Source organism: Liolophura sinensis, chromosome 8, assembly GCF_032854445.1.
Source record: "Liolophura sinensis isolate JHLJ2023 chromosome 8, CUHK_Ljap_v2, whole genome shotgun sequence".
Classification (NCBI taxonomy): Eukaryota; Metazoa; Mollusca; class Polyplacophora; order Chitonida; family Chitonidae; genus Liolophura; species Liolophura sinensis.
In genome coordinates, this window is record NC_088302.1 from 2,762,246 (window position 1) to 2,824,930 (window position 62,685).

The following is a 62,685-nucleotide window of genomic DNA, read 5'->3' on the forward strand; positions in this document are numbered from 1 at the left end:
CAGGTCGTGTGCGTTGTGATACTGGATAAGTACATATAATACTGGTGTCAGGGAGTGCGCGTTGTGGTACTGGATAAGTACATATAATACTGGTGTCAGGGTGCACGCGTTGTGGTACTGGATAAGTATATATAATACTGGTGTCAGGGTGTGTGCGTTGTGGTACTGGATAAGTACATATAATACTGGTGTCAGGGAGTGCACGTTGTGGTACTGTATAAGTACATATAATACTGGTGTAAGGGTGTGCACATTGTGGTACTGGATAAGTACATATAATACTGGTGTCAGGGTGTGCACATTGTGGTACTGAATAAGTACATACAATACTGGTGTCAGGGCGTGTGCGTTGTGGTAATGGATAAGTGCATATAATACTGGTGTCAGGGTGTTAGCGTTTTAATACTGGATAAGTACATATAATATTGGTGTCAGGGAGTGCGCGTTGTGGTACTGGATAAGTACATATAATACTTGTGTCAGTGTGTGCGCGTTGTGGTACTGGATAAGTACATACAATACTGGTGTCAGGGCGTGTGCGTTGTGGTAATGGATAAGTGCATATAATACTGGTGTCAGGGTGTTAGCGTTTTGGTACTGGATAAGTAGATATAATATTGGTGTCAGGGTGTGCGCGTTGTGGTACTGGATAAGTACATGTAATAGTTGTGTTAGGGTGTGCGCGTTGTGGTACTGGATAAGTACATACAATACTGGTGTCAGGGCGTGTGCGTTGTGGTAATGGATAAGTGCATATAATACTGGTGTCAGGGTGTTAGCGTTTTGGTACTGGATAAGTAGATATAATATTGGTGTCAGGGTGTGCGCGTTGTGGTACTGGATAAGTACATATAATACTTGTGTCAGTGTGTGCGCGTTGTGGTATAGTTAATTCTTAGTCCTGAATCTGTGTTTACACGGCCATAAGGACTTCAATCAACTGGAAAAGTTACGTTACACCTTTCACAGGTCAAATATTCGATGCGATATTCTTGGATGAAACAGATCTCTACTTGAAGACAACCACGCTTCTATTAAAGATAAACTTTGATACACCGGTGACTCTACAATTTTGAGATAAATGAGACGTTGTATTTTAATGATGTCCGTTAACGTGTGAAGGCTGATAGGTTCAGTCAAAGTGGCCCAACGAACTTCTCTCAATTAAATTGACTGTATAATGGATGCTACGGTGCGTAGGCTTTATGTCATTAAAACCGTGCATTTTACTTTGGACTCCTTGAGTTGTGAAGATATGCGACCCTTGACACGTACCGCCCTAGGGTCTGTCCCTTATTACAGGTTGTGTAGCCGCTCCTAAGAGCAGGGTAATTAAGAGTCGGCTCTGTGGTAAAAGTCCGCTGATGACTGGGTAGTGTGACCATGGAACTAACCGTACTCGAGTGGTCAACAGTCCAGTCTATACCAGAAGTCATCATCAAGCGTGACCATAGAACAGTGGTCATTATCTTATCGTGTGGCATGTAACCCCACTCTGAGCTCTGACGAGTGAACCTGTTATTCAGAACTTAGTACTGGGAAGTTGTGTGCGGGGAAAAGGTTTACCTCTCCATCAGTCTCCCTAGTGACTGATCATAAATAACGGTTGTCCGATGCCGCCACAAGAGCTGCACTGAATGCAACAAACAGAAGCGACAGCGTATGCAGGAGCTCGCATGGAATACATATAAAAAAGCTGATACAACTGGATCAATTGTCGTTGGCTTACTTTACCGGTACCTATAAATATACGACTCACCTTGCTTAGAGACATCCCCCACAACGGTTCCTTCTGTCAAACAGAACACCACAAGGCACAGTGAACCAAACTCTAGCCAACCGCTGCCCATTGTAACGTAGGAAGCGATGAACGACGTCGGATCAGCACTACTATGTCAAGCGGTGGACTTAGGCCTACTTATAAGATGCTTTACCTTCCCCCAAAGGGGATCAAGAAATTTCTATTAAGGTGTTCCTAGGACGTGGCTTTAAAATGTGTTTCCATGGACTGGTCTCACATAAAACCGCTTGATGCACTTTAGATTGGTAGAGCCTGTGGCTCGGACTAGTATCCTCTTGTCGAAAGCATCACGATATTGTTCAACATGGAAATCGAGTAGGTGATAAAATGGGTATAAACGTCGCAAATCGTTGTTTTTACGACGTAGGCGGAAATGTAAACGGCCTACATGTATTTTTCCCTAACGGCTATAATATTATAGCTTCTATAACGCTTTCCACACATGTCCTTCGCGTTTCCAGCAAGTTTGGCGTAGAATGGTAACAAGGTCTGAAGTGTCTCTTATCTGGTAAGTGTATCCTATAAGGAACTGTGTGTTCTGGATTCCAAACACAGTGTGATTTTGGAATCACAAGATTAGAAATATGTATATACTCAGATAAGCCTCCATCCAGTGACCAAAGTTCGTGACCGAGTTTACCGGAACAGTTTACTGAGTTTGTGTACTAGGACTCCTCCACACATTTATTTAGTGCCGTATGTCGTTCAAGTCCACATTGATGGCAATAATGTGCCGATATAATTGTTATTGCTCAGGTGTTCAACCGTTGTCTACATATAGTGCTGCAGCCAGGCATTAGAGTTGTGCTTTACAGGTAGACCATCTAGTCACCATTGAAATAGCGCGTATCCAGTGTCAATAATTTGTTGTTTCTCTCCAGTAAATAAAGGGGCGTGCTCCCACGCAGTTCACTGTGCCGTTACAACTTTCAGCTCCGTTCTGTTGAAAGCCTCTCTCTGTACACGCCTTATAAAACTGCTCATGGCTGTCGTGTAGGGTGTCATCTGGTATCAGCAAAACAGATTCTATGACATTCCACAAGCCAAGATTCTAAGGCTTGACAATTGTTTTTAGATTGACATTGTGCATTGGCGGCTCTGATAGAGAACGTAATCCGTATGCGCTAAAAGTACATTTGTGCTGATGTTAATCTAATAGGGGTGTTGCCCAAGGTAGTTTAAGTCGTGTAGGCTCCTAATGTTAACTGATGGCAGCAGTTTTTAAGCAGCTTTTATCCATGAGCCAGACACTGTTGATGCTCAGTGTTTTGTCAAACACTGGAATCGCCTCAGAGGAACTCTCTGACAAGTTGTACGGGGCTTTGGCAGAGATGTTGTAAAGATTTGATGTCAGAAGTATGTCGTCAATGCCGACTGTCCACCAAACCACGTTGTCCCCGCAAGGTGCGAGCTACTGTCAATCGCGAATGCTTATTGTCCACCGAATCATCTCGTTCAGCCTGCAAGGTGTGACTTACTGTCTCCTTGACTGGTGAACCTGTACAGATCTCACGTCACCAGTAGTCACCTATCTAACATATTATGCTACACTGACGTACATGTAGGCCCGTTATGCCAGTTTCCTTAGGCCTGTGAGTTACCCGCTAACATATAATGCTGACATAACCCCTCTACTGGAACAGTCTGAGACACCCAAACGCCTCTCCCCGAAGTCACACGGGAAGCACTTGTCAGGTAATTGACATAAAAGTTTACAGCACTAATATGTCTTGGCCAGCCATGTATATTTGTCCCGGAAGACTGCAGCAGAACCGCGCAGCGCTTTCCCCCATTAAATCCTATTCGGTGAGCCGGCAAAAGCACGATAAAAACGACACGTGGGATTCGGCTTATCAGTCGTGTCCTTAATGCGGCAGATACGCAGAATTCAGTGTATATCATTCCTATGCACTGAAGCCCTCACTGTGGCCATTTTATCAACGCAGAACAATGCCTCGCTGACCACAGATGTCCACACACATCCATATCCCTACACTGTTCGTAACAATACGAAATGCCTGGATAGTATCATTTATGCGAGATACAAGACTTAAAGTACCCTCACAGAGAAGAAGCTAAACACATGATATATCGCTGCCGCTGACTGGCTCATTGTCGTACCTAAAATTCCGCTGATTTGTCTGAATGATCAAGACACGCCCACCTTCCCATATATTGACCAGAGCCGTAGCGGTCTTGAGGGAGTTATGGATTTATTACTTTTGTCATGCGGTGTTGATTGCATTTGGACGAAAGTGCCGGAAATTCAAGGGGATTTGAATGTTCACCAATAAAATACGCATTCTCATTTTACCAAGGTGTCGCGATAAGTTAATGTAGCCCTAGGATGAAACTTAAGGATGGGTTGTTCTGTGGACTTTCGTGACGAGCAATCCATGGTGGGTTTCCGTACCCATCAATGTAGTCGCCCATCTAAAAGCACAATAGTCGACAGAAAAAAGAGCAACAAACATCGAAATATTTGTCCGGCACATGCAAGAATATCCATATTTGAGAAATACAGACTGATTTTACAATGCAACAAAGTAGCAAAGCAAATATACTGTACATAAAGTGTCATATACTTGAAAAATGTGTTATTAAAAAAGAAATAAGAAACAATCATCGGGGGAGCCTCGTGAGAGAAACTTTATCGGCGAAACGATGATGGGCCATGTATCGCTTCGTTCATCGAATATTGTATACAGAGTAAATCAAAAAATGGGAATTTTGTCCACGCTACAATGGGATCGATGCTCTGTAGTTAATAAGCTGTGTTGTCCCTGTCCGCATCACCGTATAACCTATAACCCATCACCCGGAGATCATCCCGGCTATCATCACCTCAGAGGCTTTGTGCTCAGAGAGTATGGGAAACATATCACAGCTGATATTGAGCACAGCCAACGAGGAAACTATTAGTAACAAATAGACCTAGCTCCAAATATGACATTAGACGGTACAGGTCCATCTACCTTTATTTAATATAGTATGCGTTATCAATGTGCAACTGGGGATCAATACGGTTCATCGACAGCAGCTATACATTTATGGATTGTGACAAGTGACAATTGGTGTAGCCTTTGAAGAGTGTGGGCCCTAATTTGGCACAGAGGCTAGCGATCAACAAAACTCTAACGTAAACACTTATTTATTTAATTAGTTATTTTAAGCCGTTCTCGAAAAATGTTTCACTGGCGGCCAGCATTGTGGTGAGAGCAAACCGGTCAGACCCCGAGGGAAATCCACGACCGTCCGTAGGTTGTCGCCAGACCTTCCGACGTATGGCCGGAAAGGAAGCCAACATGAGTTGGACTTGAACTAACAGCGACCGCCTTGAGGCTCATTGGTCATTGCGACGTGCTAACTCCGTCGGCCATAGGGGCCCCGCAACGTTAGGCCTACACTATCAATGATGTAATGCGCTGTCACTGTTTGCGGACCTTAGTGACAATTAGTGTTCGGCGACACATGTGACCGTTTGTGTAATCGTTCGCTGAAGATCACTGCCTTCCACCAACGTAGTGTGCATATCTGGACCTCAACAGTCAAAAAGTTCGTCAGCGTATCGCCAAAGCTCAGTGGTTTAACCCGATGATTGTGGTCTCATCCACTCATAAAAGTGAACACTGAATAACCACAATAATGGGAAAACGGTTCCCCCTAGGTATGGACATTACATGTGACCAAAGTGCTTGATTTTATGTGATATCTGGTAGCCTTACCCGGTGTGCATTCCAACAGAGTATGAAAATATTATTTAACTGCCCTGTTTTCACCGAGACCTTCGCCGCTTCACAAATCCATTGCTTTCATCGTTCCACCTCTTCATCACGGCATATCTTAGAGAGAAAAAAACACCAGGCTAAATACATGCACCGATGATGTATCCCACATGAACTTTGAAAAGCATGATTTTTGGCCTTAGTGATTTTGCATAAATGAGATATCACGGTATGCAGTACTGTAGGCAAAATCGCACACAATCCAGCAGCTCAAGGCAGGCGGGGGCTGACATGGCCAAAAGGTGTCGCCTGTGTCTATAGCTTCGGGGAATCTCCGCTGTTGCCATGAGTCATTAAATCAAATAAAGGTTTATACCTTGTTAAATTGTAAGTAAATCTTTATTCTGCAAGGACTGCACTTCCTGATTACCCTAATCCGCCATCAGTTTTCTACAACAGCACCAGGAATAATAAATGAGCGTACGTTTCTCTTTCCTCGCGATCGTCATTTCAGTGAAACAACAACAACATCCAAAGCTCACAACATTGTAAGTATGGCACTCGTATGGCAGTAGCAGTTTAACGAAGTGTGTCATTCAGGGCGAGTTACTCGTGTATCTAATTGTCGCAACAAACGGAAATACGCGTTTATTTTCTTTCAATTTCGCCGAGCAGAATCCGAAATAATTATGCCTTCAACTTGTGGATACCATTAGAGAACTGTTAATATATTATGAAGTGAGTCAGATGGTGATGAGAATAATCAAGGAGATAATAACTACAGAAATTTCAAAACCACCAATTTAAAAATTTTCGAACATTTCTGAATTAATTAGATTTTAAAGAACGCAAACAGGATTAAATTTTCAGTCCTTACACCACAGAAGGTACTCACATAAGTTCTCTTCTCGTTGGATATATTTCTGATATGTTAATTTGCACCGTCTTGTGTACATTTGTTAAAATACAAAGTCCAGAAAAATTTAAGGTAGTGTTGGTTTCCATGGCAACCCCCGATGTGAACAATGCGTGTTGGTCAGGTTTATCTCATATCATTGCTACAAAGTTATTAGGCAAGTTTTATGCACATTAGAGACGGTTTTGTAAAATGGCCTAGTGGCCCGTCTTGAGCTGAGAAAATCGAAAGCGTCGCCCTGTTATCAGTTTGTATCTATCTCTGTAAGCTGGGTTATTCCGAGAAACTTGGTTTGCTATGTATCCTGGGGTAGGTGTGACGCGATATGTTGTTTCCGGTTGCTTTAACATGGTACATCCCATGGCCTAGTAAAAATTCCAGAAGAAAAATTGATTTATTGAGTAACAAAGTACATCAGAAAAATTATGTGATGGTTTAGGTCTGTTTCCAGACCTCTTCTTAAACAACTCTGGTTATATTATTTGTTGTGTTTTATGTTGCAAACCATTCACCGTCCCATCGCTCGAACCTCAACACCAACACGCCCTGGAACACGCCATTCACCGTCCCATCGCTCCAACATTCAACACCACCCGGCCATGACCCTGGATGACACTATTCACTGTTCCATTGCTCCAATATAACATTCAACACAACCTCGCCAGGACCCTGGATGACACCATTCACTGTTCCATTGCTCCAATATAACATTCAACACAACCTCGCCAGGACCCTGGATGACACTATTCACCGTCCCATCGCTCCAATATAACATTGAACACAACCACGCCAGGACCCTGGATGACACCATTCACCGTCCCATTGCTCCAATATAACATTCAACACAACCTCGCCAGGACCCTGGATTTCACTATTCACCGTCCCATCGCTCCAATATAACATTCAACACAACCTCGCCAGGACCCTGGATGACACCATTCACCGTCCCATTGCTCCAATATAACATTCAACACAACCTCGCCAGGACCCTGGATTTCACTATTCACCGTCCCATCGCTCCAATATAACATTCAACACAACCTCGCCAGGACCCTGAGTGACACCATTCACCGTCCCATTGCTCCAATATAACATTCAACACAACCTCGCCAGGACCCTGGATGACACCATTCACCGTCCCATCGCTCCAATATAACATTCAACACAACCTCGCCAGGACCCTGAGTGACACCATTCACCGTCCCATTGCTCCAATATAACATTCAACACAACCTCGCCAGGACCCTAGATAACACTATTCATCGCTCCATCTCTCCTATGCAAAACTCAGCACCACCTCACTAAGCCCTTTCATTGCATCTTTCATCGTCCTAACACTCCAATGCAAAACTCAACTTCACCTCGCCAGACCCAGTGGAATAGTGGATCACACTATTCATCGTCTCATCGCCCCAATGCAAAACTCAACATCATCTTGCCAGCCCCCTAGATCATCGTCCCATCGCCCCAATGCAAAACACAACCTCACCTCGCCAGGCCCCTGGATCACACCGTACATCGTCCCATCGCTTCCATGCAAAACTCAACACCAGACAGACTCCTGGATCACAATAAGCTATACACTTAGGTCAGAGATTGTCTAAATTTCAAAACGGTTAACTGCACTAAAATTGTGACTTACCTGAGGAAATTGTGGTTCAATATTGAAAATTAGTGTTTTTAAATCGAATTTTACGAGCTTAGACAAAGTCTGGATTAAGTGCAAGGTTTTTTGTCCCTGGGGACAGGTGCTTTGACAGCACCCACGTAAATTCGTAGTTGACAGGGAGCTGACTAGAATATTTGTTGTTTAATTTGCCACTTCTCCTGGATGACTCCTTTCCACAGATGTACAGTAAAAGCCGTTTTGTTGTTTGCTTGTGTAATAGAGAGGAGAAATTGTGTCGGCCAGTTGCCACGAGTGTTGCAGCACGAACAACCGACAGTGAGTAAAATAGCTGATTACGAGTTTGAACTGTCCTCAGAGGCGACAGTTAAACTAACCTTGATATCGCATGGAGTATTAAAACTGTCTGGCCGCGGTTCTTTATGGCCGATGGTTCAGTCCATAGACAGAAAAACAGTGGAGAGTAACTATTGACAGCTTCCCCATTGTGCATATTACCCGGTGATCTTGTTTCAAATATGTTATAAATAGCCACGCTACCAGCTATCAGGAAACCCTGGACTTCCGATTACACTATAATTATAAAATGTCTCCACGTGTGAAATTGTTAGACAGTGAAATGGGGCTTCGTAGGCTACGCTTAACTGTTTATACGGAAAATGGCCATTTTCCTTACATCACGATAGTCAAAACTACACTTTGTTTATTGCAGAATGCAACGTACCTGTGTATTTTACCAAGTGTCCAGTTCAAATCAATGGCACTTCATAGCTCCTGGGGATCATAATCTATACAAATGCGATCTGGAGCTAAAATTGACTGACGACGATATGGTATCACTGGCATCTCAGTGATTGTTTAAGAAGTAACTTATCTGCAGCTCACTGTTGAATTCAGATGCGTCATATTGGTAAGTAGAGAACACTTCACAGTTCGCCCGTTGAGTTCGCCTTTAGCTGACCGGTGACTATCACGTGGCATTCCCATGAGATCGTGGCACGTAAACCAATCACAACACCTCGAGGGAAATTTCGTTTGCAGTAACAGCCTATCTCGTAGTCCAAAACAGATTTCGTTCCCCAATTTGACCTGAGCAAGACAAGAGGCGTCTGCCAAGAATAAATATTTGACGTACAAATACATGCACCATGCGGTAGTCTTGTATCCATTCCGATGTTCTCTCCTAAAGGATAAATCAAAAATATGGGGAGAGTTTAACGTCACATCATCTGGCCTTCAGAGAATGAATTTCACACTCTATTCCCGATCTAAAGTCAATCAAAACCTATCTGTACCGATCGATACCAATATAAAGGAAATTTCGACATTAAGATTTCCCCATTGGTGAATACTGGGTATCATGCCTATATTCCTTCAAAAATAAAACGTCTGCTTTTGTGAATGATGGCTCAACCAGTCTGTTAGCTTTGTGCTGCTGTGCAGAGTGACACTATCTCTCCCACCTTGTCTGGTGAGAGTCCAGGCTGAAGTCTACCGTCTTGAATGGAAACCACTGAGGAAAAGAGACGGAATTAACATGTCCACAAAATGACAGAAATCGCGGTAACAACATGTCCTCTTGTGACAAGTAATAAACGTTCAGAATGTATCCAGAAGTCGCTAAGAAGAATCCATGCCAAGTCTCAAGTTAAACAAGGAGTTCTTCAAACAGTCTTCAAACTATGTACCTTTGTGCCAGTCTTCTCAAAATAAGTAGAATACCGGTACACAAAAATTTAAATTGGACCAAACATTTACATGATTTTAACCATTGCACTATAATCATTTGTCTCCATTTTTCACACATATTGATTAAGTAACAAAAGCAAAAACAGTTTAGTTGATAAGATATGGACAGTGCAATAAACAAAAAATGACACAGACATCATGATCTGGAAAATCAAGTGTTACCATTTGCACACGAAGAATGACTGCGAGGAGCGTGGGCGACTTTTATTTATTTATTTATTTGAATGGTGTTTTACGCCGTACTCAGGAATATTTCAATTATACGACGACATTACATGCACTCTCAAGGAATCCTTTGTCGTCATATGACTGAAAAATTGTTAAGTACCGTACGACTTTAAGCACGAAGCAATCACTCATTCTCACGTACGGCCGGAGAGGAAGCCAGCATGAGCTGGATTTGAACTCACAGCGATGGATGGACGACTTTGATATTACATGGAGAATAGCATATCTGCTAAATGGTTTTAGGTAAATAAACCCTTTCGTGTGATTATGTACTTAACATTTGTTTGTTCGGAGTTTACTGTACCTAAAACATTGATTTTGTTACTTCAGGATGTTTACTGGTAACACACCGACGGCATGAATGCCAACATATACGAAGTGTTACTTCACTTTGCGACGACACCAGGGATGCCTCACCGAGCCACAGTGTACTGTCTTTGGGTCCCCAGGACACAATCTGTTCCCATAGGGCTAAGTCCAGGAATCAAGCTTTCAAAAGGTTTGAAGGTTTTGGGTATAACGGACTCGGCGATAAATCTGGCCGAACCCTAGCTAACATTGTTTGTGATACATGTATTAATAAGACAGGAAAAACAAGTGGACATGAAGAAATAAGGAAAGAGGAGTACTCGAGGAAAAACCAGCGACCTTTGTTAAGTTACTGACGAATTTTCTCACATGTGACCTACAGATTTGCACACCATATTGGAGCAAGAGAAGTGGTAGTCAACGAACATGAGAGTGTGAGCATAGCCGACTAAGTCCCTGCCCAGGACTGGGTTTGAACCCACGCCCCATGTGCCGTGTCAAAGAACGTTGTTAAACCAGTGCATGATAATCAATGTATATGATTGTCACATTTACACCGTACAATGATATATTAACGGTAACCAAGGCAGGCCTACATATATACAAGCTGTGGGAGTGGGAAAAGGTAGGACTGATATATAGAAACAGCAGTTAGGCTTTAATAATATAGAGCACTGGTCCACGAGTGAAATCAGTCAAGTTAAGACTGAGGATAGACAAGCAGAAGTCATGGTTCATTGCTTTGGGGTTCTGTCTGCTTATTGAATTAGCTCCGTCGGATATTCACTGTCTGAAGTCTTTGCACTCTGACGCCTATGGAGTGTCTCCCGTTTTCACCACAGTTCCTGTATCACAGGAGAGGGGAGATAACACTTACCTGGAGCGCACCGAAGATAACACTTACCTGGATCGTTCCGCTACTCACGCAGTTAAAACGATGCTTATAAAACAGAGGAAATTCTTGTCGAGTAATTAGTGTGCTAGCGCAGCACAATGACTCAGGAGCCTCTCACCAATGTCATTGCTGTAAGTTCAAGTCTAGCTCTTCTTGGCTTCAGTAGGTGAGAGGACCTGTCATTAGGTTGCGGAGGTTTGTGGGTTTCCCCGGGGTTCTGACCGGTTTCCTCACATCATAATTCTGGCTGATATCGTATACATGAAATATCTTGAGTACGGCGTAAAACACCAATCAAAACAATCAATACTGGAAATCGTTTATTTCTACGAAGAAGGTATGAATATACAACTTGGTTAATTTAATGAAGTAGTACACACAAACTATGTATTAGCTTATCGTGTAGGGTACAGTCGTATTCAGTCACAAAGTTCTGTCACAAAATTCTGAACACTGTCGTTTCGCTCACAGTCTGTCAAATCTACAGGTAATGTGGAGGGTCACACCTTCTTCTGCACTCTGCAAAGAGAGACAAACAAAATGTTTGGATATCGTTTTAAAGCAAACATTGATGTAAGTTACGCCAATTTGTATCATCAGTGTAGATAAGCTTATGGCTTTTCTGAAATGTGACAAATGTTAACCTCTTCAAGATAAAAAAGGACAGACACTTATCAATTTTACGGTACTGCCTATGTATCAATGCTTCATTTGTTTTATTTTAAAACAGCAGAAAACCAGAAGTTATAAAATAACAGGTTTTGCATGTTATGTCGAGTGAAAAAATGTCCATATATACCGACTTATCTTAATGTACATGGATGTAGAACGCGGGTTACTTTGGGTCGGGATGGGCACCACACTGCGTGATGGAAACAATTCACCATTTGCTGTCTGACAATCTCAAATAAGCATTTTCACAGCATCAAAAAACGTTGAACTGTGGCGAGAATTTTGTAAAGGGTAGCTCCTTTCGCGTTTTCTTCATGATTAATAAGTTTTTTTTTTCTTAATAACATAGTGGACTTAATTATAGATATATAGTTGAGAACTCGGATAGGAAATGCTGAAGTCTATTACATTTGCCCCTAACGAATATTCTTTGTTGACCATTTTCATTCTATACACAGTTTAGATTTCTCGCTGTTTCTCTTTCTTCATATTGTTCTTACTCTATAGAAACGACTGTGTACAAATTTGCACGTCGACAATGATGTGAGCATCAGTGGTATATAATCTGTGTACTTTTAACATTAAAAATTACACAGTTTGTGTACTGTGAGTACACAAATTACTTGATGTGCATTTTTGCCACAACATTGTCTGCTACTCGTGCACTGTAGTTCTATAGAGAGTATGTTCTGAAATCTGCTTTCAGTAGCTCCTGGCTTTCCTCCTGCCTCTCTTTCTTTGACAGGTTTTAAACAAAATGTTTGGTAGAGTGTATGGGGCTGCATATCCATCGTGTTGAATTGGGGGCTGTGTATCCATCGTGTTGAATTGGGGCTGTTTGTCCATCGTGTTGAATTGGGGCTATATATCCATCGTGTTGAATTGGGGCTGTATATCCATCGTGTTGAATTGGGGGCTGTATGTCCATCGTGTTGAATATATAGATATATATAAACAGTTGCAATCAAAGCCCAGCTGAGATACATGTTTTACTATCGACACTTATATTCTAGCATGGTACACCATTTGAATACTGATTTCACTCACTCGTCTAGAACATACCTTGCTTTCCAACGTCATTGAAAACTGTTGACTGCTTCTCTTTGCATGATTCCGTGAATTTTCATACATTGTATACTTTCTTAGTTCTTGTGTTTGGAATTAGCCTTGCGATTATTGACCTGGATCCTCCTTGTTGGTTGACGACTGGTATACCACTGGTATATATTTCTTCTAAAATTTGAGACGCCTGGTCTGCTCATTTTACCCAATATATTTTCCCCAATGTATGGTTAAACCATCTAATGAACAACGCAACAAACTCATAGCTTTACTTTTCCAAAAGGCTGGTAAAGAAATATAATATTCTTCTTTCAACACTGCTAATATCTGTCCCAAATTTTGCCTCTATATTTTCCGTGACGTTAAGAAATAGGCGTCCTATCGTTTTCACGCTACGAAATTGAACGAAAAAGTGGGTTTTTCATCCTAAAAGATGGTATAAAATACATATACCCGTATATATACATATCTGTGAAGGAATTAAAATTGAGACAAAAGTTTCGTGGGATTCATAATGCTCGGCTGGCTTCCTCTTCGGCTGTATGTGGGAAGGTCCGACAGCAACCTGCGGGTGGTCGTGGGTTTCCCCCGGGCTGTGCCCGGTTTCCACCCACCATAATGCTGGCCGCCGTCGTATAAATGAAATATTCTTGAGTACGGCGTAAAACACCCAATCAAATAAATAAAATAAATAAATAATGCTCGGTACGTGTATATTTGGTAGACCTACACAAGCTGTTGTGAGGACTATAGGCTGTTGAACGTCGTAAAGTGACGTCATTTCATTGAAGAATGTCCTTTTTCACAATCAGCATCTGGAACTGGAATTGGAACCAACTTGTTTGCATCAACATTATCTCAACAACTTTAGATATATTTTAAGATACTCTTCAGATCGGCGTTGAGGGTCAGTCAACCTGCCATTACCAATGATCGTTCAGGTTCGCATTTTCGGGCACCGTCACACATGTATTTTGCGGTCATGAATTTCGATTTACCCGTCTGCGCTTGTCAATTTACGACAATCGTAAACGGACGCAAACAATTCATTTCGCGGAACAATGTCTTGAGATTGTGATTGCAGTTTTAGGTTTCACCAGCCGTGGTTTGTGCATTTAAGACCAACGAGATGGCAACAAGAGGGGTTAAATATCAGTTTTCAGTAGGAGAGCATGTCCTATGCTTTGAGCCAGATCCAACGAAAGCCAGAGTTCTTTATGAAGCGAAGGTACTGACAATACACAGCCGCATTCACTCGGAGTCCAGTTATCGTCACAGCTAAAGATTTCGGTTTGATGGTCTCATTTCAATGCCTTTGTATTAGCTGAGTGTGGGTAATTGGCAGATTACTCAAAGTTGTAGTTATCCTGCTGTCATCATAATTGGTGTCATATTACATTCCAGGATAAATCGTTAGTGAGTAGTCTGAATTTTCTGAATGGAACTTGCAGCAAATATTGTGATAAGTCTAACGGCATGCTACCTGCCATCGTATACACACAGACTCCGTACATCACACACATCTTACACACGGAAACTCTTAATCATTCTAACTGGAGCAACTTATGTCTAGAACTGCAGCACGCCATTAGCCTTACCACAATATTTGCTCTAAGTTCTAGTCAAAAAATTCAGACTAGTCATCAGCGGGCCATGATCTAGTGATTAAAAGGATTTATGATGCCATCTAGCCACTGGGACACACAAGGTGCATGTTCAAAACCAGTTTTGAACAAGGCATCTGTAGACTCCTCTGCTCTCATTGCTTGTCACTGTGGAGCCTTGGTGACAATGAGCGGTTGATAACTCCCGTGTGGCCATTAGAACAGGGAAGCATTTGTAGAAGGCCACTTGTTGTCCACCAGTAGGGCTTAAGTGTGTTCCTCAGTTGGTGCAATTAGTGGGCGCTCACATATGCACCAGAAATTGGGGGAATATCATAATGTGATATCATGATGCTATTTCATTGAAGAATCTGTATTTCACGTTTGAATATCTGAAGAAGTGAATCATCAAGAACAAAGGCAGCACTGTCTCTTATAGTGGTGGAGTATCTTCACATGTGGTGGAGTATCTTCAATTTTTTCTTTGTCGTTTTGTGAGAAATTGTCTGTCACAGTGATTGTCACATTTTAGTCTTGTTCTGTGAACTGATTGTCCACTAATGACTATTGCTCCAGTATAGTAATCACCCAGGAACCCCTCACCAATGCTGTCATTGTGAGTTCAACTCCAGCATATGTTGTCTTTCTGGCCATACATGGGAAGGCTGGGCAGCAACCTGCAGATGGCCTTGTGGGTTTCCCCCAGCTTCTGCCCAGGTTTATCCTGCCAGAATGCTGGGCCCCGTCATTTAAGTAAAATACTATAGCATAAGATACCAATAAAATAAATAAATAAATCTAGTATAGTAGACTTTGGGCAACCTTAATTTTATTCAACCTGGACGATTATATGACAGAGATGATCATATATTATTGGTCAAAGCTATGGACTGTTGTCAGTTGCTTTCAGTTTTTACGTCTTGCCTTTGTGTCAGTAAATCACTGCAGTTGATGCAAAGAATTTCAGTTTTTTAATTATACACCACAATGATGCTGAATTGTATGTTGGTATTGCTCACAGGTGTTAGATCTATGCCCTGGTAAAGACAGAGCTGGTAGAAGAAAAGCTGAGTATCATATCCATTTTCAAGGATGGAACAACAGGTGAGATTTCTTGTACATTTTGGGAGAGTTACAGTGTGAAACAGCCTAAAAAGAAGTGTGTCGGATTTACTGACCACTGACCACTGTTCACACATGCATAGCTTCCGTAGCATAAACATGTTCTTTGTTTGGCCTATCGAAAAATAATGTAGTCCATGGCAATAACAAAAAATGGCAAAAAGGGTCATTTTCAAGGTCCAGTCTACTGTGACCAGAATCTTGATCTGTCTGTCTGAGATATGTGATCTATGTCGCAGCTCAACACGTAATTCCAGAGGGATAATCCCATGGATGAGCGCAATTCCAGAGGGATAATCCCATGGATGAGCCATACATCTTCCTGTAGTTAGACTGAAAAAGGTCGACAATAATTTTCAAGTAGCATGACAGAGACGAACTCACCGACTGTATTTTTCATTGTTTACACAAGTCTAGTGACAGGGACTGTATTGGCTATGTGCGACTGTATTCTTCATTGTTTACACCAGTCTAGTGACAGACACAGTATTGGCTATATGAGACTGTATTCTTCATTGTTTACACCAGTCTAGTGACAGGGACTGTATTGGCTATGAGAGACTATATTTTTCATAGTTTACACAAGTCTAGTGACAGGGACTGTATTGGCTAGGTGCGACTGTATTCTTTATTGTTTACACAAGTCTAGTGACAGGGACTGTATTGGCTATGGGAGACTGTATTTTTCATTGTTTACACAAGTCTAGTGACAGGGACAGTATTGGCTATATGAGACTGTATTTTTCATAGTTTACACAAGTCTACTGACAGGGACAGTATTGGCTATGAGAGACTGTATTTTTCATTGTTTACACAAGTCAATGACAGATGCAGTATTGGCTATGTGAGACTGTAAATTTCATTTTTTACACAAGTCTAGTGACATGGACAGTATTGGCTATGTGAGACTGTATTTTTCATTGTTTACACAAATGACAGACAATATTGGCACTTGCAGTCTTCATGCCTCATTGTGTACATATGTAGCTGAGATACTAGTATTGCCAGCGTTAGTCTGTAAGTTCCATTGTTTGCTCATGTAGCTGGGACCGCATTGTTGGAGAAGACTTCATCCTGAAGAGTAGTGAAGAAAATAAAACACTCATGAGAAGACTGGCTGAAACTGCTCGAAAGTAGTAAGTGACTAAATTACCTTCTGTTATTTCCATGTATTTACCTACAAGCTACAAGAGGCACTTTGCTACGGAGTGCTTTCGCTGCAATTTCACAATACTATGCTAAATCCACCAGTGTTGTAACTTGTAAATCAGTTTTAGAAAAAGATTTCAAAGCTATATTTTAGATATGAGAATGTAATGATATGTGCCATTTCATAGAATTACAGATTTTACAAATTGATGCAATTTCAAGCTACACCTCTTCAAGGAGCACAGCATAGGACATATTTATAGCTAAACAGTCTTGTCTCAGTCCATTTATGTCTTCTTTCTTGGTCTTCTCTTTTTCTTTCTCGTGTTTATGGTATGAAAATATATGTGAGCACACTGGTGAGTATTTATGAGCACTGGGCACTTGTTTTTTTCCTTGATGTTGTGGGAATTGTTCTGGTATTGGTTTGAGTTAAGGTTATTACTTTACTTTGTGTTCCCAGTACCCACCTGCCATGAATCCTTTTTGCCTTTAACACCCTCTTTAAACCTCTCTCTTTTATGTGAGTTTAGTTTAGTGTATTTTTTTGGTTTAGACCTATAAACCTTACATGTAAACGGCAGCATGTGCAACTAGGCCTACTGATGGCCAAAGAAAAGATGTAAAAAATTTGATCAGAACCATTCTCAAATTTGGAAATTATCAATAAATTCATGTGAATATTTTGTTAAGGAATGAAACCAACAGTAGATTATTCATTTCAGTGGTTAATGGCCATTGTTCTCAAACACGTTGGAGACTTTGAAAAAACATGTTAGTGAATATATCCATTGCAATGGATATTTTGCTTGAACAGTTTGCACTAAAACATTGTGCCTGGTGCGCATGTCAAAACCTTACCTAGTGCTCACTGGAATACCATGCCTAGTGTTCACTGGAATACCATGCGTAGTGCTCATGGGAATACTGGGTCAGCTTTCCTGGTTATCACTGGAATACCATGGCTAGTGCACTATGCCTGGCTCTTAGTGGAACACCTTGCTCAACTTCACTGGAATACCATGCCTGATGCTCGCACTAATATCGTGCCAAGCACTTACTGGAACAGCATACCTGGTCCTTGCTGGAACACCATGCCTGGTGTTCACTAGAACATTTTGCCTGGTGTTCACTTGTACACTGTGCCTAGTGCTCACTGGAAAACCATGTCTGGTGCTCACTGGAGCACTTTACCTCATGGTGACTGGAACACCAAGCCTAGTGCTTACTGCAACACTGTGCCTAGTGCTCAATAGAATGTGATGCCTAGTGCTCACTGGAACACCATACCTGGTGCTCTCTGGAACACCCAGCCTAATGCTTGCAGGAACACTGTGCCTAGTGCTCACTAGAAAGTGATGCCTAGTGCACACTGCAACACCATGCCTGGTGCTCACTGGAACACCATGCCTCGTACTCTGTGGAACACTGTTAAGCATTCATTTGAAAGTTATATCGAACATTATTTGGTTGTTGCCTTATGTTGGACAGAGGGTGCACCTCCTGATTCTTGTTGTTATTGTTACTGTTGTTTGTCCCTCCCTGGGTTTTTGGTTCTATTTCTCACATATTGCCATGCATCCTCACATCTTTAGTGCCACAAATTACAGCCGCAAAAACAGGGTAAGGAAGCAAAAGATTAATGCGATTTTGAGACGAGCCTTTGTGAAGAAGCCAAAGTTTGACAGCGGCTCAGAGTCGTCATCATCTGGGTCAGAATCTGGGTCATCCTCAGGGGAGGAGTCAGAGGATGGGGAGGTAACCGAGGAAGAGGAATCAGAAAATGGACGGGACGAATATCTACACAATGGAGGGGATGAAGAGATGGTGAGGAGTATTCAATATTGTGGTTATTTGTATAAACTTTCATTGAAGTTTCGGGGCCTCCGTGGCTCAGTCGGTTAGCGCGCTAGCGCAGCGTAATGACCCAGAAGCCTCTCACCAATGCGGTCGCTGTGAGTTCAAGTCCAGCTCATGCTGGCTTCCTCTCCGGCCGTAAGTGGGAAGGTCTGCCAGCAACCTGCGGATGGTCGTGGGTTTCCCCCGGGCTCTGCCTGGTTTCCACCCACCATAATGCTGGCCGCCGTCGTATAAGTGAAATATTCTTGAGTACGGCGTAAAACACCAATCAAAAAAAAAAAAAAAAAAAAAATCATTGAAGTTTCCTCTATGCATGTGTGGTAAAGCTAATATTTCGTCCATTTAGCTTGTTCTCTTACACATTACCTGTACTTAGTAACTGTAAAATAAAATGTAAGCACTTGTACTTGCCGTCTTTACAATGCCATTGTTGATTTAATATGTAAGTGGATTGTTTTATATTTAATTCTGTGGATTTTCCTTCTTTACTCATAATTACTTCCGCGCCCTCCGTGGCTCAGTCGGTTAGCGCACTAGCGCAGCGTAATGACCCAGGAGCCTCTCACTAATGCGGTCGTTGTGAGTTCAAGTCCAGCTCATGCTGGCTTCCTCTCCGGCCGTAAGTGGGAAGGTCTGCCAGCAACCTGCGGATGGTCGTGGGTTTCCCCCGGGCTCTGCCTGGTTTCCACCCACCATAATGCTGACTGCCGTCGTATAAGTGAAATATTCTTGAGTACGGCGTAAAACACCAATCAAAAAAAAAAAATACTAATTACTTCCCTTATAAAACAGCCTATAATATATTGTTCTTCTAATGTGAAACCAGGCTTCCATAACATAGTGGGAAGTGTGCTAACCCAGTACAGTGACCAAGAAGTCTCTCAACAATGCAATAACTGTGAATTAAAGTCCAGCTCAAGCTGGCTTGTTCTCTGGTCGCATGTGGAAAGGTCTGCCAGCAACCTGCAGATGGTCAAGGGTTTCCGCCATAGTAAAGTGAAATGTTCTTGAGTATGCAGCGGAACTTCAACCAAGTGAATAAATACTTCGGTGGTAACAGTCCATAAAAACAGCTTTTGTCTCTTTAAGAATCTTGCGCATAGCAAAAAACTATTTCATTGACTGATTATCTGAGGGTGATAGAATGATTTTTGTTACTGATGCATAAGGAGAGATGCTATCCACATTTGTATTACCCTGGTATCCCCTATACATGTATTCCTATGTTTCAGAGTGGTGTGGACAGTGACAATGGAGACTGCTCTGATGATGGAGAGGTCTCTATAAAGGTCAGTCTAGGTATATTTTGGAGTTGGAGTAAAAGTTATGGAAAATTCTGTTATGGTCTATCAGGTGTATTTGTTACTTATATACTCCTAAATTCTGTTATGGTCTATTAGGTGTATTTGTTATTTATATATTCCTTCTAAATTCTGTTATGGTCTATCAGGTGTACTTGTTATTTATATATTCCTTCTAAATTCTGTTATGTTCTATCAGGTGTATTTGTTTTTTTATATATGCCTTCTAAATTCTGTTATGGTCTAACAGGTGTATTTGTTATTTATATATGCCTTCTAAATTCTGTTATGGTCTGTCAGGTGTATTTGTTATTTATATATTCCTTCTAAATTCTGTTATGGTCTATCAGGTGTATTTGTTATTTATATATTCCTTCTAAATTCTGTTATGGTGTATCAGGTGTACTTGTTATTTATATATTCCTTCTAAATTCTGTTATGGTGTATCAGGTGTACTTGTTATTTATATATTCCTGCTAAATTCTGTTATGGCCTATCAGGTGTACTTGTTATTTATATATCCCTGCTAAATTCTGTTATGGTCTATCAGGTGTATTTGTTATTTATATATTCCTTCGAAATTCTCTTATGGTCTATCAGGTGTATTTGTTATTTATATATTCCTTCTAAATTCTGTTATGGTCTATCAGGTGTATTTGTTATTTATATATTCCTTCTAAATTCTGTTATGGTCTATCAGGTGTACTTGTTTTTTATATATTCCTTCTAAATTCTGTTATGGTATATCAGGTGTATTTGTTATTTACATATTCCTGCTAAATCTGTGGAGAATTCTGTTGTCAGGTATGCAGTTCATTTGTGTGGGATTTTTAGATCTGTTTAGAAATTTGTTTTGACGGGTTAGTTGTGCTTGACAGTGTGTTATTGCACAATAGGTATCACAGCCAGTAGATTTTGGTGATGAAGTCATGCCATACTCGACAATAGTTCACTTATATCACTATGGTCAGGTTAAAAATGTGGAAGAAGCATGGCAGATCATAGAGAAAACCTCTACCTGTACTTCACCAAAACCATATTGAAGGTTATCCCAAAGCTTAAAGGTGACATTGTCACCGTACATAAAGAAATTTGATAAATGCAGCACAAAATGATGCTTTCTGAGAGCTTTTAAGATTATGAACGAAAGAAATTTGTATGAAAATTAAAGTTTTTATCGGTAGTCCATCATATTTATACCGCACTCAGCAAAGTTATACTGGAATCACCTTGTCTGTCTGTCATGGTGAGGGGGATACTGGAATCACCCTATCTGTCTATCATGGGGGGGATATACTGGAATCACCCTATCTGTTTGTCGTTGGGGAGGGGGATTATTGGAATCACCCTGTCTGTCTGTCATGTGGGGTGGAGGGAGGGGGCATAAACTGAAATCAGCCTATCTGTCTGTCACGGAGGGGATATATATACTGGAATCACCCTATCTGTCTGTCGTTGTGGGGGGGGGGGGGGGGGGAAATATACTGGAATCAGCCTATCTCTCTGTCATGGGGGTGGAGGGAGGGGGCATAAACTGGAATCAGCCTATCTGTCTGTCACGGTGGGGATATACTGGAATCAGCCTATCTGTCTGTCACGGAGGGGATATACTGGATTCAGCTTATCTGTCTGTCACTGAGGGGATATACTGGAATCGGCCTATCTGTCTGTCACGGAGGGGATATACTGGAATCAGCTTATCTGTCTGTCATGGAGGGGATGTACTGATATCACCCTATCTGTTTGTCGTTGGGGAGGGGGATTATTGGAATCACCCTGTCTGTCTGTCATGTGGGGTGGAGGGAGGGGGCATAAACTGAAATCAGCCTATCTATCTGTCACGGAGGGGATATATATACTGGAATCACCCTATCTGTCTGTCGTTGTGGAGGGGGGTGATATACTGGAATCAGCCTATCTCTCTGTCATGGGGGTGGAGGGAGGGGGCATAAACTGGAATCAGCCTATCTGTCTGTCACGGTGGGGATATACTGGAATCAGCCTATCTGTCTGTCACGGAGGGGGTATACTGGATTCAGCTTATCTGTCTGTCACTGAGGGGATATACTGGAATCAACCTATCTGTCTGTCACGGTGGGGATATACTGGAATCAGCCTATCTGTCTGTCACGGAGGGGATATACTGGAATCAGCTTATCCGTCTGTCATGGAGGGGATATACTGATATCACCCTATCTGTCTGCCGTGGGAGTGGGGGGGCATAAACTGGAATCAGCATATCTGTCTGTCAGTGAAGGGATATACTGGAATCAGCCTAGCTGTCTGTCACTGAGGGGATATACTGGAATCGGTCTATCTGCCTGTCATGGAGGGGATATACTGGAATCAGCCTGTCTGTCTTTCATGGAGGGGATATACTGGAATCAGCCTATCTGTCTTTCATGGAGGGGATGGTCTGTCTGTAGACACAATTTTGTCCTTCTCCTCCCAAAGTACAGCGCCAATTTCAGTAAACTTAGCATACATCTTGCATATTAACTTGCCCCTAACTTGAGCATGCCTAACTGCATTTGAACGCTGTGACCTCATGGGAAGAATGTTCATCAGCGGAGGCAAGCGCCAAGTGAGACAAAGAGGATATATACATTTAAGTGTAGAATATTTGTTCCATGTAGCCTGGTAAATGTGAAGTTCGGGCCTGAAAAAACCTTGGTAAAAGCCAGAAATTTAAAATACACTTTTTAAATTTGAAGTGTATGAACCCTGGTATTAGCCTTCATGTATGGCAACTTTCCATATTTAACATCCTATATATTTCGTTTTTATGTTCTGAAAAAAGAAAGTTCTGCATGAGTTCATTCTATATGATCCTGACATTCATTTTTGTCCATAGCAACTTCTATGTAAATTGACATGTACATGTAGCTGTTTTATGAATCTTGGACTTGATGCTATTCCATTTGTCATGTGTATTTATCTGACTGCTGCCACTATTTCTCTTTGTTTGTCAGGGAAAATACACTCATGTTGAAATACCTATACCAAAGATCCTGAAGGAGAAATTGGAAGAAGACTATTACAATATCAACAGAGCCGGAAAGGTATGTTATCATTCATCTACATTGACACCATGTGGAGGGCGTGCACACCAGATGACTGGAGAGCCACACTGACACCATGTGGAGGGTGTTCACACCCAATGACTGGAGACTCACATTGACACCATGTGGAGGGTGTGCACCCCCAATGACTGGAGACCCACATTGACACCATGTGGAGGGTGTGCGCACCCGATGACTGGAGACTCACATTGACACCATGTGGAGGGTGTTCACACCCGATGACTGGAGACTCACATTGACACCATGTGAAGGGTGTTCACACCCGATGACTGGAGACCCACACTGACACCATGTTGAGGGTGTGCTCACCCAATGACTGGAGACCCACACTGACACCATGTGGAGGGTGTTCACACCCAATGACTGGAGACCCACACTGACACCATGTGGAGGGCATGCACACCAGATGACTGGAGACCCACACTGACACCATGTGGAGGGTGTCCTCACCCAATGACTGGAGACCCACACTGACACCATGTGGAGGGTGTGCACCCCCAATGACTGGAGACCCACATTGACACCATGTGAAGGGTGTGCGCACCCGATGACTGGAGACCCACATTGACACCATGTGGAGGGTATGCACACCAGATGACTGGAGACCCACACTGACACCATGTGGAGGGTGTGCTCACCCAATGACTGGAGACTCACATTGACACCATGTGGAGGGCATGCACACCCGATGACTGGAGACCCACACTGACACCATGTGGAGGGTGTCCATAAGCAAACAGCGCCTGGAGGCCCCCTTTTGAAAATCTGACCCTTACACTATTTTTTGTCCTCTTTACTTACATTTAATTCTTCCTTTCTCAGATGCTGTGAATTTCACGGGTGTTGAAGCATGTACATGCACTATCAAAAACATGTAAAAAACCACAGTTAGGTTGCCACCAAGATAGTATAAGGTTAACAATACTTGTGTTGAGCACAGAAGCCAGGCGCATTTTCTCAAATGTTACAGAGCATGCACCAGGACAATATACACTCAATGAATTATCTCCCCTTGTCCTCAGTCTGCAGATGGCCTCGGACCCCCATTAATTTTCCATAAGCGACAATGTTAACGTCTAGCGCTGTAGCTCAGTCCCAAACATTCCGTGGCCAATAAGCTTTGTTGCATACCTGGCCCAGCCTGTGAGAAAGAAGCCATAAAAATCTTGACATAGGTTGACCGTCAAAATCTGGACCTTTCCATGCCGGCAGCTGGGAGGCATGCCTAGAACGCCAAGCCTCATCACTACCTCACACCTTGTGTCCTCTCACCCAGAATTTCAAACTTTCATCAATACAGCTCATACCTCCTCAAAGTTTAGACAGTTTCCAGCATTTTAATACCAAGCATGCACCTGTGCACCAAAAATGGATGCCTGGGAGCAAAAAAAGACTTTATACCCTAAGATTCACAGAACTACAATCGTCCCTACCGAAAAACGGAAGTTGTAATGGGGGTCTGTGTCCAGATGTGGGTAGAATAGGGGAATTTCAAGACTTTAACGGCAAAAGAGTTTGAACTCGAAACCCCTCTGTTGTCCTTGGTCTCTTTCTGCATTTCTCTATCCAATGACTGACCATTCAGATCTATACGAAAGACACCTGGCCTCTGCTACAGTAAAAAAGTGAGGCAATTAGTGTTAATCAGTGAATGTTCTATATGAGAAAAATACCTTGGACAAGACAAATTTTCATGGGTCAAAATGAAGGCGTGCCTTCATTACTATTCATCTGACTTGCTTTCAGATAGGGTGTTTGTTAGCAAGCCTCACATTTCCAGAAAAAAGGAGATGGTTGGCATCACTCATCACCTACAGGTGGACCATAAGTCTCCCGACATGTGATGAAAAATTGAACTCCATTAATATTGACTGTCCTATTTTATCAAAGCTGTTGTCATAGTAACTTTTACAACAACAACATGTTATGGCTTATGGCGGTATGGTAATTCCATTAATCATTCTGGATTCTGTTTTTCAGCCATCTGTATCAGATTTGTGTTCTCCTGTCTGTAGAGATAGGAGAAGGATGGCTAGGGACCTCTCCATGAGGAGAGTAAACCTACATGTAGTGATAGACATTGTATTCTTGGATCCTCAGGGTGCCCTAAGCCAAAAAATGAAAAGTTTCTCTTGTCACAGTCCAAAAGTCACTATCTAAAAAGCTGTCTTGGAAGAAGATTTGTCTGAATAATCGGAACCTAATGTTGACCGCTTTTCAGTTCATCTTCTAGTTGGATTATTTAATGGCACATTTTGAATGACTGTTCCTAGTTCTTCCCATTGACAGGAAAATAACTTGAAGGGACTTGTTATTTGTTATGTTTTAGGTTATCCAGTTGCCTGCAGAACCAAACATCATCACCCTACTGGAAGGCTATGTGAAGAATTTTGTCATGAACTTCCTGTTCAGCTCCACGGAGAAACTACGACCAGGATTGCGAGAGTTCACCAAGCCGGAGCCAGAGAAAAGGTTATTGTGATACTTTTTGTTGACTGATTGGTTAGATTTTATTTAGGCATGGATGTGCACACACATTTCTTCTGAACTTAAAAAACAAATGTCAGTAATTGGTTCAAATCCTTCCTGTTGAGGGAGGCATATATTCATTTTATAGTGCTGAATTTGCAGCATATAAAATTGTCAAAATCTTGAAATACATGATGTTATTTTCATTCCTGTTCATTTTTTCTATATATCATAATGATTTGACATGATACTCAAGAAGTTTCTACTTAAATTGTGACATTGAAGTTAAGGGTGGAGGAAAGTAGAGGGAGAGGCGGGTTTCAAGCGGCTTAAGCACTAAGGGACATCGACAATCTGTGTATTTTATTTATGAATAATTGGTCTGAATTTAGAATCTGAAATTGACTCTTTTTGTTTTTGTGCTTTAAGAATTTGTTTGTTGCTGCTTCAGTGTACCATTGTGTAAGGAAGTGATGCATGGCTTAAGGGTGTGTTTTGACTTCACGCTCCAGCTGTTACTTCTGTACAACGCCGAAAGAGATCAACATGACTCTGCTGTTACACATTTCAAACCACCCAGTCCTGTGAATGGGCCACCGCTTATCAAGAAGGAAGTTGAAAGGTTAGTGCAAAAAAGCATGGGCAGAAATTGAAAAAAATCGTAAAGATAACTGAAAAGAGTAAGAATAAGTTACATCTGAAAGTGCTACCCATTCGTTGACATTCATTATAAAAAATGCAGTCAATTTCTTGGATCATGTGTTTTGTTTGTCTGCTGTATTTTTGGTGTTCAGCTCAGGCACATCTGTCTTCAAACTTTGATATAATGGGTCATTGTGGTAAAATATATTGTTTGTTGACTTGTTTTAACCTGTTAACAAAACAGTTTTGAACACCTACCCAGTGGAATAGACCTTGATAATATTATTGTGTCTGCACTGTGTATGATCTGTTTTAGTCCCAGTCATGAAGCACCGCCCTCCCCAACAGTTACCTGCCCGTCTCGACGAAGAGCTTCAACCCGTCTTCACAGTTCATCAGGAGGCGAGCCATCACCCAAAATTCCCAAACTGTCCCCCAAAGTTCCCAAAGATGATGAGTCTGAAAGCGATGAGCCCCCTGCTCGCCGCCTTACACGTAGGTCCATGTCAGAGGTCAGCAAGAAAGGTTCGGAGGTCACATGTTCACAAAGGTCACGGTATGGCTCACAGACTACCAGGAGGCTGTCACGCTCCGACAGAGCGAGTGTGTGTTTGGAGCCGAAGGTGACAAGGTCATCACGCCGACATGGAAGCGTTACATCACCTGGACCCTCAGACAAACACCCAGACGCCCCTGACACTGCCCCAGAGTCCTGTAACAACAACACCGCCACAACCACTAATCACACCCACCAGGAGAGTGTCAGCCAGTCAGTGCTGTCAGGCCTTTCACAGCGCGTCACCCCTCCCCCACCCCTCCTTTTACCAAGTGCAATATCCAGCAAGGGTTCATCTCCGCACCTCACCCCGACCTCTCAGACTCAGCACAACTCACAGACGGCCTCTGACAAGGAGATGGCACTCAATGAAGTACTGGCCTGGAAGATGCTGACTCCAGAGCAGGAGAAGTCTCCCCTGCCCTGCCTCATCTACGGAGCACATCACCTGCTCAGACTCTTTGGTAAGGCCATCCTTAAAAAATTCATTGTTGCATGTGACACAACTCAATCAGAAGAAATAGAGTAGGAATTATTTTTTCTTTAATCTGGGTAAGCAAACAGATGTGATTTCATGGAAATTTTAAACATTGAGATCGAAATTATTAATGTTGACCTTTCAGTTTATAATCCAAATAAAAAGAGTAGCAGCGTCATTTTATGGGTTGGATCATCCCCAACAAGTACATGTTTGAAGGATGAGACATTTTATGGGTAGGATCATCCCTAACAAGTACATGTTTGAAGGATGAGACATTTGAAGGATGAGACATTTTATGGGTAGGATCATCCCTAACAAGTACATGTTTGACGGATGAGACATTTGAAGGATGAGACATTTTATGGGTAGGATCATTCCTAACAAGTACATGTTTGAAGGATGAGACATTTTATGGGTAGGATCATTCCTAACAAGTACGTGTTTGAAGAATGAGACATTTTATGGGTAGGATCATTTCTAACAAGCACATGTTTGAAGGATGAGACATTTTATGGGTAGGATCATTCCTAACAATTACGTGTTTTAAGGGTGAGACATTTTATGGGTAGGATCATCCCTTCTGTGAGCCTGACTTTAAAAAGCCCTACATGTACATTGTTCTGCAGTAAAAAAAGAAATCATTGTAAACTTCCTAAACCAAAACATTATAGCGGTAGCTTTGTTTGAGATTTTGATAAATGTGTGCCTGGGTGCCTAAGCTTGTTATACCTGTGCTATGCATCCTGTACTGCTAGGACACAGTCCATGTGATGTACACCCACATGATGGTGTGCTGTGTGTCCTGTACTGCTAGGACACAGTCTATGTGACGTACACCCACATGATGGTGTGCTGTGTGTCCTGTACTGCTAGGACACAGTCCATGTGATGTACACCCACATAATGGTGTGCTATGTGTCCTGCACTGCTAGGACACAGTCCATGTGATGTACACCCACATAATGGTGTGCTGTGTGTCCTGTACTGCTAGGACACAGTCCACGATGTACACCCACATAATGGTGTGCTGTGTGTCCAGTACTGCTAGGACACAGTCCATGTGATGTACACCCACATAATGGTGTGATATGCATCCTGTACTGCTAGGACACAGTCCATGTGATGTACACCCACATAATGGTTTGCTGTGCATCCTGTACTGCTAGGACACAGTCCATGATGTACACCCACATAATGGTGTGCTATGCATCCTGTACTGCTAGGACACAGTCCATGATGTACACCCACATAATGGTGTGCTGTGTGTCCTGTACTGCTAGGACACAGTCCATGTGATGTACACCCACATAATGGTGTGCTGTGTGTCCTGTACTGCTAGGACACAGTCCATGTGATGTACACCCACATAATGGTTTGCTGTGCATCCTGTACTGCTAGGACACAGTCCATGTGATGTACACCCACATAATGGTTTGCTGTGCATCCTGTACTGCTAGGACACAGTCCATGATGTACACCCACATAATGGTGTGCTGTGCATACTGTACTGCTAGGACACAGTCCATGTGATGTACACCCACATGATGGTGTGCTATGCACCCTGTACTGCTAGGACACAGTCCATGATGTACACCCACATAATGGTGTGCTGTGTGTCCTGTACTGCTAGGACACAGTCCATGATGTACACCCACATAATGGTGTGCTGTGTGTCCTGTACTGCTAGGACACAGTCTATGTGATGTACACCCACATAATGGTGTGATATGCATCCTGTACTGCTAGGACACAGTCCATGTGATGTACAACCACATAATGGTGTGATATGCATCCTGCACTGCTAGGACACAGTCTATGTGTGTCCTGTACTGCTAGGACACAGTCCATGTGATGTACACCCACATAACTGACATGCACTTTCCAGGTGTGGTTCCACATTTTTATTTGAACAGTGCTGTCTCACTGTGCCCTTCTTTCTTGTTTCAGTGAAGTTGCCAGAATTAGTGGGGAGGATGAAGCTTGGAGAACACAAGCAGAAAGCTCTTCTCAAGCACTTTGAGTTATTTCTCGAGTAAGTTCCATGAAATACATACTGTTTCTGTTACATTATGCTACAGTGTAGAGATCACAGACAGATGAGACTGCATGGCTTGTGGTATGTGGCAGATTCTTCATGTTGGGCTCTTAATGGCTAAAATTAAACCCCAGCTCTGCCTGGCAGGCCCTTGACCTGTGGGCCATGAGGTTAATCCACTTTGTACCTGACAAAGACCATTATTTCCCTCTATTAATTTACTTGACCCCTCTCATTTTGGTACACCAACCAAATAATGGTACAATTCAATTCAAATGCCTATAAAATAAAGAATTTGTACAAATTTGAAAATACTCACCCTTTAAACCAGCTTCTTCAGATGGAGTTTATACTGGAATAGTTATAAGGTTTGTAAACCTTCTAGGTACCTGGCGACTAGACACGAGGAGTTGTTACCAGAGACAGTCTATGTGAATGTTGGGGAGGAGAGGACTGGAGGCAGCTGATTACAGGTGTGCTCAGGTAGATACTCCGGTGTGTGGGACCAAAGATCGGCCAGGTGTGGCACCAGGACCAGAAACACAACATAGTGGGAGCTTCATGGCTGGGAAATCTATTGTTAAGATGTTCAAGTCAGTCTTGTTTTCACCTTGTCACCCCTACTGAATGGCCAGATAATTGGTGTGACCTGAATTCTGTTTGATGAAGCATGCAGTTGTGACATTATCAGATGTTCATCTGTTTTAACCAGATTCTAGAGCTAGTAAATGAGAGAAACAGGCAACAATAGGCAGCAGCTACGTGTTCTGATGCAGTGGAAAATGTCAGAGATGTCTGGCTACATGTGACCAAAATTTCGACGAATGCTGTAGTTCAGGGATCTGTTTGGTTTCTTTCCTGAATTGCTTGGAGGTAGAGAGAACTTATTGAGGATGTAAGTTTTTTATTATATTAATAATTTATTGCTAATATACTTTTGTATGTTGTAAGTTCTGAATAAGCGCCTTTGCAGCAAATCGTTACAGCTCACTTCTTCACAAGCCCTCCAGAATGACAAATCCGCACAAAGGTTGACAACTTTATTTTATGTACATGCCGATAGACGTGTCACTTAAAAGAAAGGACAACAGAAAATATAAATTATTTTAGCCGTGGGATCCATACAGACCGAAGCGAGCATAGGTATTTGTTTGATTACATGATTGGTAATTCTATAAACCACCTCCTCATCTGGAATTGTTATGAGGCCATGAGATATTTCATTTTGGAGAAACCAGAAACAAGGTGTAGCCTTATGTGTACCCTATGCTCTTAAGCACTAGAGACGAGACACTGCTTTATCATGCGAAGTACTGTCCCCTTAACTATTAGAAGCAAACGCCAATCGTTGTGGTCTCCTGGTTGAGACCCTGGGGAATAACCCCACACATATTCCACAACCACTTTGAAAATGGCTTTTAAGGTATATCAGAATTGTCTCGTAATCAGAAGGAAAACAGCTGATTTAACACAACTTCCACGTGTCAAAATCGTGAACAAGTCATGTTACAGTGAAACAGATGCCTTCTTAGGTGGTAAAAATATCTCACCCTTGATTGGTTTTAAATGAGAACATGGCCGCCCGTTTTTCCCTATGTGAGATCGTGATATTTCTGTTATCCTACATCACAACAATGAAAAGGAATGTTTTTTTTAACTTAAAATGTAACTCTTTATCAATACATATCTATACATTTGATTGTTTTAGTTATAAATGATAATGATATTTTTACAAACTGTAATTAGTTGTTTCAAATTTAGTTCAAGAAATTTTTTATATACCTATTGTAATCATTTAAAAGAAAAGGATATAAATCTGACATCAATCTGGAGAGGTTGCAGGACTGTTGTTCTACCCCAAAATTGTCTTCTCCATACTTAGCACGTCTTTGTGGTGTTCTCCTCATTCAGGCATGTGAAAATTTTCAGGCCAATACTATTGAAATTATATCAGGGTGTGCTTTGTATGAATCAGATAGAGGAGGGAGATGGTATCTAATATTTGCTGTATTCTCCTTAGCAAACATTGAAAATTAAGCAAATAAGAAACCAGTGTTTAGAAAATGATTCAAGCCCGTACTGCTTCAGGTGTTATAAGAGAGTGCAAGAATGCTGATGTCATAATTTACTGCTGCATAACTCAAGCATAACTCACATGAAGCGAGTTTCAACTAGTGAGTCAGAGCGAGTCTTTTGCAAACATATTGCGAGGTATATACTCGTGTGGTGCGAGAACTACACTTGCAGTTAGTCATAGTCAGTAGCAGACGGTGGTTTTCTTCAGTGGTCACAAGTGTTTTTGGTAGGGCCAAAAAATCTGTGATCTGTAAATGGCTTGTCGAAACTCGCTTCGTGCGAGACCCGCTTTAATCAAACTGTAAAATTTGTATAAGAAAATCACCACAAGATATCTTGAACAGTTCAAATCTGTCATACTTAATAGGCAGTTGATTAAGGTCAGTAATTATATGTAATCCAGTATCGTTGCTGTCAGCCATCTTGGATTTCCTAGCTATCACACATACTCCTTCCAGCATGCGTGTCCCTCTCAAGGCTCGCTTTACATCTCTTCCACCACAAGAAAAGTTTTACGTTTGAAGCCTGTGTGATGTCCTCACACAGATTTATTAAATCAGCATTTATCAATAAAGTTGTTACCGGTTTTTTGTGTATACTTTATGTGAAAAGAATGCAAGTGTTTTATGTAATAAACAATAGAACTAAGGCTTGAGAGACAGTTTTTGTGTTCTGACATCACTTCCTGCCTTATCACCATGACTTGGTGACCTCAGCATTTTTAAGATTTTTGTGAAAAATTTGCTAGTGGTGGCAGTAATGTAAAGCAAATGTTAGAGAGCGGCACATGCGCTGTGAGGAGTATGGCCATTATACCTGTCTCTTGGTTAGCATATACTGTACTAGTTGGCATGAGACCTATCAGCCCCTGGTCTCGCTCAGTTTACTTGTATTAAAATGTTTAAATCCACAGTTAATTGTGTTCAATGATAAATTGTTGCTGACATGTAAATCCATACAGGTACAACAATCATTTTAATTTATATGGCCAGTCATTTTCATATCTTGCTTTATTGAGATATGTGTAAATATTGTAAATAATTATTGCTGGTTAAAATATTATGTGAAGAAGAATGATCTGATCTCATAACACACGCGAAAGCTTTCTGTAATGTCCTTGGATAAATTGATTGTTAGCTGGTCATACCATCAAAATGGCGTCTTGTTTGATATATGGTAGATTTTGTAATAAAGCCATGCTCTGGCATTGATATTACTTTACAATTTACTGGTTTTATGTTTATTTGAATTCCAAGGTGAATGCTTGACCCAATGAGAATCCTTTCTCAAAAGTATTTTCATCAGCTAAATGTATATGTAACTGCTTGGCCCCAAAACTTGTAATCAATAATTATTAGGCCTTTAGAATTCAGTCTACTTTATTATGCATGTGCATCATTTGTGCCTGTCTAATCCCGATAACACACATGGCAATTAGAAGTTGGATATAAACTGACGGCCAAAAGAAACTTTACAAAGAGTTCAGATCAATTTATTTTGCCAAAGCAAAAAACAGGATGACTGCAGTTTAATATATTGAAAAGACCAATGGCTTTAGATATTGAAAGTCTTGAGTAAGAACGGACAAAGCAGCCCTCAAATTCTGTTACAAGTGAACAAACTGAGCAGGGGTAGAAAAATAGCCATTCCATCTTGGTTAACAATGGGCAGAGTATACAAAAAGTTGATTATTTTTAAAATGAGTCAATATCATAACCAATCAATATCGCGTGTAGCCCACCCTTGCTTTAATGTATGCAAAAACTCTCTGACGCATAGAAGAAGTCAGCCGTCTGATGAGATGATGTGGGATTCGTTGCCATTCATCTTGGAGAGCGAACGCCAGTTCTTGTCGGTTGGCTGCAAGGTGTGGCCAGCCGACGTGATGCCCCAAAGGTGTTCTGTGGGGGACATATCTGGGGAACGTGCCAGACAGGGAAAGACGTTGACGTGCAGGAAGTTCTGTACAACTCGAGCTGTAGGGGGTCTATCGTGGTCATGCTGGTACAGGACACCACGTGACTGCTGTTGACGGAATGGCAGGACAACACGACGCAGAATTTCATCCACGTTGCGTTGAGCTGTTAGGTTCCCGTAGATGATGACCAGTGGTATCCGTTTCTCTGCACAAATCCCACTCCACACCATCACACTGCCGCCACCAAACTGTACCACCTCCTGAACGCATGATGCAGCCGTTCGTTCGCCTGTTCGACGGTAAACTCGCTGTCTGCCATTGGCTCGGAACTGGCAGAACCGGCTTTCATCCGTGAAAACACGTTGCCAATCACGTCGATGCCAACGGCGTACAATTCGAGCCCATCACAACCTCTGCCCTCTGAAGTGTCGATAGGCCCTAATTCCGTGAGCCATGAGTCTCCTGGACACGGTCTGCCGACTGACCAGGTGGCATTAATTGACGGAGACGTCACTATCAGGCAGCGGTTCCTCCTTTTGTAAGGTGCACAGGTACCCGTCTTCTCTGGGCGTAGTTACTAGTTATTTGGCTGTCCGATGTCTGCCCGTAACGTTGCATCAAGTTTGACACAGTGACACGAGAGCGGCCGAAGGTCCTTGCAATGTGGGCATGGGTGGCTCCCATGGATACCATACCCAGAGCCCTCTCGTGTTGTTGTCGCACAAAAATTTCGTATTAATTTGCTGAAAAGGCTGGTTAACTTTAACCCACGGAGTCGTAAAGTTTCTTTTGGCCGTCAGTTTAGGTTGACTGCACTCTAATGGTAAAGTACGTTTTTGTGTTTTTTCAGACAATGTACACGATTCATATTCTACGTGGTGAAGTGACTTTTCTCCGCACATAAAGCTTCATTCATTGTGATTTGTCAGCGGCATGTGACAGCGTTTGTCATTTCCTGTTCAGTGTTCAATATATATATATTAAGTCAGTCCACACTTTACCGAACAGCCTTATCAATCACAGATTCAGAGAAAAAACATTTAAATAAATGTACAATCAAAGAGATAAACCATGTAAGGCGAACATATTAATTTTGCCCTGGGATAATCTCAAATTTCAACATCTTTATGGTGCTGCATGACTTAAACACCCTACCAAAGACACAATGCTCCAGCGAATCACATAATACTGACACCAGGCCAATCGGTCTGTTCCTCTTAGACCCAGTACCAAGCATAGAACTAAGATTACAGATGTTTAAATCTTGGGCATGACTCAATTCAGGATTCCACCCCGTTCACAGGGGAGATGCTTTAGCCACTATATCACTGCAGCGGGTGGTCAGGCTTGAAGAAACTTCAGACATGAGTCCTGGGGCTCGCTTCACCAAGCGCCCGCCGCGCTGCTCGCAAGTGGCTACCAAGGCGACGTAATAACTACGGTAGAGTACTGGTTGCTATGGAAGCTGCGTGCTCGCAGCGATGCCCACGCACATCACAGCATCCTGGTAAATGTGTCTCTTTAAAGTAACACAAAGCTATAATATGAAGTGATGTTCATCATACAGACAGCTGAAAACTATGCATACAAAGACTTTCATTTATTTTTTCAGATTTTTTTAAGGGTGTTGAAAGGCATTCAAATGTTTGAATATTACGGTGGGTTATATGAACCATGCTGATGGTATCGAGGCACTCTGACATCAAATCACCTTTTTTCCTAATGTTCACCAGAAGGAAGGAATTTTTGGGAACATTATTTCAGTAATCCTTTAAACGTCAACGCACATCATATTGGTGGAAGAAACCCAATGACACATCATACTGGTGGAGGAAACCTAATTGCACATCATATTGGTGGATGAAACCTAAATGCACATACTATCGGTGGAGGAAAGCTAAAGTCACATCATATTGGTGGAGGAAATCATATTGGTAGAGTGAGTGAGTGCTTGGGGTTTAACGTCGTACTTAACAATTTGTCAGTTATATGACGACAAAGGAATCCTTAGAGTGCATGTAATGTGCCTCCTTGTTGCAGGACGGATTTCCACCGTTCTTTTATCTAGTGCTGCATCATTCAGATGCCTTATCGAAGGCAAGTATGGCGTTCCGCCTGAGCCATTATACTGATACCAGTCAACCAGTCGTCACACTATCCCTTTCATGCTGAACGCCAAGTGAGGAAGTCTTAGGTGTGACTCGACCCAGGATTGACCCGGGATCTACCGGTCCCAAAGCGGACATATTGATTGAGGAAACGTAAATGCGCATTACATTGGTGGAAGAAGCTTAAATACACACATTATTGATAAAAGAAACCTAAATACATATCATATTGATGGAAGAAGCCTAAATACACATTATATTGGTGGAGAAAGTCTAAATACCCAGCATATTGATGGAAGAAACCTACTTGCACATTATATTGTTGGAGAAAACCTAAATACACATCATACTGGCGGAAGAGTATTGGAATTTAATGAACCCCAGACTGCCCAAATGGAAAGAGCTTGGCCCCGTGCTTAATGTCACCAATTTTCCACCAGCAGGAAATCTGCAATTTCTCTTATTAAAGCTCGCACCTCATCTGTTTAGTAATATGGAGAGGAAGACAAGCATCGTTCCAAGTGGGACACGATCTCTTTCTTTTAACAGCAGTGGTCATTGCTGCAGAAACTCCTAGGGGCCCAAACCCAGTCCTTAATGACAAACTGTCCCATTACATAATGAACACATACAGTAAAGAAAATATACCTTTTAATGCCAACAATAAACATATGGATCACAAAGCAGTACTAATTACACCTTGCATACAAAGGTTTAATGTCCAACAAGGTTTAGGAAAGGACTGATCCGAAAAATACTGTTTTAATTAGGTTGTGGAAACCATGCAAATCCTAGAAAGAATTACTCCAAACGAGAGAGAAGTCTCAGCGGTTCCCAGGCCCGGCGAATGCTACAAGCACATAACTGCAACAACAAAAATGTGATACCTACATTCCTAGTTACCATAGTAACATGTTCGTAATGTTACAAGTGCTTTGTGAATCAGACCTCTAAAAGCTCACCCTGGAGTTTTGGACAAACCTTTTTTCGCATCATTAACACATTGTTTGCACTGCACTGAACAGACAAGTTATCTCCATGAAAAATAAAATCAATAAAAAGCTGTAACCTTGGCAAGTTTAGGTTACCATAAAACCCGAGGATATCAGGACATAAAAAATTAGGTCTACAGTACCAATTTCTAATCATTTTTCATCTTAAAGACTACATGTCAGGCAAAGTTATTCCTTAGAACACTTTATTCTGAAACAAGCAGAATATTGAGGGAAACTCTACCGTTATGGTAAACATACAGTGGCTACCTTGCCCAATGCCGTCACTGCGCAGACATCATCGTTGAACAGAGCGACTTGTAACCTTGACGCAAATCTCTGGATAAAAAAAACTGCTGCCCACAAAACCTATCTTTAATCGAACAGATCAAATAAAATACAAAGAAGATCTAACCACACAAAAATCACAAGTCTACACATAAACTAACTACATACCCATATATCCATTCCTCAGCTTCAGCAAAAACACAGATCATCTTTCTGTGATGACGAGCAGTCCACATCTTGGAAATTAACTAAGAAAATTACCTTATGCTTTAAACTATTCTGTCATATCGAGGGAATGGCATTGTCATTTCCATAAACCACATCAGTAATCCTGACCAGTAACTAAGTGATCACAAACCATTATGAAATCAAGATAATTTGCCCACCAGCAAACACAAATTGACATCTTGTTGCTGCCATTAAATGTAAATAGCAGGATGACGGATCTGCATCAAAGGTCATTTGGCAGAGCAGACAACAAAAATATCACCCTCCAAATGAGACGATTTCTCACCCTGTTCTGAACTGTTGAGGAGGCACATTCACCACTTCAAACCTTTTCAATCTTAATATATTTTCCTCTTTGGTATCATCTACAGACCTTGCCATGAACTGCTAGGTCCCTTGAGCAGTTTCAATATCAACTCAGCTTTGGCAAACTGGCACAGCACCATCATAGGTAAGCATAACACATATATAAAACAAGATATCACATAAAATCTGCAACAGTTAACACAATGGCAAAAGGATAGTCCGGCAAGCACAGTCACAGCTTCGCAGTCAGTTTGGATTTGGCCCCATTCACTTCCACACAGAATATTGTCAATAGCTTCACAACTCAATTTCGTATTCACGTGTGACATACATTGAATACAGCCCCCGAGTCATCGATTTTCAAAAGTGTCAAAACCCACATCAACAAAAACTCTATGATTATAATCCATCTGATCAGTTTTGACTTCTTGTTTCTAACGTTTCAGTAGATGTATTATGCTAGAAGAGCGTTTGTCGATACTGGTTTTAACACTTTTTACAAGAACCAGGTGGCTTGGAGATTTGTTGTACATCGAACATCAGGACAATCTCCACTTGTAAGGTTAACTGCATATACAATTTTCTATGAGGTGGTCAACTGGAGCAGAAATGAGCACTAAGGGAAGGAGGGACCATGCTCGCTGGGCTAGCATAAAGACAAGACTAAAATAAAGACAAGATTAAGCCAAATCGATACTAGCACTGTCCACTGGACACCACACAGCTGTCCTTCAGGTACACTTTATCATCTACTTCCTATGGGTGGCCACTCCGAATTCCTTTAGTGTATCTCTCTGGCAGTTAGGGCAGATTCTGATATCCATGAGGTGGATGACATTCTGATGGCATGGACACCTCATCTGGACACGACCTCGACACAAATACCCACATGACTTACACAGGATATTCCTCATTGGACGATCACAGTTACAGGAGTTATCTGTCCTTGTCATACTATATCCAACATAGTTGCTCTTGAACTGTAACAAGTAAAACAAAAATCATAAACACTACTGGCAGGCATTCCCAAAGGTTACAGTCATCTAGGGTTCAACTAATTATCCAGAAGTACCCATAAGTGCTTGAAGTTACCCATCAGGACCAGTTTGGTGGCAAAATCCAGCCAAAATGTCACAAAATTCACCTTACAAATGTTTTCTGATACAGTATACTCACACTATGGTGATATAGCATTTTTCTTTCAGCTAGTAAACGTTAAAGACGGACAGTCGGATGGAAGGTTCCATGTATGCGCCACAACAGAGTTACCGGCAAGAACGGAATCTACTCATGTGCATATGAAGTGCAGAAACGTGACGAGAAGACAAAACATCTAGAGGAAATAAATCTATAAACATAAATGGAATAAAAACTCATTTTACAGTTAATTTTAGACTTCAAATATTTACTATTTTCAGTGGTTTTTCAGCTTCCTTTTTTTTGTATAATTTCTTTGCCGACTGAAGTGTACCCATAAGGACCTGTTATCTTCACACTGCTACCCATACGTACACGTTTTTTGAAGGAAATGCATGTAAAATCGATCATCTCATTCTAATAAACGTACTGATGTACTTTACTTTGCATAGTGATAAAACTGATAATTGATAAAATCCTTCTAGATCTCTTTTGTAGTGCCGGAAGAATCAGTTAACATAAAGGTGATAACCATGAAGACCAGGGTTCTGAAAGTATACCCTAAATTGATAAACTGTTGAACACAACGCATTGCAAAACATCAATCTACAATATTTTCCTTTTTTTCTTCAAATTTTCATAGTTATAAGTGACAAATGATAAACAGATGTTGGTGGCAGGATACATGAATACAACTTGTTTTGTTTGAGTACTTCCTCTGTCCTCTCAGGTCGAGATTCCTGGCTCTATTGAGTCTTTAATGCTTGTGCTCCTACAGGAAGCGGCTGATGGGATTTAACCTTTTGATGTTGACAGAATAACTTCTTCTGATAAACTCACCACTTTACTTTACTCTGCACATTTATGTATAGCCTCAAAAATACCCGTAAATACAGACCCATATCAAAGTATGTAACACATTACAGATTTGAGATATTACTTCTGAAATGTTTAAAGCTAGAAATCTAACTTTATATCATATACAGGTGGTAAACAATAAATAATGCAGGAGATCCACAGTTTTGTGTGGCAATCCTTTGTTTCAGTCGTGCATATTGGACTAAATTTCTGAAGGAAATGAACAACAGACTGATAAAATTCTCAGATTAAACTGGAAATATAAAATAAACAATCTATTTTTATTGTCAGAAGCAAACACAAATTATACATAAGAAAAATTATGCGCATATACATTTAATGGCACACTTTCTAAAAAAAAAGAAAGGATTATGAAGGCCTCATATTCCCTTTTTTCTTATTTTTACACTGTTTATACATTTAACAGGCATATCCGAGAGAAATATGACAAAGCAAAACAGGCAACACAACCAAAGAATTATATAGCAGTACAAGACATAGGGACTATACAATGTTAACAGAGGTAACATAACATGTGACTATATTAACACCTCCTATCTGACTGCTTAGTTTTTCCACAAGATCAGGCATTTTTTGTGCTTGCCAGTTTGTCGTCAATTTCAAAATATATTGTTCAAAGATTCACAGTTGCTGTTTGTCCAAAGCTTGTCAGTGTAACTCGCTTGAAAAGGTTCGCATAAATAATGTAACAAAGGGCATTTAAGCATTTGTCAAAGTAAGATTTAAGCAATGGAAATTTTTCAAGAAAAGGTTGGACCTCGATTACATTTTTTCATACACCAACTTGTCTGAGCTAAAAGAAAGGCCATTTTTTCCAAACAATTTGTCTGCGATAATTTGCCTTTCTTTCAATGAGCAACCAAGCAACCAACCTTAGACAGTAACCTTGCTACATTTTCTCTACAATCGAGGTCCAACAAAAGGGAAACATAATTTCAGTGGCTTTATTAAAGCAAAGTTTACCTTTCCGTTCACAAGTAAATAAGAAAAAAAACAAATGGTAAATTTCAAATTCCCCGTCCCAGAGTAAAAACATCACGCCAAGTATTATTGGACTCTCTCCAGACTCCCTGTGATTAACAGCATAATGTTTATGAACAACAGTTGTCACATAACGAGCACCTAATTTAATAGTCTCGTTTACTCCTAGCACACTCCTTGAATCAACAACATTTTGTTTTAAATCAAGCATTTGTTCGTCTGAATAAACTATGACCGAAGAGAGCTTTCCCTTCCTATGAATGGTCATCTGTTTGTCTGGATGGTCATGTTGTATCGAAAGTACTTCAAGTACTTTGTCTGACACATTACCTCTAACATAAACACACTTTCTTCTTTTCAGTATAAATTTTGACCCAAACTTGCTTAAAGTTTCGGGGGTCATAGAAAGAATCGTCTTCAATCATTTGCTGATAAACCGGACGAGGAAGTTTGGACCTGACATCCAGAGCAATCTGCTCCATGATTTAAGGATCTGTCTGGATAGAACGAATTTCTCTTTTGCGATGCCCTGGGACATGGCTATGTTTTTGATTCTGCTCCTGATGCCACACCTACTCTTACTGTTATAATCTTGTTGTCATCTCAGGGCAGCATAATATCTACGAAGGTTAATAACGTCAAAATCCAATGGCTGCTCACCATTTGGGACATAGGTGACTTTCCTGTTGACTTGCTGCACAGTACAATAAGCTTTGTACTTAAAATAAACCATCTTTACTTTCGCTGACCCTTCCCTTAATAAACATGTATTAGCTGTAGTCTCCCTAACTCCACAGTCATCAGGAAAGTCACATCTCCCCCTTTTTTCAACATTATGACCCTTACTTACTCTAAAATATACATCAGTTTTTTTCTCCTCTAGGCACAGAGTCAAGTACATCAAGACCATTTGACAACGGATCATCTGACATCCAAGGACAAAAATTCACCTGAAAGAGATGACTACCATTGTATGTGTCCTCAGTGTCATTGTTTGCGCTGATTGGCTCCAACTGTGGGTCGAATTCTACAAAACAAAGAAAATTATATTATCCACCTGAAAAATGTCTACCTCATACACATTGTGAGAAACGCAAATATTGATGTTTGAAGGGATGGCTATTTGTAGAGAAAATGTCACTACCATACAGTTAGCTTAAAGGGAGAATGTTAAAACATATATCATACCCTGATGTGTTTAAAAGCAAGGCATTCATTTAATGCATCATCGCTTCCATTGTGCAAATAAAACGGATTAGGCTAATTGTCTCCAGTTCAATTCCTTACCTTTGGACTTGTTTCAGGTGAAGATGAAATCTCTACTGTTTCCGGTAACAGTGGTACAAAATGGTTAGTGGTCCAATACCCAACATTCCTTCTATCGAGTATTTTGTAAGATCAGTCTAGAAGGCTGTTTACAGACAGGTGAGTGAAGTCTACACCTATGTGTTTGCACAAGACAGAAGCAGCGGCTGGTATCGCCAGTACTGATGAATATACCCCATCCTTGGCACATTCAAGGCACGCCTCAGTGTAGTCTGGAGACACCAGATGCAACTCTGTTGTCTTCATCACATCACCATACCCCAGCCACCCAACCAACTCAATCACAGTAAACACCCACCGCTGGGGTGCCATGGCCTTGTTTCCGTAAGTCGCCGATGACAGGACATTAAACAGGCAATTTCCGTCAGGGGTGGATGTGCCCAGCCGGTGACTTCAGATCCCTCATACTTCCCTCAGAATCTTGGCCGATGTCCTGTCATTACCAATGCTTTCCATGAATGCTTTGGAAGGTGGATCCGTTACCTTTGTTTTTCTGATCAAAATTCTCTCCATTACTGTGACAGTTTAAATTATTCCATGCGGGCGGAACAGGCGTCTCCCCGTTGCACTAAGGCCTTGGAAAAATCATATCCGGTGCCCGTGTTCAAGCAAGAGGTGCAGTGGAAGTCCTAGTCCATCTCGTCCAAAGCACTACTCTGTTCTAGGGTCAATTCCTCGCCCCTGTCGTGAAAGCATACAGATTGCAGTTTCCACAGAATATGGACCAGTCCGTGTGTCAGCATTCCTCGCGACAAGAACCACATGGTCAAAGAGTAGATTTCTTCCCTCGATTGAAAGGTTTTCAAATCTGCACATGTGATAAACTACATGTAGATTGTGTACTTTCATATAGGAGTATGACAGTCGCTGTGCTTTATTCCACTTTTACACACAGTTTCTCCTTCCTTGAGTCTATTAATCCATAAGGTCAACTCACCAATCGCTGGTGCAACTGCACTGGGCTAATCCAACAATCCCCAATAAAACAAAATCCATACAAGACAGCTGATCAGTAGGTAAGTCATCCTGTGTTAGCATTACTCAAAAAGTCATCTCTTGGCAGGGAAGCTACTATCTTCACAAGCACTTCTCACCGAGCGAGTGTTTTTAAATTTCAATGAAGCGCCTGTTTCACATTAAAATGGTTTAAAATTTGGAACTTATACAAATATATACAGTATACACGTCGCACTTGTTACAGGCACAGGTTTCTGTAGAAAGTTCTCTTGATTGTTCTTTATCTCAACTGTCATTTCTGTATCAAAAATGTCACACGCCAATAATTAAGTTTTAGAATCTATTCCAATCATTGATTTATTTATTCATTTATTTGATTGGTGTTTTACGCTCTCCTCAAGAATATTTCACTTCAACGTAGGTGGTCACCACTATGAGGGGAGGAAACTGGGAAGAGCCCGTGAGAAACCCACGACCATCCACAAGTTGCCAATCCTTGAAGTATGTACTGTCATTAAAACGCAAACCTAAAACTGATGTACGTATCTAAATCTAGCCGAAAGCATTTTACATTTTCTTGTCTTCAGAGGATACTTTGTTTGAACGATTTTATCAATTACATGGCCATTTTCTTCAAAAACTGTGTCATGGGTGCAATATGAAGATAACAGGTCCTTGTAGGTACACTCCAGTCTAAGAAGAAATGTGACAAAAAAGGACAGTAGATAAAGTAGTGAAACAGTAGCCATTTTCTTAAAAAAACTGTGTCCTTTTGGGTACCGATATGAAGATAACTTGTCCTTATGTTATATATCTGCCTACTTGTACATATAAATATGCAAAGTACATCAGTAAGTTCATAAGAATGAGACTTGATTATATGCGCATTTCACTCAAAAAACGTGTTTATGGGTAGCGGTAACATGAAGATAACATGGGTACTTATGGGTACACTCCAGTCTGCAAAGAAATTTTACAAAAAGAGAAAGCTGAAAAAGCAGTGAAAATAGTAAATATTTAAAGTTTAAAATTAACTGTAAAAACAGTTTTTATTCTTTTGATGTTTATATATTTATTTCCTCTAGACATTTTGTCTTCTCATCAAGTTTTTGCACTTTGTATACTGGTGAGGTGATTCAGTCCTTGTTGGAAACTCTGACATGGCGCATGTATAAAACCTTCCACACGACTGTCCGCCTATAACGTCTACCAGTTGAAATAACACACATACCAGCTGTTATAACACACCAAAGTGTGAGCATACTGTATCAGACAACATTTGTAACGGGAATTTTACGACATTTCGCCTGGATTTTGCGGCCAAACTGGTCCTTATGGGTAACTCTGACCACTTATTGGAACTTAGCATAATTGGTTGGACCAGTCGTCTATAAAACTGACTACCATCAAATAAATCTCAATTTGGCAGTTGTAAAGACAAGGCTCCTTTTGATAGTCAATGAGCCTCCTCTCAAATGTTCATTGTAAAAAGCAGCTGCTTCAATGAACTGACGTCACGCTACCATATGACAGCAAGCTCACATTTCCAAATTTTTAGTATGGATTCAAAAACAATCAAATAAATTGGTATTAATGAATAGGCCTAAATGTCAATACACTCTGATATACTTCGACATAAAAATATGACCTTTTCCAACCCAACCACCTAAAACAATGACATCTCTCAATGGTTTTCAATTTTCCAAAAGCTAAAATGTCCTTCAACTTTTTTTGTCCACAAATATCAAGAAATTGTTGGATGTCTGCGAAGATATTTAGCTCAACTGTGGAACTTTATCTCCTCAGTTTTGCGCTGAATATATATCAAATTCTTTGAACAGCTAGGACTAAATTTACCTAATATGTACCTAACAAAACGTGTCCTACGGTTCCAAAATATCGCGTCGTCAAGCAAGTGTAGAATTTGTAGAAGTTTACTTACGGCTGGTGAGGAGGACTTGATGAAGGACAACATGGTTTCCATCGTCCTCCCTCGGCCGATTGACGGCATCGCATGTCCCTGCTCAGCTGGAGTCGCGGTAACGCTGCAGTCTGTCATGGTGGGATTTAGCTGTTTTCGATGAAGGTGAAGACTGAGCAAACCTTTGATCGTTCTTCTTCCAGAGGCTTGTTTTTTGTCTTCCTCGTGCGTTCGGTTGTCATTGACATAATCGCCAACTTAACATCTTCGAGTTACTGACAGCTGGCGGGAAATGCCGACCAATCACATTTGGACAGGTCCATTCTAAGTGTAACTGGGGGGTGACACTTGATTGCCGCAGGAATATCGAAGCATAGAAATCTACTTTTCTCAACATATTTTAATTCGACTTGGATATATATACATTCTACCTGTTTTCCTCGGATTTTTTTCAGTCATTCATATACCTATAATGTTGTCAAATGTTTTACTGAAACAATAATTGTGAATCTTTCTCTTCCATATACACATATAGGACTACATAAATATATAGGTGTCGCACTCAGTGTGAGTTTAGCATAGCTTGAGACAACGGATTGCATGAAGACAACCGTTTGCACGCTCTTACGGACTAAGATTTTCTTCTTAACACATATAATACGTGCTATGTAGAGGGATTGTTTCTAATGTTTAAGATTTAAGTAATTACTCCTTGCATGTAAGCGTATATTAGTGTCACCTATATAGGCCTTGTGTATCATGTACATAAGCTAATGTTGGCTTTGAACACTGGGATATGTGATATGGGATATGGGATATGGGTTTCCTGCACAGCTTACTGTTCACACCGTTACGTCATTAATAAGTACCTCAGCCAATGGCATTTTTGTATGGCAACTTGTTTTACCAGTCGATGGACAAACAAGCCTGGCGGAGACAAAGTCTGGTGACCACTTGTCAAGAAGTTATTGGTGCGCATGTACAGAGACTGGAGATGATGCGAGAGCAGTGTCACGGCACGACATAAACCGCATAGACAACTGATGATCCTCAGTAATGTACATTTAATGGCACGTTACTCACTGATTTGCGCTGCGTGATATGAATTTCACCACCAAACACGGAAACCATTAAGCCATTAAGCCATTCATGAGTGATACCCCAACCACCTCTGTTTGACTGAGTTGAAACATATAGTGGCCATTAGAAATAAAGTTTGTTCATGTAGGGGCTTCCACCCCCCACCAACGTCTCCACCCACAGTTGCCTGTTAAATGGTTAAAGTTAAATGGAGTCCTTCGCCTACTTCATATCAAGCAGATTTGGGACACCCTGCTTCATGTAATTTGCGACGGCGTGCAATAGTATCCTTTCAAAATATCAATGTGTTGCCATGTGTGGTCCAAAGAGTTTTGTGCCCTTTTTGTGTCAAATTTTGATTGCATTTCCCAATTAGGTCTGTATGTTAGGATTTTTTATATATATGGCTTTGCTTTTGAGGTAAGTTTGTGTATATTGCCCATTGTATGCCCTTAGCAGCCCAGGGCCTCTGCCCAGTTATACACAATACACAAATTTACCTCAAATATGACTGCCGTAGCAATCCATCTATATGGTTTAATAGATTGGCTACTTTGTAGATACACCTGGGTATCAAAGACTAGGATATAAACCCACCACTCCCGCATGAAAGCGTGTAAAATGACATCCATGTACCATGGTGACGTATACATGTATGTCTTTACTGTACATGTTGCTATGGACGTCACGTGGGGAGCATGTTGCGACTGGAGCAGTTTCATGAGAGCTAATCACACGGATATGTTTGTTTATGTAATTATAGGCCTACTCTCCGTAGTGCAGCTCCATATATAAGGGGAACGAAAATCACTCAACACAATTTTTCTGACAGTATCTTACAGGAGTACAGTATAGGCCTACCATTTTTATTTTTCCGTTTTATGTTCAGAAAGGAGCGGGAAATGATGAACGGTAGAAACCGTATATATGTCTAGGCTTGGGAAGTATAATAATTTCTGTCGACTGCTTATAGACATATAAACCATTACACTATGACTTCAAACATATCCCAGTGTGCAGTCATACCTGTTTATTCGTTGCATTCAAATTTTGTACATTAAACATTAAAGCTGTTGTCTTGATTAATTCGTGTCAATTTGGACACGGTCCGGGCCGCCAAGGATCACATCTGAAACATCTCAGCTATGGGTAGCCATAGACACATACTGTGCCACTAACCACTTGTGGTTCTAAACACCAAGAATGTGTACTGCTGCCCATCTAGGCAGATGAATCTGTGTCAGTACAAAGCTGTGGACTCCATGCTTGGAAGAAACTCTGTGGTGCCCGGTGATCTGTATACGGCTTGAAACCATGCATTCACTTCGTGTGTCACGTGTATGTGTGCTTGTGGTTTATGGACATTTTGAGATTAAGTCGTGTAATACACATATAGTCATTCAGTATATATGTCCGAAATCTAAAAGCAGAGCACGAATACATCAGAAACTTATGTCGTCCCATCTAGATTGTTACATGACCTCATGCGTGGTAGTGGTGGAGTGCCATGTACACATATTCGGTAATTCTGTGCATTAATTACAGGTAATCTGTATTACTAACCATACAGTTAATGCTATATGCAGTCATGGCATAATTAAGGCTTGAGTCGGATGTAAATCCATGATACACGTGTAAACACGAGGAATAATCAAATAGGGCACTTTACAATGCCAATATGTAAGCTGCATATAACCAGAAAAAACATGTTTTATCATACAGTTCAGAATGCATGTTGTGGGACCGACGCACGCACGCACATGCATGTATTTTCATACCCTTGAAATATACAGGAATATGATTATGATGGTTGTAGGGCATTATCTCAGGAGCACAGTTTCTCAGTACGTCACTATCCCACGCCTTTATCCCAAGGGGACAATTTCCCAGTGGGTCACTATCCCAGGGCCATTATCCCAGGAAGACAGTTTTCCAGTTGGCCACTATCCCAAGGCCATTATCCCAGGAGGAAAATTTTGCTGTAGGTCACAACCCCAATGCCATTATCCCAAGAAGACAGTTTCCCAGGAGGACATTATCCCAGGAGGACAGTTTCCCAGTAAGTCACTATCTCACGGCCATTATCCCAGGTGGACAATTTCCTAGTATGTCACTATCCCAGGGCCTTTACCCCAGGAGGGCAATTTCCCAGTACGTCACTATCCCAGGGCCATTATCCCAGGAGGGCAATTTCCCAGTACGTCGCTATCCCAAGGCCATTATCTCAGTAGGACATAATCTCAGGAGGACATTACCCCAGGAATACAGTTTCGTGGTAGGTCACTATCACATAGCCATTATCCCAGTAGGACATAATCCCAAGAGGGCATCATCCCAGGAAGACAGTTTCCGGAAGGTCACTAACCCAAGGCCATTATCCCAGTAACACATAATCTCAGGAGGACATTATCCCAGTACGTCACTATCCCAAGGTCATTATCCCAGTAGGACAATTTCCCAGTACGTCACTATCCCAGCGCCATTATCCTCGGAAGACAGTTTTCCAGTTGGTCACTATCCCAAGGTCATTATCCCAGGAGGACAATTTCGCAGTAGGTCACAACCTCAAGGCCATTATCCCAGGAGGACAGCTTCCCAGTACGTCATTATACCAACGCCATTATCCCAATAGGACACAATCCCAGTAGGACATTATCTCAGAAGGACAATTTCCCAGTGGGACATAAGCTCAGGGGGTCAGTACCCCAGTCCTGTGTTTTAACAAATGTACATGTATGAAGCTGTCCTTCTGGAATAATGATCTACACCCGTATAAACGGATAAAAGAACAAGAATAAGACATAGTTTTCTTCATAGCAAATGTATTAATAATACATTGTATATGACTTAACCCTGGACAAAAACAAACATGTCCCAAGCCTATTATATACACTTACATGAGACATTGATGTGATCAAATACCATTTATTCATAGTTTACTACATCTGGATGCTTACAGCCCCATAGATTTGAAAACAAAAAGTTGACGCCAAATGCGGTGTCAATGAAAGGTTTGATCAATAAACATTAAGTCGATTTTCAGTTAACAGTTTACACATCGAAAGGATCAAACCTATCTTGGCCAACTTCCCCATTATTGAAGGAATGATTGCTAATGATGTTTATCGCTATTCACTCCAATGAAGGAGTAACTGGCGATGATGCTTAGCACAATACAATCCAATGAAGGAGTGACTGGTGATGGTGTTTGGGGCAACACATTCCACTGAAGTGGCAACTGGCCAAGTTTGGTGCAATACACTCCAATCACTGGTGATGGTGTTTAGCACAATACACTCCAATGAAGTTGTGACTGGTGGTGGTGTTTAGTGCAATACACTCCAGTGAAGGAGTAACTGGTGATGGTGTTTAACACAATACAATCCAATGAAGGAGTGGCTGATGATGGTGTTTGGTGCAATAGACTCCAATATAGGTGTGACTGTTGGTGGTGTTTGGTGCAATAGACTCCCATGGAGGAGTAACTGGTGATGATGCTTAGCACAATACAATCCAATGAAGGAGTGACTTGTGGTGGTGTTTGGTGCAATAGACTCCAATGAAGGAGTGACTGGTGATGGTGTTTACTGCAATACACTCCACTGAAGTTGTGACTGGTGATGGTGTTTAGCACAATACAATCCAATGAAGGAGAGACTTGTGGTGGTGTTTGGTGCAATACAATCCAATGAAGGAGTGACTGGTGATGGTGTTTACTGCAATACACTCCACTGAAGTTGTGACTGGTGATGGTGTTTAGCACAATACAATCCAATGAAGGAGAGACTTGTGGTGGTGTTTGGTGCAAAACCAAACAATGAGTGACTTGTGGTGGTGTTTGGTGCAATACAAAGCAATGAAGGAGTGACTTGTGGTGGTGTTTGGTGCAATACAAAGCAATGAAGGAGTGACTGGTGATGGTGTTGAGCACAATACAATCCAATGAAGGAGTGACTGGTGATGATGTTTAGTACAATACAAAGCAATGAAGGAGTGACTTGTGGTGGTGTTTGGTGCAATACAAAGCAATGAAGGAGTGACTGGTGATGGTGTTGAGCACAATACAATCCAATGAAGGAGTGACTGGTGATGATGTTTAGTACAATACAAAGCAATGAAGGAGTGACTTGTGGTGGTGTTTGGTGCAATACAAAGCAATGAAGGAGTGACTGGTGATGGTCTTTGGCACAATACAATCCAAAGACGGAATGACTGTTGGTGGTGTTTGGTACAATAGACTCCAGTGGAGGAGTAACTGGTGATGATGCTTAGCACAATACAATCCAATAAAGGAGTGACTTGTGGTGGTGTTTGGTGCAATAGACTCCAATGAAGTTGTGACTGGTGATGGTGTTAAGCCCAATACAATCCAATGAAGGAGTGACTTGTGGTGGTGTTTGGTGCAATGGACTCCAATGAAGGAGTGACTGGTGATGGTGTTTAGCACAATACAATCCATTGAAGGAGTGACTGGTGATGGTGTTGAGCACAATACAATCCAATGAAGGAGTGACTGGTGATGATGTTTAGTACAATACAATCCAATGAAGGAGTGACTTGTAGTGGTGTTTGGTGCAATACAATCCAATGAAGGAGTAACTGGTGATGATGTTCGGTGCAATACAAAGCAATGAAGGAGAGACTGGTGATGATGTTCCGCACAATACACTCCAATGAAAGAGTGACTGGTGATGATGTTAAGCGAAATACCCTCTTATGAATGATTAGCTCGTCATGATGTTTGGCGCAAGACACTCCACTAAAGGAATGATGAGTGATGATGTTTAGTGCCATACACTCCACTGAAGTAGTGACTAGTGATGATGCTTGGCGTCATACAGCCCAAGGAAGGCATGACTGGTGATGATGTTTGGCGCAACACACTCCACTGACGGACTGACTGGTGATAATGTTTGACACAACACACCCCAATGAAGGAGTGGCTGGTGGTGATGTTTAGCCCAAGACACTCCAATGAACGAATGGCTGCTGATGATATTTAACGCCGTACTGTCCAATGCAGGAATGATCAGGGATGATGTCTCAGTGGTTTATTTTGTTCATTTTATGATGTAAGGGCCAGAAATATAGGAGACATAGTCTAATGCTCAATTTAAACTATACATAAAACAATACCGTGACAATGAAGCAATAAAGTTCATCGCAAATCCACAGATACAAAAAGGTATATACATATATATTAAAATTGCCATCTGTTAGAACGATATACATTTATTATTGTATTAGTATTCATTCACAATTAAGCCCCGTGGGCTCAAGCATATTCTCAAGTATGTCATTTAACAGTCTATTATGAAGAAGTATTAAAATATAAAGTCTGATTTCATCATAATTCTTGACGATCGTCCATTAAAATTTACAGGCTAATTGTTGTTCATTGGTATATAGAGAGAAGCGAATCTAAAATTATGCAGTCTTTATGAAATTACAGATATATACTGAATTTAAGCCCTTAAGTCTTTGGAGACAAATTAAACGACAAATTGCTTTATAGTCACCATTTAAACACCTGTTATGTCATTTTGGCTTTGATCAGTTATAAGCTGCTCTCAGCAAATCCATCTTGGTCAATATTTAGGCGTAGTGTTATGAGGGAAACTTGGTCAATGTTATGAGGGAAACTTGGTCAATGTTATGAGGGAAACTTGGTCAATGTTATTAGGGAAACTTGGTCAATGTTATGAGGGAAACTTGGTAAATGTTATGAGGGAAACTTGGTGTTATGACCGAAAGTTGGTGAATGCTATGAACAAAACTGGTTGAAGGGAATTCATCTGCAGAGGAAACGGTTACAACATAGATCCGTGTAGGATAGCAAGCATACGGCATCACCCTGTGTTCATCTATGTAGGCTTACATTGGCTGTAATGTTTCCATATTCCTGCCACACGACCTTGGGCCCTTCAACACGGTACAATTTTCATGTGTTTATGGCACTTAATTCAAACTGTTCTTTTCTTGGAAAAGAAATATGGTACACTGTTACCGAACCCTTACCATAATAGCTTTATCAAGTGTCCATGAGTCATGCCCGCGGTTAAGTTCTCACGTTTTAGGAACGTCTGCTGACTGATACATGTCGTCCTCAACCATCACAAATGAAGTTGGTATGGAATCCCCATCGGGAGGTGCACGGACGCCGTTGGTGTTTTCTGTGAAGGTCACTTCCCGTGGACTTCGGGGAGCGTCCTCGTCCGACCACCCAGTAAACTCATCATAATCGGGGTCAGAGTTGCTTCCCTTAGAAAGAAATTCGCCTGGAGGTGTAGGTGTGTTTGCTGTTAGTGGTGGGGTTGGTCTTGATATTGACGTCGCGTCATCGTCATGGCTGTCTGGGGCCTGGGTGATTTTCACAACTGGGATCTCTCCACGGGAGGAAAGGGTTTCCTCTACTTCTTGTTCACTTTCCTCAGTGACCTGTGTGTCTTCTCTACCGCTTGGAGTCATCGTCTCAATCTGACCTAATTCAGGTTTGTCGAGAGACGTTGAGTTACCGCCTGTGTTTCCATCGTCACTCTCTGTTTCTTGGTCAGGATTTTCTATTTTCGTTTCTTTCTCGCTCTTGGAGTTACTGGTATCTTCGCTCGTCTCATCATCCCGGTTCTCTTCGCCGTCCCCCAAATCTCTGCCATCGGTAGTTTGCGTGACGTTAGAAGACAGACTTTCGTCTGGAGAGTCCGAATCTTGACTCCTTCTCGCTAACTCCAAGACTACATTATCCAGCGTTCCCTCAAACGCACTCTCGTAGCTCACCGGAGAGAGCTGGCGCTCAAACGCCACTTTTAAATTAGTTTCCTGATTCGGCACGTGTATACTCGTTGGCCGGGAGCCGTCGGACTGATCACCATCCAAATCGATGGCGTCCGTAAGACTGGTGTTCAAGAGGTGTCTGTCAGGTGCTGCTTGGTAGGTCTGACCGAATCTGCTTCCTGATGTGACGTCACCGGGAAATGCAGTCACATCAACCTCGTTCTGAAGGCCGTCATGTGCTTCCACATCACCCTTCTGGGACTTAACCAACAAGGGTCTCTCTCTCTTTCTGCGCTTCCTGTGTAAAAGAAATTTAAACACAATTTGGAAGATGACTAGAACTTCTATTACACTGTATACACGTTTATGACAAGACAACGCTGCTCACCATCTATTTATGTGGTAAAATCACCAGAGCCCCAACTCCTCTAATATACAACTTCTGTCTTAATGTAGCCCAGTCAGTCAGCAAGAGCTTTCATCAATCTGACAGAATATAGCATAGTCTTAGCCGAGAGGTATTTTACCTGAGGACCTTAGCGATGAGAACAGCTGTGCACACGAGGATTAGAACAACCGCTAATACGGCAACTGCAAAAGAGCAAACATGAAAAAAAAATTCAGTAAACCACAAGTATGGAAAAACAATTCCTAAAAATCGGCTGACCCTTGTAGGGGCACTTAACTAATATGCATTCATCCATTAATTCTAACACAGTATTACTATAGGTCAATTTGCTTACAACTTTATATTTACTGAGGAAAATTATTGATCAGTATACGTAAATTAAGTTCTCACCTACAACTATGACCACTTCATCTTGCGCACCTTCATCTGAGTTGGTTTGGTCGTCATCAGCGATCCCTCTGCCTATTAAATAACGAGAAGCCTTTAGTTAGCCAACGTTCTGTCCAGAGCTGTTTCCACTCTAAGTTTGCACTCTAACCACAAAAAAGTTATGAAGTGAAATGCTATGACGCGGATCCAAGCTGAATGGGCTATAGTTTTCCTGCAATACCTGAGCAGTTCAGTCACCAGCTTGCCCACAAAACGCCATCTCAGAGGCAGGAAAGTACCATATAGACTACGCAGTTTAGGTGTAAATTTCTTTTGTCAAGAAGGATTCTCCGGTAAGATGGGATCCAGAACTTTATTCCACAATAAAAAGCACAAGGTGATAGAGCAATGCAGATCACCAAACGGTTTTCAGCAGCAGCCCGAGACCAGAGATAAACCTCCACACTACCAAGGTGTATCATTGGGAAGATGTTTTCCCTCAGAACATCAGGTGATATTTAGCTGTACATTGAGAACAGAGAAAAACCTGCACACTACCGACATGGATCATTGGCAAGTTGCTTTACCCCAAACCACCAGGTGGTCTTTAGCAGTACACCAGAGAGAATCCTCCACACCACCGACATGTATCATTGGGAAGTTGTTTTACCTAAAACCACCAGGTGGTCTTGAGCAGTACACTGAGAGCAGAGAGTATCCTTCACACTACCGACGTGTATCATTGGGAAGTTGTTTCACCTAAAACCACCAGGTGGTCTTGAGCAGAACACTGAGACCAGAGAGAATTCCTCACAGTTGGCGTATATCATTGGGTAGTTGTTTTACCTAAAACCACCAGGTGGTCTTGAGCAGTACACTGAGACCGGAGAGTATCCTCCACACTACCGACGTGTATCAATGGGAAGTTGTTTCACCTAAAACCACCAGGTGGTCTTGAGCAGAACACTGAGACCAGAGAGAATTCCTCACAGTTGGCGTATATCATTGGGTAGTTGTTTTACCTCAAACCACCAGGTGGTCTTGAGCAGTACACTGAGACCGGAGAGTATCCTCCACACTACCGACGTGTATCAATGGGAAGTTGTTTAACATCAAACCACCAGGTGGTCTTGAGCAGTACACTGAGACCAGAGAGAATTCCTCACAGTTGGCGTATATCAATGGGTAGTTGTTTTACCTCAAACCACCAGGTGGTTTTGAGCAGTACACTGAGAGCAGAAATAATCCTCCACGCAACTGACATGTATTACTGAGGGGTTATTTTAGCTCAGATCTGGGGAAAACCTCCATATCACTGACTAAAATGACTGGGAAACGAACACGCTAACATTAACATAACGAGTTAACATTGACAATAGGTGTATAGGATTCAGTATATATCTCATTTAAGATATTCTATAAGACTTTAGGACAAAGTGAGACAAAGTGAGTATTAAAACTGAAGTATAGCTGTTATATATTTCCTCATCCCAGAAAGTGTGTGAAATTACACTGGTGAAGCCACAGTTATAGCATTCATTTAATGAATGTATAACTTTATTTTTATGTCTATTTCGTGTTTAATTGATTTCATTTAAAATGCTGTTCTATTTCGGCTTTTCAGCTGAGCTTTCACATGCGCCTTTATGTATATCCCTTCTCTTGTTGTCTAAGCACTTACGATACACCCAGCCAGTATCATAGAACAACAGATGCCACTGTCTGAAAACTTCCGGAAGGAGGCAATCCACATACAATCCCCGGCTTGCATGAACATATATGTTTATATGTTCCCGGCTTTTATATGTATACCTACCCCCGTTATACACTGCTGTGTACGTAGAAACTGTTTAAACATACTTCATTGTTTACTGAGGGTTTTAGCAGCTGTTTTATTTAACCCTAGGACTGTGTCCCCCTTTCACGGTTGCTCATGCACATTTTTCTTGACGATGCTGATTCCGGGCATCAAAATAAATATTATAAAGAATCAAAAACAAAACGAACAAAAATCTGTTTGGATGGGATATAAATGAAATCCCGTTGCACGCACATTGGTAGAAGTGGCCTAGTCTTGCAAAATATCAGTGCAAAAAATATACCGAATCAAAAACGTCCTATCGAACCTGGTCAAATGCACCGCACCCCGCTAAGTAAAATCCCTCATTCCATGAATCATCTCCCACCCGCCATTATCCGCATATTAATATATACAAATGGTTAACATGCATCGATTACCTTTATCTTGGTTAGTGACGTTTTGCTCTATTAGCGCCGTGCCGTTGTGGGTGTCGTTATCAGTGTCATCAATCACACTAGTCACATTTTCGTCTATCAGCGTCGTCCTATTGCGAGTGTCATCTACAGTGTCTACAATGACAAGTATGAAATGGGTTTAAGAATTTCAGTTAATCTATTTTAGACTGAAGTTTCCATAAATTCACAGAATTAATATCTGCAAGTTCAATTCTTCAACTCCATAATTATACGATACAAGTGAAATATTTTACTATCTACATTGATGGGTAACAAAGTCCTCTGCCTTTGCTTAGAACATAACGTGTCTTTACAACTTGAACATACCCACATGTAATACCTCAACATCTTATTTCGTTCTCCCTCAGTATAAAGTGGCTGTTTAAGCGGCAAAATCAAGAATTTATAGTTCATCATTTGCCACCGAAATATTTTGTTGTTAGCCGACATAAAAAAGCAGCGCTTACACACGACATAATTGTATATGAGAGACCTCCGTGGCTGAGGTGGTCAGCACGCCAGCCCGGCGCAATGACCCAGGAACCTCTCACCAGTGCGGTCGCTCTGAGTTCAAATTCAGTTTATAATTGTATACGTTATGCTTCAAACAAAGACAGTACGTGAACAACAGGAATGGCTGAATGAAAATATATTCCACGCACTTTGTCGAAATGACCTTTCAAGTCCATCTCAAGGAGACTCATGATTTCATGAATATGGACACGGGGTATAGGTTATGGGAGGAGGCTTACCTGTCTGTCCGTACTGAGCTGTCTGGCTGAAGGTACATGTCATTGTATTGGTGGGCGTGCTCGAAATCACTTTTTCGCTGCAATTGTTTGCTTCTGGAAGGGAATATAATTCAGTCGTATAGAGGAGTGTATAAGTCTGAAAAAACGAACGACACATTTTGTCACGATATTTCATTCATCAGATGAAGGCAAAATAAACTGGAATAAAAGTGGAAGAGACGGCTTCAAGGGAACGCGGCACATTAGAAATATATCCAAAAACTAATTTGGAAAGTTCTGAGCATTTATATTACACGCAAATGTCGTATGTGAGTCGTGGACCTTCGATATTCCCCTTACTTAGCTTTGCTGACGGAGATTAAACAGCCTATATTTGTCACTTTTAATTCAATACAGTGCTTCTTACCGGCATTACGGGGCCTCCGTGGCTCAGTCGGTTAAAGCGCTAGCGCAGCGTAATGACCCAGGAGTCTCTCACCAATGCGGTCGCTGTGAGTTCAAGTCCAGCTCATGCTGGCGGCCGTACGTGAGAAGGTCTTCCAGCAACCTGCGGATGGTCGTGGGTTTCCCCCGGGCTCTGCACGGTTTCCACCCACCATAATCCTGGCCGCCGTCGTATAAGTGAAATATTCTTGAGTACGGCGTAAAACACCAATCAAAAAAAAAAAAAAAAAAAAAAAATCTTACCGGCATTACAATATGCCAGGAAAATAAATGTGAGGGCCTAATGTCCTGGAAAGACGGATATGAAGTCATCAATCTCACCATTTACAAAGTCACGGAACATCCTTGTACATAATGAAGCATTTCTTCCACTTTGACAGACCTTGCCTATAATCCTCCAGAGAAAGGTCAGGTATATCAGCAGGAATGGGTGTAAAGAAAATCATGCAATGGAACCCAGAGAAGGATGTCTCTAGCGGAACCTACATTTTGAGGAAATATCCCTAGGGCACATAGTCTTTTTCATATGTTCAACAAACCTTTGAAATATATCAAAAGAGGAACAGCCAAGAGCAAGTCAACTGGCTGGTAAGTCGCTGACATGTTTAGGGTGTGGCTTGATGTGTTGATAGATAGGCAACCGAATCCTTTGTCGTCAAAGCCCACGTCCGTCAAGGATGACGTCAGTTTGATGAAACCCTTTACTGAACAAGGTTCTCCGTCGTCTGTCATACAATTCATCACTGAGATCTGTAAGGCAGGAGACCTAACTCGCATGTCCCAGTTGTTTTCATCACCAGGGGACAGTTTCAAAACCGTTACCGAAGTTGGGATAGACTTTGACTTTATATGGTTTGAAGATTTGAGACGTTTTGCTGTAAAATAAATAGAACAAAAGGGAAAACATAGTACTCAGTAACACAGAGAGAAATTAACGAATAAAAACACAATTGCTATGTTTACCCCGGGGTATGGTATACATCTTAGTGCAGTGTGAGGAGTATCCAATTAGTCACTGAAATACTTTGCTTTTTGTCTTCATGTCTTCATGCAATTTACCATTTAGCGCTATTTCCGTAATGCCCCAGCCTTAAACTGTCCTAAAATCACATCAGAAGGAAGAAAGCTTCGTAAAATAATATCCACAATCAAGCACCACAATCATAATGTGTGTTGCCGTGTTTAATTTTCCAATGATCATCATATTTCCTATTTGATAAAATAAAGCTAAAATTTATTCCTTCATAGGCCTATAGAAAAATTGAAGTACTCCTTATATATATGTACATGTAATAACACATGATTTTACTGACCACTGAGGCACTTGTACTCTACTTTAAACTCCCCTGTATTTTCCGATTGAAAACGCTTGTAGTTGTTGATGTAACGCTCCAGTGCGCAAGTTTGCAGCCCATTACATTCGGTGCTGATGTTTTTAAAGACTTCCTTGGTGGTATCGCTACTAATGACGCGCGTGATGATTACGCTGACGTCACTTCCGCTTGGTGTACACAGCAGGTTTGCAGACGTCGGGGCGTTGTAAGCTTGGCTGTGCTTACAGAGAAATTCATCTGCGTAAAATGAAAACAAAATATAATTAAAACTATAATTATTTATAGTGTTAAAATAATTCGAAAGTTTGACAAAATTATAACGTGTGTAATAAATCTTCGGTATATTATATTAAATATCAGTTACTTAATACTACCACTTGATACAGGGGAGGATTATATAGGTTTCTACCTGGTCTGTCAGCCTGGTGGACTATATGTCCGTCTGTCAGTCTGTTCGCCCGTTATCACATCTAATGACTTTTCCTTTCAAAACTATTCGGCAGATTGAATTGAGACTGGGTAATTAGCTTTAACATGACAATTTACTTGTCAGCTTTGAGGTTTGCACCGTTTTGTCGACTTACGTACCAAAAAAGTTACATACCATTTTCATCTATTATCATCAAAGCTGTTTTTCTTCTGATATGGAAATTAAAATAGTAATTATTCCCACGTCTCAAACCGGAAGGAGCACATACATTACTTTAACAAAACTTCAAGAAAGCTTGTTCATTATGTGTTTTTCCTCTCTTTTTTTCAGAATGCCTTGCGTAAATAACGGTGGTCAGGGCTATGAGGGCGCCCGATTAATGCCCGTCTTGTACCTGATATACGGTACGGATGAAAAGACGCTGAAAAAGGAAAGGAGCACGGAACGATGAAACAAAAACAATCTGAATTCAAGCGGTTTAAAGCGAGAAACGCATTCGTATCGGGGTGCGCACTGTTTCTTTAGCCGCAGTTAAATATGAGAATTGTTTTTGCAGATAACTTTTTCAGCGAAACCCTCTGCAGTGTCTTATGATGTGTGAATTACACAAGCGTGTAAACATGCCATCGTTATTCCCTTTAATGGCTGACGCGTGTGATATCTATCTATTCATTTTGTCAACAAAAACAACATTTCGCTTTATAACAGATTCGTCCATTCTATCTACGTCACTGCACGAGCGTTTTGCATGCGCACCAAAGAGACTAAAACATGAGATTTGTAGTCTTTGGTCGTCTTCTTTATATGTAATACTATAACGAACGAGGGTTATAAGATTGTAATTAGAAGTGACTTTGTGCTCTTCCCACTATGTGCACACGAAAGTATGACAAACGAAACTTACCTTGACTCAATGAGTCAATCGCAGGTATGGTGGTCACCACAGTGTACATGAAGAACGGCAAAACTAACTGTAAATTACGCTTCATCTTCTCCTTGTAGTAGCCTTACTGTCTGCATGAGAGGGGATCAACAGGCGGTAGTGAGATGCAGGTCTAAATCTCCAGCTCCAAAATGTACTCAGCATAAACCCTTTCCTCATAAAAGCTAATAACTACAGACGAAGCCGGATCCATGCAGGCCCACCTAGGGCCAGTGGGACTATCTCACCCGACAGGCGGAAACCAGCATGTGGTACCGAGGAAGTCAGACCCAGAATCAGGGTTACACCATCATCTTAGTCACGGACACTACACAAACAGCTACAAAAACAAAAGTTAGAATTTTACTTTTTCTTAAGTGTAGGGCTTTACTCAGACTGATAAATCTACAGCCAAGTTTGTTCAGTTTTACTTTTCGGAATTTTCATTCAGTTTTGTTTTTCATGTATAGAGTTAGCCTAAATCTGAATCACACCACTTGGCGACCGCTGAAAATTACCTAACCTCAGACTAGTAGTAAAGTCATGCCCGCATTATTATTGTTCTGTTTCACTTTGCTGTTATTTCAATGTCTTTTTCTTCGGTGTTTAACGCCGTGCTTTTCACTTGACCAGTGAAGCAAACCAGGCATGCATACAATTCTGACACGAGAAACCACCGATCAAAACGAGTTACCAGACAATCCTCCTGACATAAAGCGGCAGCTGAGCCTCTGCGAACCTGAACCGGAAACACACCCTAGTTATTGGTCACACGCAGATGATTTAAAGGCAGAACGGCCCATCTTGGTGTACGGGACACACTGATACGGCCCAAGCAGTGCTCTTTTCAAATGTAATCACCTATGACATACTAGATTTGAAAAGCGACATGATACTTCAGTGGGGGCAGCGTATTGGCTGCATGGACTCGCCCTGCCACAAGAAGACACAGTATATGTACACACACCTAATGACGCCTCGTCGTCACATGACTGAATATTTGTCAAGCCCGACGTTAAACCCCAAGAAATCATTCATTTCAATCAGGATCTGATAATACAGCTCTAGTATCAGTCCTTAACACTCGACGCACCCTATTTGATTTTCGTAGCACAAAAGGAACGCTATGTTTTCCAGCTAGAATTAACGTAAACTTTCAATGCAACATGACATGATTGCCTGGACGTTGACACCTAACTGACCACTGTAATTACCGTAGACGGTTTGACGATTTTTTTGTGTTTTGTGGGGAAAGGAACTTCAGGTTGAAGAGGACAGGATCTGTGGCTAGAACCTTAGGCGCTCTGTCACTTATTAAACTGCACAAATAGTGTGGATTAACTCTCATACAGAAAGTAAAAGTGATTTGTGAAGCCAGTGTCATATGTCAAGCATGCAGTGATATCAACTGTTTGTTAGTCACAGGTTTTAACCCAGCTCTCGTTTCTGCTGCCGCCTTACATCAGAAGATTTGTAGGGCGATGATTTACTTGGCGTTACGTTCATCTATAAACACCGTCGTAAGTTAAAACTTGATAAACATGTCGCTAAACAACAAATTATTAAATGTTGATAGATTGTTGCATTACAAACATTCTTATACATTTTTGCAAACGGACACACCGTTGGAAATTAGCACAGCTGGTTGTTACGAAGTAATTATCACAATTTAGCTAATGAGGCTAAAACCTGAATTTAGTCTGATCTGCATGACCTGATGAGAGTCGTCAGTTTGACGTCACCCACTGCAGACGGACAATATGGCAGAGTTAGATAAGACCCACAAACTCTTGTACTTCGGCCACTATTGTTTGGACAAAGCTTTCAGGAACCATCTGTGCATGGAAATGTCATACTGCTACGTGTATGAGGAAGCCCGTACAGGACTGGAATTGTTTTGAATACCATGAACACCATGGGATGCCTAAATGAATCATAACCCACTCAGTAGTATAACATGTGACCATTCTCTGTGGCCTCAGATATTTATTTTTATGCTTACCTTGACCGTGTCTGGGGAAAGAGGCTTACTAAATGCTACAATTCTTAATTCATATTAAAATTATAAACCGTTTGTGATTTCCAAGAAAAACGCATTTTTAGATCAATCTAGTCTGTTTTTTAATTATTTCCCCACAAACTTTTGATGAGAGATGGAAATGAGAAAGGCCTTATGAAAATAGTGTTTCTGAATCAGCTGTAAAGCAGGTGTGACGACCTTATCATGTGAATGTCACTAACCGCAGATATATAGTACGGTGGTCCGTTGGGGCCACTAATAATTAAAGAATGAATGAATGATTATGACTTAACACCACATCGGCAATATAATAATTAAAGAAGAAAAAAACAAGAACAAAAGTCTGGCTGCTGCCTCATGCCATTACGGAGTTCGTAGTTACGGGTGGATTGCTATATACTCAAACCAATACACCAACTTAGGTATTTCGTAAGAAAACAGAAATACACTTAAGGAAATTTTTCCTTTTTTTTCTTTTTGCTCACACTGATCGTCATATTATCAACCCATAAATCTTGTGCTCGTGGGGAAGTGAATGAGTGTATTTCACATAGATATATAACCATAAGCTACACTGTACATGCATACTTAATTAATATCACACGGCATCCTCGAGGAACTGGTTAGGGACGGAAGTATTTAACACCATCTATCCAGGAGCGTAGACAATCGCTTCGCATCATCGTACCATCGCTTCGCATCATCGTGCCATCGCTTCATGTCATCTTTGGGCGACGGAACGATCGCACAGTGGTACGATGATGGCCACATCTGGCTTCCATATTTCCCCGATAGCGTCTTTACGATATCTATGTATATCTAAGTGGCCAGGAGATATTAACGCGTGCCTTGTCTTGCTCAATTCACTCTGTTCCCAGGAGGACTTCCACAGATTGCATAGGTTTGTATGTAGGCCCTATGCCGTCTTAACGAGGACGAATGCGTTTGAAAAGGCTACATTTTGAATAAGTATACGACATTGTGCATGACATTCTCGAAAGAGTCCCGTGAGAGAGTGTCCCCCCACCATCGACTGGTCTAATAGCTAAATCTTAACGAAAATTTGCAATGTTTAATCCTCTTACAACTTCATGACCGTGCATTTGATTGGTTAGGTCCAGGATAAGGGTTCGTTTTGCAATGAAATGGGTGTTCCACTGTTTACTATTTTACTTCGTGGACTTTTCTCGTTTAATACATGAAGTTAAATTAACAAGTTTATTTGAATCTCTGGTCTTTGGTTCCAAAGAAATCTTCCTCAATATGTTGAAGTTTTCGTTAAAATTCCTGCCACAAGGCAATGGGCCTTAGGCTTCTAAACAGAGGTAATGACACTGACATGAAAGCACTCATGGCCTGATCATTCTAATGGTATATGTAAGTTACCAAAAGTTAAAGGTAGTGAACCGTGTCGAAGGTCGAGGCTCCATAATTCAGGTGAAGTTATCTTGAGGTGCCGGTCGAAGAGCGTTTCATGTCTTGATTTCTTCCCTAA

General features: G+C 41.3%; 2 protein-coding genes and 1 long non-coding RNA gene across 3 annotated transcripts; 1 reads left to right on the forward strand and 2 right to left on the reverse strand.

Annotated features, from left to right (window-relative positions):
• Positions 1-14,033: 14,033 nt before the first annotated feature.
• On the forward strand, positions 14,034-32,536 carry LOC135472480 (male-specific lethal 3 homolog). Its single transcript, XM_064752000.1, has 11 exons — positions 14,034-14,212; positions 15,610-15,692; positions 16,754-16,846; positions 18,455-18,686; positions 19,952-20,008; positions 22,993-23,082; positions 25,433-25,575; positions 26,024-26,194; positions 26,531-27,234; positions 29,199-29,283; positions 29,672-32,536. The coding sequence occupies exons 1-11, from the start codon at positions 14,114-14,116 to the stop codon at positions 29,751-29,753; spliced, it is 1,839 nt and encodes a 612-aa protein (XP_064608070.1). The 5' UTR covers positions 14,034-14,113; the 3' UTR covers positions 29,754-32,536.
• A 3,486-nt stretch (positions 32,537-36,022) lies between these two features.
• Positions 36,023-44,768, reverse strand: LOC135473042 (uncharacterized). Its single transcript, XR_010444574.1, has 2 exons — positions 44,425-44,768; positions 36,023-38,182 (listed from the first exon to the last, which is right to left on the reverse strand). It is a non-coding gene; the product is annotated as an uncharacterized LOC135473042 (long non-coding RNA).
• Positions 44,769-49,567: 4,799 nt separating this feature from the next.
• LOC135472692 (uncharacterized) lies at positions 49,568-59,415 on the reverse strand. Its single transcript, XM_064752318.1, has 8 exons — positions 59,153-59,415; positions 57,798-58,055; positions 57,024-57,359; positions 56,041-56,133; positions 55,271-55,402; positions 53,054-53,125; positions 52,782-52,845; positions 49,568-52,552 (listed from the first exon to the last, which is right to left on the reverse strand). The coding sequence occupies exons 1-8, from the start codon at positions 59,235-59,237 to the stop codon at positions 51,550-51,552; spliced, it is 2,043 nt and encodes a 680-aa protein (XP_064608388.1). The 5' UTR covers positions 59,238-59,415; the 3' UTR covers positions 49,568-51,549.
• Positions 59,416-62,685: the final 3,270 nt, after the last annotated feature.

Bases quoted from the DNA above. Each gene is read 5' to 3' on its own strand.
- LOC135472692 (XM_064752318.1), bottom strand. From the start codon at position 59,237: ATGAAGCGTAATTTACAGTTAGTTTTGCCGTTCTTCATGTACACTGTG. The intron at 57,360-57,797 runs GTCAGTAAAATC...TTTATTTTACAG, and splicing joins AGAGTACAAGTGCCTCAGTG to CAAAACGTCTCAAATCTTCA. The intron at 56,134-57,023 runs GTTTGTTGAACA...ATTCCCTTCCAG, and splicing joins TCTTTTGATATATTTCAAAG to AAGCAAACAATTGCAGCGAA.
- LOC135472480 (XM_064752000.1), top strand. From the start codon at position 14,114: ATGGCAACAAGAGGGGTTAAATATCAGTTTTCAGTAGGAGAGCATGTC. The intron at 23,083-25,432 runs GTATGTTATCAT...GTTATGTTTTAG, and splicing joins ATATCAACAGAGCCGGAAAG to GTTATCCAGTTGCCTGCAGA. The intron at 27,235-29,198 runs GTAAGGCCATCC...TTCTTGTTTCAG, and splicing joins TCACCTGCTCAGACTCTTTG to TGAAGTTGCCAGAATTAGTG.